At 44.9% G+C, this 65,717-nt stretch overlaps 1 protein-coding gene across 1 annotated transcript; it reads right to left on the reverse strand.

The window, feature by feature from the left end:
* Positions 1-5,108: 5,108 nt before the first annotated feature.
* LOC120937456 (actin, alpha cardiac muscle 2-like) lies at positions 5,109-40,555 on the reverse strand. The gene is made up of 6 exons (XM_040350708.1): positions 40,388-40,555; positions 38,602-38,926; positions 37,852-38,013; positions 23,721-23,912; positions 23,448-23,629; positions 5,109-5,447 (listed from the first exon to the last, which is right to left on the reverse strand). The coding sequence occupies exons 1-6, from the start codon at positions 40,514-40,516 to the stop codon at positions 5,304-5,306; spliced, it is 1,134 nt and encodes a 377-aa protein (XP_040206642.1). The 5' UTR covers positions 40,517-40,555; the 3' UTR covers positions 5,109-5,303.
* Between the last annotated feature and the right edge of the window lie 25,162 nt (positions 40,556-65,717).

Raw genomic sequence — 65,717 nt, forward strand, 5'->3', positions numbered from 1 at the left:
CACTTTCTGCAAAGATGGGAAACAGACCTACACGGCTCGTTTTCCGACGCCCAGAAGCAATTAATTATCGGATTCTCTCTAAAAACCTCTGTCTGTACAAAGATCCAAGAACTAAATTATAAGATCTTGACCCGATGGTATTACACTCCCAGCCGCCTTCATAAGTTCTTTCCGAATACTTCGGACAGATGCTGGAGATGCCAGACTGGGGAGGGGACCCTCCTCCACCTCTTCTGGTCTTGCCCTCTACTGCAGCACTTTTGGACGACAGTCCGCACCGTCACTCAAAAATTCACTGACCACCCCAATACGGACGACCCAGCTGTTATCTTGCTCCATGCCACCACACTCTCGGCTCGAAGCTATAAAAAGTCGATTGTGAGACACCTCCTGAATGCGGCCAAGGCTTGCATTCCGCTTTTGTGGAAAAACACTGGTCCTCCGTCTGTGGCGATGTGGCTGCGTAGAGTGAAGGAGATCAGGAGACTGGAGGACCTGGTCCATTCGGCTCAAAATTAACAGGAACAACACTCCCAAAGATGGCGTCTTTGGACCATGTTCATATATTCTGATGAAGGGGTGGCCATGTTGGCAACCTGAGCGATGACAATTAGAGAAGGGGCTATGCCCTCCCCTCTCTTTCCCTTTTCCCTCGGCTAATTTATTCTTCCTTTTTTCTTTCTCTCTTCCCTTCTCTCTCCCTCTCTGTCTTACCATATTCCTCCTTCTTAATCTTATACGCACACAAGTGTCAGGTATGGGGTCTCAAGGGATAATTAATAAGTACCTTATTGGCGGTATAGGCCTGGTTGCTTGGCCAGGCCAGAAGCCGCTTGGATGTAGAATCATTTCGACCCGCCAGACGGGACCTTAGTGAGTAGTCAGGACATGCGCTTGCGACTTGTCTGGTAGCTACCCACCGCACTATTGTTGAGGTTGATGTTGTGCCACCCATGTACCTTTATATGTCAATTTTTTTAATTTTTGTACTGTACTGTACTTTCGCTGTTCTTTCTTCTGTTCCTTTTTCATTTTGAAAACAATAACATTTATATTTGAAAAAAATTAAATAAAATTCTTCACTGACATGTGTTCTGTCAGACTCGGGCTTGCCTCGCTGCAGCCACAGACAAAGTTACTTACCTTGTCCCTGGACCCAGCTGTGTGAGCGAGCGGGACCTCGCTCGATTCACACAGTGTCCTCCTGTGCTGCCGATCTCCGTTCCCTGCGACGTTACGATGCACGGGAGCAGAGAACGGTGCCAAATTCAAAAACGTAAACAAACACATTACATACAGTATACTGTAATGTTATAGATTACAGTACTGTATGTAAAAAATACACACCACCCTTGTGGTCTGCCCAGTGTCCTACATGTACTTTTATATAATAAAAACTGTTCTTTCTGCCTGCAAACTGTAGATTGTCCATAGCAACCAAAAGTGTCCAGACATAGAGCTAGAAAACAGCGATAATAAATTATAATCGTGTATAAAAGGGGAAACTAAAGCGCTGGCCAATACTCTCAATGTGAGGAATAAAATTGTAGAAACAATGGTGTGAGTAAATTAATAAATGCAGCTCAAATCTAAAATGTACTAACGACAAAAAATGTAAAATGAATATGGTTAAATGATGAGCGCAAAAATTGGTGAATGGTAAATGAACAAACAATAATATATATAGATAAGATCCCCAATGAAGGGGAATAAGCCAATAGGTGAATGAATTAAGTTCTAAATAAAGATACCATAATCACTCAAATCACTGTGACAGTGATGAACAAACAATAAATCAAAGTGTCCTGTGTTGTAAAAATACAGGAAGAAAATGAATGTCCCAAAGTGATCAACCATAAACTTGTGCATCCAAATAAAAGTGTTTAAACACGATCCCACCGGCAGCTGGGCTCACGGAGCGCTTACCTTTAACCTTTAAGTCTCCATCTGAGTATCCACACGCTGTTTTTACACATCAGGAAGGTAAGCGCTCCGTGAGCCCAGCTGCCGGTGGGATCGTGTTTAAACACTTTTATTTGGATGCACAAGTTTATGGTTGATCACTTTGGGACATTCATTTTCTTCTTGTATTTTTACAACACAGGACACTTTGATTTATTGTTTGTTCATCACTGTCACAGTGATTTGAGTGATTATGGTATCTTTATTTAGAACTTAATTCATTCACCTATTGGCTTATTCCCCTTCATTGGGGATCTTATCTATATATATTATTGTTTGTTCATTTACCATTCACCAATTTTTGCGCTCATCATTTAACCATATTCATAATAAATTATAATCACTTGCAGAATTGTGCGATAGCGATTTGTGGGGAAATTCGTCATAAAAAAATAAAAGTAATGACAGCGACAATTCTGCAACTGAGCACATTTCAGTGATTTTGAGTTGATTACGCTATTGAATAATTTTGATTATAATTATATTATTACTTGTTATAATTATTTATTATATTATAATTTATAATTTTGTTTTAAAAAAAATGTCATACCCGGAATGCCTACTAGAATTACAGGCCTACAGTATAAAACACCAAATTTCCTTGCAAATAATGGTACCGCTTTCAGCACCTTTTTTCTGAAATAATCATACCGCCAGGGAGGTTAAAAACTGACAACTAGTTAGACTGGCTTCAGTCAGAGGTACACGCGAACTGAAAGTCAGCCAATTCCTGCTGAACCAACTGATTTTCGCTCAGTGTATACCCAGCTTAAGGGGTGTTCCTAGGCTTTCCTTGTGTAATAGGTCACATGATGCAGAGCAAGAGTAAGTACAGAAACACTTCTCATACTGATGCAGGTAAAAGTAAGCATGCAGGCAGGAAAAACACTGACCACTGTCTGCTGGTGCCATAAGACAAAATATTGAGCTCCAGCTGTAGTGGGTTGGGCACCAGGGGTATGATGCAGAATCAGACTCAAGTACACAGATCTTTATAACAATATTTACAAATCAGAACTAAGGTAAGGTGACCAGATTTTTAAAAATGAAATCTGGGGACATATTTTTTTTTCACTGGTAATGGCGCCAATCAGCGACTCTCTGCCCGTCGCCCGCATCACAGCCTGTCAAGTCCTACTATCCGGGCCCCGGCTACTACTGGGTGGGGAGCAGAGAAAGATCACTTTGCCAGGTCAAGGAGATAAGCAGGCAGGTGACTGGCCGGGACTTGAGCCAAGGCAGAAGAACATGCGAGCGGAGCTGAATGAGCATCCGCCTGAAACTGAAGAAATATTCCCTCCACTCCGACCAGCTCATGATCATCAGAAAGAGGGACAGATCATGGGAAAAAAATATACCCCCCCTAAGCTAGTAGGAGTGAAGAAGGCGGAGGTAATTCTAAAAAAAAAATATATATATATTCTGCACTGACTGTCTTTGAAATTGCCCCAGCCCCTGTTCAATCCAGGAAACAAAACCAGGGACAGATTTGGTCCAGGGACATTGTCCTCAATCTGGGGACTGTCCCCGGAAACCGGGGATGTCTGGTCACCCTAAACGAAGGCCTTGTTCACACAGGGTGTATGCATTTGTGCCCAATGTGATGGCTGTGTTAAAGCGGAAGTAAACCTGGTATTTAAAAAAAATAACCCTGCAAGAGAAAGGCATAATGAGCTAGTACGCATAGCATACTAGCTCATTATGAATGACTTACCTGAGATCGAAGCCCCCGAACTGCTCCTCGTTCCCCTCCGCTGCTGCCGCCATCTTACCTCGATGTCCCTTCCGTGTATCGGTGCTCCAGCGCTGTTACTGGCTGGAGCGGCGATGACATCACTCCCGCACATGCGCGTGAGACCAGCATAATCCTGGCATAATTCCATTCATGGAGCCGGCCCGCTAGTGTGCCAGCGCCGTTGTCTACGGCTCGCATGCGCCTTAGACATCGTGCCAGTTTTTGGGTAAATAGCTCCTTAACCGTGTAGGTTAGAGCAGGAAGAGGCGATCTGCATTCTGCACTGAATGGGGGGTCTGCACTGTAATGTAACATGCAGGGGGTCTAGAACTGTTAGGGAAGTCTGTGGGGAGATGCAGGGTGCTGTGTACTGTACAGGGGTCCAGGGATGCAGGGGGCTGTGTCATGTGCAGGAGGCTGTGTAATGTAAAGCAGTTCAGAGATGCAGGGTGCTGTGTAATGTAAAGGGGTCCAGTGATGCAGGGTGCTGTAAAATGTAAAGGGGTCCAGAGATGCATGGTGCTGTGTAATGTAAATGGGTCTATAGGTGCAGGGTGCTGTGTAATGTAAAGGGGTGCAGGGGGCTGTGTAATGTAAAGGGGTCAAGAGGTGCAGGGTGCTGTGTAATGTAAAGGGGTCCAGATGTGCAGGGTGCTGTGTAATGTAAAAGTGTCCAGAGATGCAGGGTGCTGTGTAATGTAAAGTGGTCCAGTGATGCAGGGTGCTGTGTAATTCAAAGGGGTCCAGAGATGCAGGGTGCTGTGTAATGTAAAGGGGTCCAGAGATGCATGGTGCTGTGTAATGTAAAGGGGTCCAGAGGTGCATGGTGATGTGTAATGTAAAAGGGGTCCAGGGAGGCAGGGGGCTGTGTAATGTAAAGGGGTGCAGTGGGCTGTGTAATGTAAAGAGGTCCAACGATGCAAGGTGCTGTGTAATGTAAAGGGGTCCAGAGATGCAGGGTGATGTGTAATTTAAAGAGGTCCAGAGATGCTGGGTGCTATGTAGTGTGAAGGGGTCTAGTGGTGCACTGGGCTGTGAAATGTAAAGTGGTCCAGAGATACAGGGTGCTGTGTAGTGTAAAGGGGTCCAGTGGTGCGGGGTGCTGTGATGCAGGATGCTGTGTAACTCAAAGGGGTCCAGAGACGCAGGGTGCTGTGTAATGTAAAGGGGTCCAGAGATGCAGTTGGAGAAGAGGGTACACAGTAGTGACAAAGGATGCAGAGGTATGCAGGGGGCATAGTGGGGTGTTTTTATATTTTAATGTGGGGGCGTGCAGATATAGGATCCACCCCGGGTGCCAAATGCTCTAGGTACGCCCCTGCAAGGGACACAGATTCATACACCCTGCGTGAATGAGGCCCTGTAGCTAATAAGTACACAAGTGACATACATGACTCCATTTATTGCATTGTGACATTCTTTTGCTTTAGTTCAGTGATTTCCAAATTGCAAAACATCTTAAAATAAATTATAATTTATGTACACGTTATATTTTAGAGTCATAATGTGGCAAAAAATTACAGGTATTGCTATCTGTATAGTTACATGGCTGTTTAGACATATTGTACATTTTATAAATCCCTTTGATCTGAGACAGAAAATGCATTTAGAAGCATTTGCGGTGAACGATGGATGGACCAGCTTCATCATATTCCTGTTTTGTGATCCACATTTGCTGAAAGGTGGACAGAGAAGCCAAGATGGAGCCCCCAATCCAAACAGAGTACTTGCGCTCAGGTGGAGCAATGATCTGTGAGACAAAACAAAGATGTTTATCCATTTTGCTATTGAATTTTACACCCACATGCATATTTTCTGAAAGCAAAACGTGGATAAAAAAATGGTTGTTGCAACATTATTTCATCATGTGATATTCACAAAAGTACACTAAAACACAATATAATTCCTATTTTTGTAACATATATAAGGTAAGAATGGTTTGAGTAAATAGATACCAAATATGACAAATCTGAAAATTGAGTGTGCCTGCAAAAGTGCAAAAAAATAATAAAAGAAAATAACATCAGCCTTAAACTGATCATAGGCAACATTTTAACCTATTAATACCTTTTGTTCCAATATTGGAACAGTAGGGATGTGGGAGTTATTTACTACTAAATAGTAAATAATAGTTATTTACTACTAAATAACATGAATTTTATGTTTTAAAATGTTAAAAATGTCAACCTTAAAGCTCATTAAAAACAAGTAAACACCGCTTTAGGCAATTAACCGATGGTAACAAGCCTTTTTTGTGTCCCTGTGCCTCTGATGTCTTTGTAACCGTTGGATTTTACTGTCTTCAATAAAGATGTTATAACGGAGTGTGACTGTGCAGCTTTTTCTTCAATTCTTAAAAGGGTTGTAAAGGTAAAAAAAATAATCCCTAAATAGCTTCCTTTACCTTAGTGCAGTCCTCCTTCACTTACCTCATCCTTCGATTTTGCTTTTAAATGTACTTATTTCTTCTGAGAAATCCTCACTTCCTGTTCTTCTGTCTGTAACTACACACAGTAATGCGACACTTTCTCCCTGGTGTGGAGAAAGCCTCTTGAGGGGGGAGGGGGCGAGCAGGTGGGTCAGGATGCTATCTACTTTTGCAGATAGAGAAAGGAGCTGTGTGTTAGTGGGCGTCCTGACACTCCTGCTCGCCCCCTCCCCCCCTCAAGAGGCTTTCTCCACACCAGGGAGAAAGTGTCGCATTACTGTGTGTAGTTACAGACAGAAGAACAGGAAGTGAGGATTTCTCAGAAGAAATAAGGACATTTAAAAGCAAAATCAAAGGATGAGGTAAGTGAAGGAGGACTGCACTAAGGTAAAGGAAGCTATTTAGGGAAAACATTTTTTACCTTTACAACCCCTTTAAAGCTCATTAGTTTGAATCTAACCATACATTTGGCCCAGAATTATACTTACCTTTGACTTCAGTATGCACAGTGATATTTGGGTTGGAATTTATGTATGAACATGCATACTAGGGGCCAAATTCTGGTACATCTGGCGTATCTCCGCGGCAGCGTAACGTATGTCATTTACGTTAAGCCGCCGCAAGTTTTTCATGCAAGTGCTTTATTCACAAAGCACTTGCGTGTAAAGTTGCGGCAGCGTAGCGTAAATCACCCGGCGTAAGCCTGCCTAATTCAAATTTGGCGGGTAGAGGGCGTGTAGCATTTAAATGAAGCGCGTTCCCGCGCCGAACGTACTGCGCATGCGCCGTCCGTAAAATATCCCAGGTGCATTGCTCCAAATGACGTCGCAAGGACGTCATTGGTTTCGACATGAACGTAAATGGCGTCTAGCCCCATTCACGGACGACTTATGCAAACAACGTACATTTATAAATTTCGATGCGGGAACGACGGCCATACTTAACATTGGATGCGCCTCATATAGCAGGGGCAACTTTTCACCGGGAAAAGCCTAACGTAAACGTTGTAACTTTACTGCGTCGGCCGCGCGTACGTTCGGGAATTCGCGTATCTAGCTAATTTGCATACTCGACGGGGAAAAGGACGGAAGTGCCACCTAGCGGCCAAAAAAAATTGCACTTAAGATCCGACGGCGTAAGAGACTTATGCCTGTCGGATCTAATGGATATCTATGCGTAACTGATTCTAAGAATCAGTCGCATAGATACGACGGCCCAGATTAGGACTTAAGACGGCGTACATGGCGTTGCGCCGTCATAAGCCCTTTGAGAATCTGGGCCTAGGTGTGCATATGTTTGTGTGTTCATGTATGGGGGTTGAGCAGTGTTGGGCTTTATTTTTATTTTTTTCATTATATTCTACTATTTTTAAACATATTTACATTTTCAAACATAGATTTATTGCCGTTACAAGAAAAGTCTCCAATCCAGTGGCACCACTAGGGTTGGTGTTACCTGATGCGGTAAAACATGGTGTTAAGTAGGGATGAGCTTCGTGTTCAAGTCAAACTCACGTTCGACTCGAACATCGTATGTTTGACGAAATATGAACGTTACGGGCCATTCGCGCCAAATTCGCGTGGCGTGTCACGGCCCATAATTCACTGCGGCATCGCAGTGCATTGCTGGCTGATGATTGGCCAAGCATGCACTATGACAGCTTGCAAAAAACTGAGAGCCATAATTGGCCAAAGCCAGGGTGGCTTTTATGGCTGGAGTTCAAAATTACAAACATATTCTACTTAACAACAAACCTACAGTCCCTGTCTTGTTTGCACCGCCTGTATACTGCTGTTCAAAGTATATAGGGCCAAAGGGGCTGGTAATGACCTGGGGGGAGGGGGCGGGGAAACCCATGCTATTTTTCTCAATGATTTTCATCCATATTGCAGGGACCAGAAATTACATTAAAGCCGCAAGCAGTTTCAAATGACTTTTTTCTTATAGTAATCTCATTTTGTGCAGGGACAGTTCTAAACACGTGCCACTTAACAGGCAGGTACGATATTTAATCACTTTCAGTCTGACACCATGCATCTCCAATCTCGGATCGCCACACTGGACCACCAGGGAAGGGCAAAAAAAAGGGGGCAATAAAAATAAAAAAAAGGCAGTAAAAAAAAAGATGCCAATCAGTGCCCACAAATGGGCACTGACTGGCAACATGGATACCCCACAGTGTCCATCAGTGCCACCCCACAGTGTCCATCAGTGCCACCCCACAGTTCCCATCCATGCCCAGTGCCCACCTATCAGTGCCCATCTGTGCCACCCATAAGTGCTGCCCATGAGTGCCCATCAGTGCTGCCTATGAGTGCCCATCAGTGCCCCATATCAGCGCCGCCAATCAGTGCCACCTCATCGGTGCCCATCAGTACTACCTCATCGATGTCCATCGGTGCCTTGCATCACATTTATATAGGCATCACCGTCCCATCATGCTCCGGTAGGTACCCACGTGGTGGGTGCCTACCCACGTGCACCCACCACGTGGGTACCTGCCGGAGCATGATGGGACGGTGATGCCTATATAAATGTGATGCAAGGCGCGCTTCCATCATTACAGCGACAACAGGCGACGAGGCAACATCGGAAGAATAGAAGACAAGACCCTGACGTCACAGAAGACCGCGCCGGCTGCCTGTTTGAAATCGAGCTAACACACAAACATAGCAGGCAGCCAGCGCTGAAGAAGAAGGCACCGGAGAGCTGCAGAAGAACCGGGGTTCGCCGAGTCAACAGCGGAAGAGGGGAGAAGATGGAAGAAGCCCCCCGGAGTCCGAAGAAGCCCCCCCCGGAGAGCGGAGAAGACCCCCGGAGAGCGGAAGAAGAAGCCCCCCCTGGTAATTGAGCTAATAACGAAGACAGGGGGGGCATCCGGAGCAGAATAATAAATTATTTTAAAAAGCCTTGTGTTGTGTGTTTACTACATTTTACTTTTTTTACCTCCAGGTGAATGGATAGGGGTACGATGTACCCCATATCCATTCACTTAGGGTGGGGGGCCGGTATCTGGGGGCCCCCTTATTAAAGGGGACTCCCAGATTCCGATAAGCCCCCGCCCGCATACCCCGACAACCAATGGCAAGGGTTGTCGGGAAGAGGTCCTGTCCTCATCAACATGGGGACAGGGTGCTCTGGGGTGGGGGGGCCCGCAGTGCGCCCCCCTGCCCCAGAGCACCCAACCCCCCCATGTTGAGGGCATGCGGCCTGGCACGGCTCAGGAGGGGGGGGACGCTCGCTCGTCCCCACTCCCATTCCTGACCGGCCGGGTAGCGTGCTTTGGATACGGGTCTGGTATGGATTGTAGGGGGACCCCCTACGTCAATTTTTCGGCGTGGGGGGGTCTCCTTACAACCCATACCAGACCTAAGGGCCTGGTATGCTCCTGGGGGGGAACCCATGCCGGTTTTGAATTTAAAAATTGCCGTGGAGTTCTCCCTCAGGAATGTATACCAAATGCCGTCGCTGGAATGGGCCTTTACAAGGTTTGGCTAACTTTCCACATTATAAAACCAGCCCTAGTTTTGCGCCGGCAAATTCGGAACTTAGGCAGAAATCAAAGTGCTGAAATGCTTTGAAAATCTGCTTAAGTCCTCATTTGCATACGCAAAGCTGCATTTCAATGAGAAATGCCCCCAGTGGCGGATGCGGTACTGCATCCTAAAATCTGACCGTGTAAGTGTCTTACACATGTCAGATTTTCTGCCTAACTTTGGAAAAAGCCTTTTGAGAATCGTTTCCAAAGTTAGGCACAGGGATACGCAGGCTGAACAGCAGTTAAGTCTGCGTATCTCTTTTGAGAATTTGGCCCATGATTTTTTTCAAAATTGGCAGTCTTTTTTTAGTTGCGCAAAAAAAAAAAAAATCGCAGAGGTGATCGAGTACCACCAAAAAAAAGCTCTATTTGTGGGGAAAAAGGACGCCTATTTTGTTTGGGTACAGTATAGCATGACCACGCAATTGCCATTCAAAGTGCGACAGCGCTGAAAGCTGAAAATTGGCTTGGAATTCAAGGTGCTTAAGTGCCTGGTATGGAAGTGGTTAAAGGGATTTTTCAATTTTTTTTTTCATTTTAAGCATCATTAAAATCACTGCTCCAGAAAAAACAACCGTTTTTAAAACTTTTTTTTCCATTGATACATGTTCCCTGGGGCAAGACCCGGGTTCTCAAACCCGTTTTACGACAATAACTTGCATATTAGGCTTTAAAATTAGCACTTTTGAATTCTAACTTTCGAGTCCCATAGACTTCAATGGGGTTCTAAATGTCGACGTTCGGTCCGTTCGAAGATTCCGGTGCAAACCGAACGGGGGGGGGGGGGGTGTTCGGCTCATCCCTAGTGTTAAGCAACTAGCAAATTTGAATAACAATATCATATGAAAATAAAAGAACTCACATTTTTGGGCATCACCTCAAATCCTGCACCTTCATACCTCAGATCAGCCCTAATTTCTGCACCTCATATTAATCTGAAATTACTGCATGAAATCCTGTACCTTCACACCACAGATTACCCCAATTCCTGCACCTTCACACCTCAGATCACCTCAGTTCCTGCACCTTCAAACCTCAGGTCACCCAAATTCATGCACCTTCATACCTCAGATCAGTCCCAAATCCAGCACCTGTAAATTAGTAGTTGCCAATAGCTGGTTAATTATCAGTTTAAAATAAGAGTAGGCAGCTCGAGGAGTCCAACTCAACACCAAATCTACCCTTTCTGTGGGGGTTAGTAAAAAATGGTAGGGGGGCATCGTATCCTCATAGGAAATCAGCAGGACAGAAGATAGTGTCAGCGGCAGTGGCGGTAAAAAATAAACTAACATCGGCTATCACTCTATCCAAAATGAAAAAAAAAGTGTTGCCTATAGTTCTACTTCAGGAACAAATTTCTGGTAATTTTATGGAGAGGACTAAGAAGATATAACCATGCCAATGGTGCAGCAGAAAACATATAGCATATAGGTTTGTGGTCCAGCATGATAGGACATTCAAAATTAGAAGCAGCTTGCATTACACTAACAGTGTAGCACAAGTCGGCGGGGACTCTTTCCATCCTGCCCCCCTGCAAAGTGCTGCCCTAGGCCTAGGCCAGGATGCAACGTTGCCCAAATGAGGTAGAGGGTGGGTGAGTGAGGTGTACACCAGGAGAGTGGAGAATGTGACTTACTTATGGTATAAGTGTCTTATCATGGGGCAGGCTTTTGAGATGATCAGTCCCGGTGTAAGTATGGCCTGAATTTTTGTTTTCTGCATGGTAGCAGGTGTTAGGAGTACTGCCGTTGTATCCCTCTTGCAATGCAGATAGCGTTGTGTGACTAACTGTGTGCCCTGTATGGGAGCTGTGAAATTTTCCCTTTTTTTGCCCTGCTGTGTATTTCTCTTTCCTGTCGCATCATGGCAGCATACACCTTTGGGTTGTGACTCCGCCCCCACGACCTGATAGGACCGTTTAACTATTAAGCCTAGAGAGGGCCCCAGCCCAGATATTCTCCTTTTTTTCCTCACCTGAGAAGGACAAGATGAAGAACCCCTTACTGCTTTTGCCCCGGCCAGGTTCTAGCCTCTCCTGGGTGGAAGTCCTCTCCTGTACAGCCTCTAAATGAACTATATAGAAGGAACCCCACTCTGATACCAGCCTTTATACTGCAGCGACCTCCAGCTCTTTGGAGCATCTCCTTTAAATAACACTTACTGAGCCTTGTAGTCCTCCAGCGATCTGGTCTCCAGACATACGTGCCAGCTCCTCACAGACCTTAAATAGGTCTCTACAGTGACCTCCAGCTTTCCAGTATAAAAGAAACCTTTTCACAAAAAAATGGCTTTCTGCGCCTTGTAGTTCCTCGGCAGGCTGCAGGCATGACGCTGAGCGTCCAGTGACATTCATGCATGTGCAGACAGGCTGAAAACATCCCCTACAGGCTCACAATGCTGACTTCTATGGGGATTCCAGCTTCCAAGATGGCGCCCGTCTGCTCACGACACTACTGAGCATGTGTGGCTGTGACGTAATCACCGAGCGCCAAATTTAAAAATCCCAGCTTTCTCTGCTGTTTTTTCTCTGCAAAAAAACACTGTTTCTGCCAGCGTTTTTCAGTGGGATAGTTTGCACTGCTGTTCCTCCTTCAGGTAAGCCCCTGGGGTTTTCTCTTCCTTTCTAAACCCACCTTACTGCTGCTTACATGCTCACTTCCCACTCTCTCTGTAGGGGGGAAAACCTATCACTCCTTATGGAGGTCGCTGCCCCGGTAGACCATCACCAGCATAATAGGTAAGAGGGGGGAAGTTGGTAAGCAGTGAAGATCGAAAAAGAGAGACTGTCACTAATGCTGTCTAAATTGAACAGCCCTATCAGTTTTTTTTGTGTTTTTTCTAGAGGAAAAACTTTCTTTTTACTTCAGTCCTTGTATTTTAGTAAGTATCACTTTTACTATATTATTGGGGCCTTGATATCTTCTTTCCTTTTAAAGGGTTTTCCATTTCCTCGGTCAATGTGGTTTCATATATATCCCTGTTTGAGTCACAAGTGTATTCAATAAGGCCCATTATTACTGGTACCCTCTGCTATAATATTATTCACGCCCCCATAATGCTCAGTATTGTCCCATTTTTGGCACTCAGGGCATAGTTTTATCCCTGGCTTGGCATTCCCCAATTGGTGGTTCAGTATTTGTGCATGACTTGCCCACATACAGTGCCTTGCGAAAGTATTCGGCCCCCTTGAACTTTGCAACCTTTTGCCACATTTCATGCTTCAAACATAAAGATATAAAACTGTAATTTTTTGGGAAAAATCAACAACAAGTGGGACACAATCATGAAGTGGAATGAAATTTATTGGATATTTCAAACTTTTTTAACAAATAAAAAACTGAAAAATTGAGCGTGCAAAATTATTCAGCCCCCTTAAGTTAATACTTTGTAGCGCCACCTTTTGCTGCGATTACAGCTGTAAGTCGCTTGAGGTATGTCTCTATCAGTTTTGCACATCGAGAGACTGAAATTTTTGCCCATTCCTCCTTGCAAAACCGCTCAAGCTCAGTGAGGTTGGATGGAGAGCGTTTGTAAACAGCAGTTTTCAGTTCTTTCCACAGATCCTCGATTGGATTCAGGTCTGGACTTTGACTTGGCCATTCTAACACCTGGATATGTTTATTTGTGAACCATTCCATTGTAGATTTTGCTTTATGTTTTGGAACATTGTCTTGTTGGAAGACAAATCTCCGTCCCAGTTTCAGGTCTTTTGCAGACTCCATCAGGTTTTCTTCCAGAATGGTCCTGTATTTGGCTCCATCCATCCTCCCATCAATTTTAACCATCTTCCCTGTCCCTGCTGAAGAAAAGCAGGCTCAAACCATGATGCTGCCACCACCATGTTTGACAGTGGGGATGGTGTGTTCAGGGTGATGAGCTGTGTTGCTTTTACGCCAAACATAACGTTTTGCATTGTTGCCAAAAAGTTCGATTTTGGTTTCATCTGACCAGAGCACCTTCTTCCACATGTTTGGTGTGTCTCCCAGGTGGCTTGTGGCAAACTTTAAACACGTTTTATGGATATCTTTAAGAAATGGCTTTCTTCTTGCCACTCTTCCATAAAGGCCAGATTTGTGCAGTATACGACGGATTGTTGTCCTATGGACAGAGTCTCCCACCTCAGCTGTAGATCTCTGCAGTTCATCCAGAGTGATCATGGGCCTCTTGGCTGCATCTCTGATCAGTCTTCTCCTTGTATGAGCTGAAAGTTTAGAGGGACAGCCAGGTCTTCGTAGATTTGCAGTGGTCTGATACTCCCATTTCAATATTATCGCTTGCACAGTGCTCCTTGGGATGTTTAAAGCTTGGGAAATCTTTTTGTATCTAAATCCGGCTTTAAACTTCTCCACAACAGTATCTCGGACCTGCCTGGTGTGTTCCTTGTTCTTCATGATGCTCTCTGCACTTTAAACGGACCTCTGAGACTATCACAGTGCATGTGCATTTATACGGAGACTTGATTACACACAGGTGGATTTTATCATCATTAGTCATTTAGGTCAACATTGGATCATTCAGAGATCCTCACTGGGGAGAGTTTGCTGCACTGAAAGTAAAGGGGCTGAATAATTTTGCATGCCCAATTTTTACGTTTTTTATTTGTTAAAAAAGTTTTAAATATCCAATAAATTTCGTTCCACTTCATGATTGTGTCCCACTTATTGTTGATTCTTCAAATTTTTTTTACAGTTTTATATCTTTATGTTTGAAGCCCGAAATGTGGCAAAAGGTCGCAAAGTTCAAGGGGGGCGAATACTTTCGCAAGGCACTGTATATGTTATTATTATCTTGTATAATTTTTTGATTATATCTGTTTTCTAAAAAAAAAAATTCCTCTGCATAGTTCACATAACAAGGCTTTTGAAGAAGCGTTGTCCAAACGTGAAACATGTCAAGCCTCCATTGTTTCCAATCAAATATACACTGCTAAAAGTGGTGAACCACACTTCCAGGATATCTCTGTCATTATGGAATGAATGTATCTATTTCCCTGGAAGTCATATCAGTATGGTTTCTCCACCAGCTAATGCAATGTTTTTCGAATGTATTTGGATGTTTACATAACTGTGATATGCATAGGATTTTTTAGAACGATTCTAAATAAACTTTTCTATTCTTCCAAAAATATGGTCTGTTACTGTGCCTACAAAGTCCTAAAATAGCCCCTATTTTGTTCTCTTTCTATAACTTCCTTTGAGGATGCGGCACGTGTTATATTTGGATGTATCCACAGTGTCACTCTGTGTTAACTTATGATACATTTGTTTAATTATTTCAAGCCCTATCAGGTCGGCCAGATCACCAGTTTTAAGGCGAAAAGAGCCATCTAGAAGAAGCCGCTCAAACCACCGGCAAAGCCACTTGGACCGCGGCAGAAGTCACTCAAATCACAGGAGGAGCCGCTCAAAATCCTATTCAAGGCACAGACACTCCTATAATAGGAGGTCTCCTTCAAGCAGACGATCTCCTCCCTCTCAGCATATCCGCCCATCAGGGAATTCATGCTGGGTCTGCAGTGCCATAGCACTTCCAGACAAGCTGGCTTGTCGCATGTGCCTAGACAAAGCGACCAGAGAAAGAGAGACGCACAGAGATCTGGCCAGAGACACACCCCTGCAAATCACAGAGTCTGAAACAAGCAGGTCTGCACAAGGCACTTTCCCTGCGACTCCTTCCACATCAAAAAAGTCAGATCCCTTATCTGACAATGAGGAATTAGAGGTCTCCACTGGTTTCGACTTTGCACTAATAGAACCCTTCTTTAACCACTTCCTTACTGGGCACTTAAACCCCCTTCCTGCCCAGAGGACTTTTTGCGATTCGGGACTGCGTCGCTTTAACTGACAATTGCGCGGTCGTGCGATGTGGCTCCCAAACAAAATTGACGTCCTTTTTTCCCACAAATAGAGCTTTCTTTTGGTGGTATTTGATCACCTCTGCGTTTTTTATTTTTTGCGCTATAAACAAAAATAGAGCGACAATTTTGAAAAAAAAAATTATTTTTACTTGTTGCTATAATAAATAGCTCAATTTTTTATTTTTTTTAATCCTCAGTCTAGAAATCGCAGTAAGCGACTGGTTTGCGCAAAAGTTATAGCGCCTACAAAATAAGGGACACAATTATTATTTTTTATTATTTATTTTTTTTACTAGTAATGTCGGCGATCTGCGATTTTTATGCCACTGCGACATTATGGCGGACACATCGGACACTTTTGACACATTTTTGGCACCATTCACATTTATACTGCAATCAGTGCTATAAATATGCACTAATTACTGTATAAATGTGACTGTCAGGGCCTTCCCTGACAGTCACTAGGGGGTGAGGAAGGGGTTAAATGTATTCCCTATATAGTGTTCTAACTGTGGGGAAGGGGGGTGACTGGGGGAGGTGACCGATCTGTGTCTCTATGTACAAGAGACACAGATCGGTCTCCTCTCTCCCTGACAGCACAGCTGTCTGTGAGAGCCGGCAATGAGAAATGATCTCATATGTAAACATATGAGATCATCTCTCATTGGCCGCACAGATCGCCTAGCAAACGGCCACTCCGATTGGCCGTTCACGGCGATCTGTGATTGGCTGTGTCCAAGGGACACGGGCAGCACAGCAGTTCCCCACTGCGCGCGCGGGGAACGCGGAAAGGGGCGGACGTCAAATGACGGCGCCCCAGAGAAGTAGAACCACCCTGCGGCCGTATATAGTCGTACGGCCGTCGGGAATTGGTTAAATCAGTGAAGGAAGCCATCGATTGTGGGAAGAGGAAAAAGAAACTTCGCAAAAAGCAAGAAAATATTTTCCGGATCTGAAAAGAGAGCCAGAGACCTTCCCATTTATCGATGAACTGGAAGACCTAATCAAGGATGAATGGCAGAAACCTGAGAAAAAGACCAGTCTCAGCAATAGGCTTGCCAAACTGTATCCGCTGAAGGAATCTAGTGTCAACCCACTAGTAACACCGGCAGTGGTAGATTCTTGCCTGATGCGCCTCGCCAGGCATGTAACACTTTCAATAGATGATGCGGTTACATTTAAAGACGTGCTGGACAGAAAGATCGATCTAGATCTTAAAAGTGCCTACCTATTTGCAGGCGGTGCCTGCAAACCAGCAATAACACTAGCAGCAGTGGGAAGAGCCATTTCAAGCTGGTCCTCCAACGCAGAAAAATTGGTATCCAAGGTAACAGATCAAGAGAGAGTAATCGCAGCTCTCCAGGAGCTTAGCCTTGCAGGCGATTTTGTCGCAGAAGCCTCTGTAGACATGATAAAATCAACATCAAGAGCAATGTTAAGCTCAGTCATGGCAAGTCGGGCACTCGGCCATTTCAAAGGTCACCGGCGGGAAGTCAGGTCTCATCCCTTCAGACAGAAGGCCGAAGCAACAAAGACCACCTGCCACCAGACAAATCCTCCCAGACAGGTATAGGGAGGCTAAGTCATACAGGCCCGGCAGAGAGTACAGGAAGAATTGGAAGAATCCACAATCATCCTTCCTAAAACTCCAAAAATCTAAGACCCCTGCCACGGGGACCAGATGTCCTTTCGAAGGTATGCCCGCCCAGGAGCCAGACTGAAGGACTTCAGGCAGGTTTGGGCAGAGTTAATAAAAGATCCATGGACAGTAGCCAGGGCCGTCTTTAATATGGTTTGGGCCCAGGGCAAACATTTTTTTTGGGCCCCCCTCCAGCTTATTTTGGGCCTGGCTGGTTCACATGTATGTTTTGGCGCTCCTCATTTGTGCAGGTACAGCAGCCCATTGATTTGAATGGGCTGCCATGCCTTTGCTTCCTGCAGAAAAAAGGTGCATTCAGCATTTTAAAAATACAGTTGCCTTGAAATCCATTCTGCTTTTGCACCATGCTACTTACCTGCAGTTCTTGCACACACAAACGCACTGTGTTTTTAAAAGCGTGACCTAAACATCTAAAAATGCAGCAAGTTTGACAGTGCGGGAACTGCAGATAAGTCACAGCAGACAGCAGAATGGACAGACAGTACTGTATTTCAGTGCTTGATGGGCATAGGCATGCCGTGTGCACAGCCTATTACATGAGGCATGCGCTTTTCTTTGCAGGAAACGCAGGCATGGCGGCCCATTCAAATGAATGGGCTGCTGTGCCTGCGCAAATGTGGGCCGCCAAAACACATACATGTGAACCAGCCAGGCCCAAAATAAGCCCATCAAGCAGTTAAATACAGACAGTAATGTCATGTGCTCCGAGGCTTTACTCAGCCTGGACTGCAGGTCTGGTCTGTGATTTAAAGAGTTCCTCTATTTTACACATGGCATGGCATGGGGTCCCATGGTGCTAAAGCAGAATGGACAGACGGTGCTGTGACCCCATGCCATGCCATGTGTAAAATAGAGGAACTTTTTAAAACACTGACCAGACCTGCAGTGAATCATCAAATATTATAAAGACTTTGGGCACACTCTACAGAAAACTTCTATTTACAATATAGATTAGCAAACAGTGACATACCTTGAGGAGCAGGACATGAAGAAGTCAGCCTCGGAGCAAAGAGCAAACTGGGGATGTTATAAAATCACATTCTAATTCACTTTTATATACAAGCAGCACCCAGTGGCAGGAAGGGAGAAGTGCACGTCTAAAGGGAAGCCAGGGGTGCTGTACATTTTAAAACACTGGGAAGGGAAGCAGTACTGTCACTGGCTGCGTGCCGCTGATGATTTTCAGCCTGATTTGTGGGCAGCACAGGGGCTTAACGGGAGGCAGGGCCGCCATCAGGAATTATGGGGCCACTTACACAGCTTCAGGCATGGGCCCCCTGGAGCAGAGAACCGGGATGGGGGGTGCTGCCGCCTGAAATTGAGAAGCAGGGGGGGGCTGCCGCGAATTTAGAAGCGGGGGGCCCTTTACAAAAAAAGAAATAAAGAAAGAAATAAAGAAAAATATATATAAAAAAAGGGGTGTAGCCATCCGGGGCCCTGGGCCCTTTAATAAAAAGAAAAAAATAAATAAAAAATATCAATAAAAAATATATTTTAAAAAGGGGGTTGCCATCTGGGGACCTCTGGGCCCTTTAATATTTTTTTTTTAATAAAAATAAATTACAAATAAAAGGGGGTTGCCATCCGGGACCTCTGGGCCCTTTAATAAAAAATAAAAAAAATATATATAAAAAAGAAACATTTATAAAAAAAAAAGGGGGGGTTGCCATCCAGGGCCCTGGGGACCTCTGGGCCCTTTAATAAAAAATAAATAAAAAAATATATAAACAAAAATAAAAAAATAAACATTTATAAAAAAAAAGGGTGTTTGCCACATGGGGCCCTGGGGGCCTCTGAGCCCTTTAATAAAAATATATATATATATATATATATATATATATATATATATATATAAAAAAGAAATAAAAAGAAAAAAAGAAATAAAATAATATATATAAAAAAAATTTTATAAAAAAAAGGGGGGTTGCCATCCGGGGCCCTGGGGACCTCTGGGTCCTTTAATAATAATAATAACATTTATATATATATATATATATATATATATATATATATATATATATATATATATATATATATATATATATATATATATATATATATATATATATATATAAAATAAAAGAAATATATAAAAAAATATTTTTTTATAAAAAAAGGGGGGTTGTCATCCGGGCCCTGGGGAACTACGGGCCCCTGGAGACCCCCAGACCTCTAAAAAAAATTGGCCCTTTAATAAAAAATAAAATATATTAAAAAATTTTAAAAAAATTTAAAATAAATAAAAAAAGGGGGGTTGCCATCTGGGGCCCTGTGGGCCTCCGGGCCACTGGGGACCCCTAAAAAAAAATTGTCACTTTTAATAAAAATATATAATTTTTTTATTTTTATTTAAAAATAAATAAAAAAAGGGGGGGTTGCCATCTGGGGCCCTGGGGGCCTCCGGACCCCTAAAAATATATATATATATATATATATATATATATATATTTTTTTTTTTTTTTTTCAAAGGGGGTTGCTTTGGGCCCCCAACAGTGACAGGGCCCAGGGCACCTGCCCCATTTGCCCTGCGGTAAAGACGGCCCTGACAGTAGCTACCGTTCAAGAAGGACACAAACGGAGGTTCAAGAATCTTGCTCCCAGAGATCAGTTTGTTTTAACCAGAATCCCAACTTCTCGGGAAAAGAAGCTGGTGCTGATGGAATATGTTCAAGACTTAATCCAAAAACAGGCCATAGTGGAAGTACCACCTCCACAAAGGGGAAAAGGCTTCTACTCGCCTCAGTTCCTGGTAAAGAAAAAGACTGAGGATTTGCACCCCGTCCTAGATCTGAAAAATCTCAATCGCTCAATCCTAGTAGAGACATTCAAGATGGAAAGCCTACAATCAATCCTCTATGCCATATTTGGCAACTGGATTCTCTCCGTGGATTTGAAGGACGCTTAACTGCACGTTCCTATTCACACCGCATTCCAGAAGTTTCTCGGCTTCTCTGTGAATCATCAACACTAAATTTCAAAGCCTAATGCATGAAAAAAACCGACGTTTTTAAAAACGTCATTTAAAAATGATGTGTGGGCTTCACATTATTTTTCGGCTTCTGAAAAACGACAAAAAAAAATTCGAACATGCTGCATTTTTTAACGTTGTTTTAAAAAATTTCGTTTTTTTGAGTAGTAAAAAATGATCGTGTGTGGGCTAAAACAACGTTTTAAACCCACGCATGCTCAGAAGTAAGTTATGAGCGCTCGTTCTGGTTAAACTACCGTTTATAATGGAGTACGCACATTCATCACGCTGTAACAGACAAAAAAGCGCAAATCGTCTTTTACTAACAAGGAATCAGCTAAAGCAGCCCAAAGGCGAATAGAAGCTCCCCTTTAGAGTGCCGTTGTACATGTTGTACGTCACCGCGATTTGTTCATCATTTTTTTTAAACGATGGTGTGTGGGCAATGTCGTTTTTAATTATGAAGTTGGAAAAACTTAGTTTTTTGGACATGCTGAAAAACAACGTTTTCTTTCATGCCGAAAAATGATCGTGTGTACGCGGCATTACATTAGGGATTTCCATCACTCCCAGAACCTTCACCAAGGTCCTGCTACCAGTAATAGCTTTACTAAGGCAGCAAGGGTTGAGAGTCCACCATTATCTGGACGACATTCTACTGCTCGCAGACAACCAAGAGTCTCTTCTACTCCATCGAGATACCCTAACATCCACCCTTCAAATATTTGGGTGGCTAATAAACTGGAGGAAAAGCAATCTCCAACCTTCCCAAAGAATGGTTTTCCTGGGAGCAGAACTAGATACCCAGCTTAATACCATAGAGCTTCCTCAAGAGAAGATTCCGGTCATAGTCTAAAAAGCAAAGAGGTTACTCTTATCCACCACGCTTTCAGCCAGAGAATCTCTCAGCATTCTGGGGTCGCTATCAGCAACCATCCCTATGGTTTAACCTCCTTAGCGGTATCCCCGAGCGTGATTCGGGGTGGTTTTTCAATGATAGGATCGGTATCCCCGAGTCACACTCGGGGTAGATGTGCAGAGCGTGCAGCGGCGCGGCTTACCTCGCAGCATCCATAGACAAAGTTACTTACCTTGTCCCTGGATCCTGCGATGCATCCCGCTGTGTGAGCGAGCGGGTCCTCGCTCGATTCACAGTGTCCCCGTGTGCCGCCGATCTTCGTTCCCTGCAACGTTACGACGCACGGGGGCGGAGAACTGCGCCAAATTCAAAAAAGTAAACAAACACATTACATACAGTATACTGTAATCTTATAGATTACAGTACTGTATGTAAAAAATACACACCCCCCTTGTCCCTAGTGGTCTGCCCAGTGCCCTACATGTTCTTTTATATAATACAAACTGTTCTTTCTGCCTGCAAACTGTAGATTGTCCATAGCAACCAAAAGTGTCCCTTTATGTCAAAAATGGTTTTAGAGCAGCTAGAAAACAGTGATAATAAATTATAATCACTTGCAGAATTGTGCGATAGCGATTTGTGGGGAAATTCGTCATGAAAAAATAAAAGTAATGACAGCGACAATTCTGCAACTGAGCAAATTTCAGTGGATTTTGAGTTGATTACATTAGTGAATAATTTTTATTATAATTATATTATTATTTGTTATAATTATTTATAATTATTTATTATATTATAATTTATAATTTTGTTTTTAAAACAAATTCCTACCCGGGATGCCTACTAGACTCTTGTTTGGTCAGATTTAAATGAGTTATTCCTAAGAATTACAGGCCTACAGTATAAAACGCCAAATTTACTTGCAAAATAATTGTACCGCTTTTGGTACGTAATTCCAGACAGAATCATACCGCCAGGGAGGTTAATGGGCCCAGTGGAACACAAGACCTCTCCAGACATCAATCTTGGAACAATGGAACGGCGTATCGATGTCTCAACGAATCATCATCTGAAAGGAGGTCAAACAGTCTCTATAGTGGTGAACACGGTTGTACAACCTAAAGAGGTACAAACGTATAGTCACCCCTCCTCAGGAGGTGATCACTTTGGACGCCAGTAAGGAGGGCTGGGGAGCACACTACCATCAACTTGCAGTCCAAGGTCGTTTGGTCTTTCGAGACACTGGACATAGTATCAAATGTCCTAGAAATGAAAGCAGCGTTCCAAGCTCCCTTGGCTTTCAGTCCTCTCCTGAAAGGGAAAGAAGTCCTGCTGAAGATGGACAACAGGGTGGCAGTTGCCTATATCAACAGGCAAGGAGGCACCAGAAGTCGTTCCATGATGTAGGAAGTCCGCCCAGTTCTCGAATGGGCGCAAGTGAATCTAAGAGTGATGTATATGTACCAGGGCCCCAGAATCAGCTGGCCGACACCCTAAGCAGGAGCCTCGTTTCCCACAACGAGTAGGCTCTGAGTTACCAAGCTTTCTCCCTCATAACAAAAACTTGGGGCATGCTGGATGTAGACCTGACAGCAACTCCAGACATTGTGAAGTGCCGGAGGTACCTGACGAGATTCCCCTGCCCCTTAGTGGAGGGGATGGATTGCCTGCAGCACGATTTGAACTTCCGTCTGGGGTACATCTTTCCCCCCGACACCTCTCATACCGAGATTTATTTTCAGACTCAAGAGGTCATCATCCACGATAATAGCAGTCCTTCCCTTTTGGTCATGGCAGCATACAGATGCCACCCATCTGAGGTGAGGTGTATATATATATATATATATATATACTGAGAATACCTGGGCGGGGGCCCTCTCTGGGCTTAATAGTTAAACGGTCCTATCAGGTTGTGGGGGCGGAGCCACAACCCAAAGGTGTATACTGCCATGAAGATGCATCAGAAAAGGAAAATTACGGGAAGGTGAGTATACAATTTTCAGTTTTTATGTTCCAACTTTTTGTTTTGTATGTTATTTTGTTCTTTTTTCTCTTAATCATTTTCTTTGATTTAAAACATTGTTGAGATATAGTACAGCACTATTTATGATACTGTCTATATGTTTGTATGGGTATAGGTTATCCTGCTCGGTAATCCTTTGTATGAGAAAAGAAATGTGTTAGGATAAAGCCGGTACTTTGTATTCTTTCTGCTGTACAAAGAAATGTGAATATTTGTAACTGTATGATTTTGCAATAAACGTCTTTTCTGATTTAAAAAAAAAACATATTATTATTTACTACATTAACATGTAGTAATGTTGTAAAAACTACATATTTAAAATGTAGTAATGTAGTAAAAGTGTTATGGTCCATTGACCATAGGGAAGGAAAGAAACATTTTTTGTTTTTGGGGCAAAAACTTTTTAAGATTATTTACCTTAATCTTCATTGTGCTTGGAGCCAGTGCAGTGATTTCTTTCTGCATACGGTCAGCAATACCTGGGTACATGGTGGTTCCACCAGACATGACATTGTTAGCATACAAGTCCTTCCTAATATCAATATCACACTTCATGATGCTGTTGTAGGTTGTCTCATGAATACCAGCAGACTCCATACCTAATAAATTTAGTGAATATAGCATTAGTTTGACTGAACTGTACCATTTTGGTTTTAAAATTGGTACCAGAAAACACGCATTACTATTTACCAATAAAGGATGGTTGAAAGAGAGTCTCTGGGCAACGGAAACGCTCATTACCAATTGTGATGACTTGCCCATCGGGCAGCTCATAGCTCTTCTCCAAGGAGGAAGAGGAGGCAGCAGTGGCCATCTCATTCTCAAAGTCTAGAGCCACATAGCACAGTTTTTCCTTTATGTCACGGACAATTTCACGCTCAGCTGTAAAGTGGTGAAAAAATTTAAGATTTCAATTACTTTTTCATCTAAACATCATGAGATTGTACGTTACACACTTTCAAACTTATCTGTCCTGGCATAAATGTAAGTGCTTTAGTTACTTTAAAAGCAGTGTGTAAAGGGGAAAACTAAAGCGCTAGTCAATACTCTCACCGTGAGGAAAAAAATAGTAAAAACAATAATGTGAATAAATTAATAAATGCAGCTCGAATCTAAAATGTACTAACGACAAAGAATAATTTGAATAAGGTGAAATGATGAGCGCAAAAATTGGTGAATGGTAAATGACAAACAATAATGAATATAAATATAAATAAGATCCCCAATCAAGGGGAATGAGCCAACGGGTGAATATATTAAGTGCTCAATAGAAATGGCATAATCACTCAAATCACTGAGGCAGTGATAAACAAACAATAAAGCAAAGTGTCCTGTGTTATAAATGAAAAGGAAAAATAAATATCCCAAAGTAATCCACAATACACTTGTGCATCCAAATAAAGGTGATTAAACATAAGTGTCCCAAAGTGATCGACAATAAGCTTGTGCATCAAAATAGAGATGTTTAAACACGATCCCACCGGCAGCTGGGCTCACGGAGCGCTTACCTTCCCAATATGTAAAATCAGCGTGTGGATACTCGGATGGAGACTTTCAAAACTTCCCTCTGCTCAGATGAGCTGATACGATCCTCTGTGGTGTTGCTTGGAGAACGTCCGCCCTCACTGTGTGTGGTCCGGGGCTACACTAAAATGGAGGCTCCGTATACGGCACGTACATAAGCAATCAACGAGATGTGTAAAAAAGAGGAAAAGAAAGGGGGGGCTCCAAATGGTGAAATACTTCTTGGCAAACAAAAATTTAGTTGGTCCAGATAGTAAAATGCTCAACAGGAGCTTTAAAAATCAAATGTTAAAACGGCAAGTATCGAATGTGCGGACGGGACTACACGTCACTTCCGGTCACGTCTAAACAGGGCCTTACGCGTTGCGTCACATCACGTGACTTCATCAGAGGCTGGTGATTGGCTAGACGGAATCTCTTTAAATAGGTTAAGAAACGGAAGTTAATAGCGGCCATTTTTAGAGATAGAATGACCATTGAATCTACCGCGGCCATCTTGCTTATGGGAAACATATGAATGGCGGGTAAACAAGTCAAATTAAAACAAGTATTGGCAAGCAAAGTAATATGAAGACATCTTAATCCTCACATAAACTAGATAACTCATAAGGGGAATAAGGCCTTATAGTAGTAATATTAAAATATTATGAGTTAAATGGATATATTAAAATAATATAAAACAAGGATTAAAAATAAAATTAATTACAGAAATGATTATAAAAATGTGTTGTAATTAAAATAAGTGTGGACTATATAAAAATTTCACAGATCAATTGCTTAAACCCCGTGATGCTTATAATTTACGTGGGAGCTAGCTAAATAACGTCAATGGGAGGGATTTAAAGGAACTAGAAGACTAGACCAAAAATGATGGTAAATCCCATCCTTTACAATAAAATTCATAGAGGTTAAAAATTACTTATAAAACAGTTGACATCAAAGTCCACATTCAATCCATCAGGCACTAAAGTGTGTAAAGTGTGTATCCATAGGGATTCTTTTTGGCTGATAGTTCTAACTAAATGTGCCCCTCTCCATGGTTTTTTGAACTTATCAATCGCCCAAAAGGATAAATCGCGTGGATTCTTGTTGTGGAACTTCTCAAAATGTCTACTGACATTGTGTTTATCAGAACCCTTCAAAATATTCTTGATATGTTCTTTAATGCGGACCATTAATGGCCTTTTGGTTCTGCCTACGTATTGTAAATTACATGTGCACTGTAATACGTACACCACACCCTCAGTATGGCAACTAATAAAATCTTTTATAGGGTGCATTACATTGGTGTGTGTACCCAAAAATTCCGTTCTCTTTAATTGAGGACCCCTTGCGTGCAAACATGCAAAACAATATTTGCACGGAAAGAAGCCCTTTTTATTAAAAAACGTGTAGCCACTCTTAGGAGGGGGGTCAATCACGTTTTTGACCAGCATGTCTCATACAGTCGGAGCTCTTTTATAAATGATATTTGGTCGAGCAGGCAGAATCTTCTTCAGGTGTTTATCTGCTGTCAATACATGCCAATATTTTTTGAATACTTTTTCCACATCTTTGTGTTGGACATTGTAGTCCAAAATAATAACCGGTGCTTCCATTTTACAATGTGTTCTGATGTCTCCTCGTAACATCAAATTCCTGTCAAGTCCTGCTACTGTTTGAATTTGTTGCTGAATAAAATGTTCAGAGTAGCCTTTCTTTCGGAATCTATCTCCAATAAATTCAGCTTGAGTTAGAAAGTCTGTCTCATTCGTGCAGTTCCGCCGAATGCGTACTAACTGCCCTTTCGGGATATTTAATAGCCATGATTTATAATGGCAGCTTTTTAATGATAAATAGCTGTTGGTGTCAACGCTTTTGAAATGGGTTTTAGTGTAAAGCGTATTTTCTGTAATCGTGATATCTAGAAAACTGACCGTTTTCTCACTGATATTGACCACCAACTTAATGTTTTGGTCATTTGAATTAAGTCGTATGAAGAATTCTTCCAAAGAATTTTTTGAACCTTTCCAAACAATCAGCACATCATCGATGTATCTTTTATACAGGATTAATTCTGGTGGGGAGTTAAAATACACTGCATTTTCTTCCCACTGTGCCATAAAGGCGTTAGCCACCAACGGAGCAAATTTAGCTCCCATGGCTATGCCTGTTTGTTGATTGTAATAAGTTTGGTTATACCAAAAATAATTGGATTTTAAACAGAACTCTAAACACTTAATCAAATATTTACGTTGCTTGCAGGCTAAAATGGTGTAGTTTTTCAAGAGCCACTTGGTTGCACTGCAGGCTTGATGATGTTTCACGATGGTATACAGAGATGACACATCTGCAGTGGCTAGTATTGTATTCCCTTCTGAGACAGGTATTTCTTCTAATATTTGGAGAACATGTTTAGTGTCTCTCAAATAGGCCTTTGTTTGCTGAACAGCTGGTTGCAAGAAATGGTCCAAATATTGACCCATCCTTGCAGTCAGGGAATCAATCCCATTAACGATCGGCCTACCCGGAGGATTGTTCTTATCTTTATGTAATTTTGGGATAGTGTAAATGACAGGGATTCTGCAGGTTTCAGGTAACAAATAAATGGCCTCTTTTTTGTTTAGGATATCCTTTTTCTTGCCTAAATGAATGAGTTGTTTTAGTTGTGTTTTATATTTAGCAATGGGATTTCCTAATAATTTTATATAGGTATCCTCACCCTTAAGTTGTTTAAGGAGTTCTTCATGGTATTGCTCCTTCGATTGAACAACCACTCCTCCCCCTTTGTCCGCGGGGCGGATCACAATGTCATTTCGTTTTTTCAGGCTTTGGATCCCCTTTTTGATATGTGGAGGATCTGATATTCTCTTCACTTTGAGGCCATCTAGTTCTTGAAGCACTAATTTTTTAAATACTTCTATATGTTGTCCATTGACAACCTGCGGATTAAACACAGAGTTGTTCCGAAGCGTACTGTGTTGTATAGCGTCGCTGGTTATAGATGTGGATGATTGGCATTTCGCTGGATTTCCTAAGAAATATTTTTTAATATTTATTTTCCGAATGTATTTTTGGATATTTATGTACGTATCAAATTTGTTTACATTTTTTACAGGTGCATGTTTAAGGCCCCCTTCCAGTACTGCCAACTCCTCAACAGATAGTGTTTTTCCACTTATGTTGAAGACACCCTCCCCTTTTCCACTCTTTTTCTTTTGGGATCTCTTTCCCGCTCTGCATCCACGTTTTCTTCTATTGTGTGGGTTGCTCTTTCCTCCCTTGGTCTTCTTGGTGATCTGGGGGGTTCTTGAATTCTCCTTGGGGGTGAGCGATCCTCTTGAGTGTATCTCCTTGGGGATTGGTAAATTTCTTGGGGGTGTCTCCTTGGGGAGCGATCCCTCCGATCTCTGTCTAAAAAAGACCTTTGGGTATCGTAGTGGTATGTTGGATAGTGATGTTCTGGATAATGTCGTAGGGGCTCGTACCTATTGTAGGTAGAAATAGGACTCCGCTGTGGATGGTTATAGTAATGCGGGTAATAGGGTGGAGGATTGGGGGGCGGTGGATGGTACATGGGTCCTCCATTGTCCCTATATTCCCTCTCCGAATTACGACGGTTCCAATAAGGTTTTTTGAACGTTTTTTTGTAGGGTTTCTTCTGTTTCTTATTATGGGGCGTGTGATGACTCGGCCCCTCATCATTCTTTTGATGATGATGTGATTGTTCGTGTTCTTGTCTTTCTGTGCCATGTCCTTTCGCTTGCCAACCCATATATTTCATGGGTCTGCTTGTAGTCGGGTCTTGAATTTGTACTTGCTTTTCAGGTGTTGAATATGTAGATGTAGGTAGTGGAACTGTGGTCTTAGTTTGCCACTTAAACACCTGATCCATACTATAATCAGATATATCACGTTGATATTTTTTCATTTTTCTTTTTTGGACTTCCAGGTCTTTAGTTGCCAAACTATTATTTGATTGGGCTGCTAATTTTTTTAAATCGGCTGAATCTTTAAAAGGCTCTAGTTTCAGCTTGGTTTCTTGTATAATAGCATCAGTTTGTCTTGCTCTTTTTTGTTTGCGTTTTAGAAGGAAGTGAATTACTTCCAGACTTTTATCATTAAAAAAGTGGAACCATTCATCTAACGATTGTTTATCCAGAAGGCCGTCATTGGGCGGAACATCCCATCTAAGCCTTCTGGGTACAATTTTCTCTTTTATATACCTATCAAAGGTATGAATGTCCCACCACAAATTAACCTTTCTTTCCATGTTGTGCGCCAATATTCTAAATTGGCTATTAAGGTCTGTGTCTTTGGAGTGGTTATTAACATTGAAAACCTCATCTAGATCCACCTGACGGTGTTCCATATATGAAAGTGCTTCCATGACAGCTGCTAAAGTGGTGTTAGAATCAAGTGGTAAACGTGTGTAAAGGGGAAAACTAAAGCGCTAGTCAATACTCTCACCGTGAGGAAAAAAATAGTAAAAACAATAATGTGAATAAATTAATAAATGCAGCTCGAATCTAAAATGTACTAACGACAAAGAATAATTTGAATAAGGTGAAATGATGAGCGCAAAAATTGGTGAATGGTAAATGACAAACAATAATGAATATAAATATAAATAAGATCCCCAATCAAGGGGAATGAGCCAACGGGTGAATATATTAAGTGCTCAATAGAAATGGCATAATCAATCAAATCATTGAGGCAGTGATAAACAAACAATAAAGCAAAGTGTCCTTTGTTATAAATGAAAAGGAAAAATAAATGTCCCAAAGTAATCCACAATACACTTGTGCATCCAAATAAAGGTGATTAAACATAAGTGTCCCAAAGTGATCGACAATAAGCTTGTGCATCAAAATAGAGATGTTTAAACACGATCCCACCGGCAGCTGGGCTCACGGAGCGCTTACCTTCCCAATATGTAAAATCAGCGTGTGGATACTCGGATGGAGACTTTCAAAACTTCCCTCTGCTCAGATGAGCTGATACGATCCTCTGTGGTGTTGCTTGGAGAACGTCCGCCCTCACTGTGTGTGGTCCGGGGCTACACCAAAATGGAGGCTCCGTATACGGCACGTACATAAGCAATCAACGAGATGTGTAAAAAAGAGGAAAAGAAAGGGGGGGCTCCAAATGGTGAAATACTTCTTGGCAAACAAAAATGTATTGGTCCAGATAGTAAAATGCTCAACAGGAGCTTTAAAAATCAAACGTTAAAACGGCAAGTATCGAATGTGCGGACGGGACTACACGTCACTTCCGGTCACGTCTAAACAGGGCCTTACGCGTTGCGTCACATCACGTGACTTCATCAGAGGCTGGTGATTGGCTAGACGGAATCTCTTTAAATAGGTTAAGAAACGGAAGTTAATAGCGGCCATTTTTAGAGATAGAATGACCATTGAATCTACCGCGGCCATCTTGCTTATGGGAAACATATGAATGGCGGGTAAACAAGTCAAATTAAAACAAGTATTGGCAAGCAAAGTAATATGAAGACATCTTAATCCTCACATAAACTAGATAACTCATAAGGGGAATAAGGCCTTATAGTAGTAATATTAAAATATTATGAGTTAAATGGATATATTAAAATAATATAAAACAAGGATTAAAAATAAAATTAATTACAGAAATGATTATAAAAATGCGTTGTAATTAAAATAAGTGTGGACTATATAAAAATTGCACAGATCAATTGCTTAAACCCCGTGATGCTTATAATTTACGTGGGAGCTAGCTAAATAACGTCAATGGGAGGGATTTAAAGGAACTAGAACCGTTCAAAAAACCTTATTGGAACCGTCGTAATTCGGAGAGGGAATATAGGGACAATGGAGGACCCATGTACCATCCACTGCCCCCCAATCCTCCACCCTATTACCCGCATTACTATAACCATCCGCAGCGGAGTCCTATTTCTACCTACAATAGGTACGAGCCCCTACGACATTATCCAGAACATCACTATCCAACATACCACTACGATACCCAAAGGTCTTTTTTAGACAGAGATCGGAGGGATCGCTCCCCAAGGAGACACCCCCAAGAAATTTACCAATCCCCAAGGAGATACACTCAAGAGGATCGCTCACCCCCAAGGAGAATTCAAGAACCCCCCAGATCACCAAGAAGACCAAGGGAGGAAAGAGCAACCCACACAATAGAAGAAAACGTGGATGCAGAGCGGGAAAGAGATCCCAAAAGAAAAAGAGTGGAAAAGGGGAGGGTGTCTTCAACATAAGTGGAAAAACACTATCTGTTGGCAGTACTGGAAGGGGGCCTTAAACATGCACCTGTAAAAAATGTAAACAAATTTGATACGTACATAAATATCCAAAAATACATTCGGAAAATAAATATTAAAAAATATTTCTTAGGAAATCCAGCGAAATGCCAATCATCCACATCTATAACCAGCGACGCTATACAACACAGTACGCTTCGGAACAACTCTGTGTTTAATCCGCAGGTTGTCAATGGACAACATATAGAAGTATTTAAAAAATTAGTGCTTCAAGAACTAGATGGCCTCAAAGTGAAGAGAATATCAGATCCTCCACATATCAAAAAGGGGATCCAAAGCCTGAAAAAACGAAATGACATTGTGATCCGCCCCGCGGACAAAGGGGGAGGAGTGGTTGTTCAATCGAAGGAGCAATACCATGAAGAACTCCTTAAACAACTTGAGGATAAGGATACCTATATAAAATTATTAGGAAATCCCATTGCTAAATATAAAACACAACTAAAACAACTCATTCATTTAGGCAAGAAAAAGGATATCCTAAACAAAAAAGAGGCCATTTATTTGTTACCTGAAACCTGCAGAATCCCTGTCATTTACACTATCCCAAAATTACATAAGGATAAGAACAATCCTCCGGGTAGGCCGATCGTTAATGGGATTGATTCCCTGACTGCAAGGATGGGTCAATATTTGGACCATTTCTTGCAACCAGCTGTTCAGCAAACAAAGGCCTATTTGAGAGACACTAAACATGTTCTCCAAATATTAGAAGAAATACCTGTCTCAGAAGGGAATACAATACTAGCCACTGCAGATGTGTCATCTCTGTATACCATCGTGAAACATCATCAAGCCTGCAGTGCAACCAAGTGGCTCTTGAAAAACTACACCATTTTAGCCTGCAAGCAACGTAAATATTTGATTAAGTGTTTAGAGTTCTGTTTAAAATCCAATTATTTTTGGTATAACCAAACTTATTAGAATCAACAGACAGGCATAGCCATGGGAGCTAAATTTGCTCCGTCGGTGGCTAACGCCTTTATGGCACAGTGGGAAGAAAATGCAGTGTATTTTAACTCCCCACCAGAATTAATCCTGTATAAAAGATACATCGATGATGTGCTGATTGTTTGGAAAGGTTCAAAAAATTCTTTGGAAGAATTCTTCATACGACTTAATTCAAATGACCAAAACATTAAGTTGGTGGTCAATATCAGTGAGAAAACGGTCAGTTTTCTAGATCTAGATATCACGATTACAGAAAATACGCTTTACACTAAAACCCATTTCAAAAGCGTTGACACCAACAGCTATTTATCATTAAAAAGCTGCCATTATAAATCATGGCTATTAAATATCCCGAAAGGGCAGTTAGTACGCATTCGGCGGAACTGCACGAATGAGACAGACTTTCTAACTCAAGCTGAATTTATTGGAGATGGATTCCGAAAGAAAGGCTACTCTGAACATTTTATTCAGCAACAAATTCAAACAGTAGCAGGACTTGACAGGAATTTGATGTTACGAGGAGACATCAGAACACATTGTAAAATGGAAGCACCGGTTATTATTTTGGACTACAATGTCCAACACAAAGATGTGGAAAAAGTATTCAAAAAATATTGGCATGTATTGACAGCAGATAAACACCTGAAGAAGATTCTGCCTGCTCGACCAAATATCATTTATAAAAGAGCTCCGACTGTTCGAGACATGCTGGTCAAAAACGTGATTGACCCCCCTCCTAAGAGTGGCTACACGTTTTTTAATAAAAAGGGCTTCTTTCCGTGCAAATATTGTTTTGCATGTTTGCACGCAAGGGGTCCTCAATTAAAGAGAACGGAATTTTTGGGTACACACACCAATGTAATGCACCCTATAAAAGATTTTATTAGTTGCCATACTGAGGGTGTGGTGTACGTATTACAGTGCACATGTAATTTACAATACGTAGGCAGAACCAAAAGGCCATTAATGGTCCGCATTAAAGAACATATCAAGAATATTTTGAAGGGTTCTGATAAACACAATGTCAGTAGACATTTTGAGAAGTTCCACAACAAGAATCCACGCGATTTATCCTTTTGGGCGATTGATAAGTTCAAAAAACCATGGAGAGGGGCACATTTAGTTAGAACTATCAGCCAAAAAGAATCCCTATGGATACACACTTTACACACTTTAGTGCCTGATGGATTGAATGTGGACTTTGATGTCAACTGTTTTATAAGTAATTTTTAACCTCTATGAATTTTATTGTAAAGGATGGGATTTAGCATCATTTTTGGTCTAGTCTTTAGTTCCTTTAAATCCCTCCCATTGACGTTATTTAGCTAGCTCCCACGTAAATTATAAGCATCACGGGGTTTAAGCAATTGATCTGTGCAATTTTTATATAGTCCACACTTATTTTAATTACAACGCATTTTTATAATCATTTCTGTAATTAATTTTATTTTTAATCCTTGTTTTATATTATTTTAATATATCCATTTAACTCATAATATTTTAATATTACTACTATAAGGCCTTATTCCCCTTATGAGTTATCTAGTTTATGTGAGGATTAAGATGTCTTCATATTACTTTGCTTGCCAATACTTGTTTTAATTTGACTTGTTTACCCGCCATTCATATGTTTCCCATAAGCAAGATGGCCGCGGTAGATTCAATGGTCATTCTATCTCTAAAAATGGCCGCTATTAACTTCCGTTTCTTAACCTATTTAAAGAGATTCCGTCTAGCCAATCACCAGCCTCTGATGAAGTCACGTGATGTGACGCAACGCGTAAGGCCCTGTTTAGACGTGACCGGAAGTGATGTGTAGTCCCGTCCGCACATTCGATACTTGCCGTTTTAACGTTTGATTTTTAAAGCTCCTGTTGATCATTTTACTATCTGGACCAATACATTTTTGTTTGCCAAGAAGTATTTCACCATTTGGAGCCCCCCCCTTTCTTTTCCTCTTTTTTACACATCTCGTTGATTGCTTATGTACGTGCCGTATACGGAGCCTCCATTTTGGTGTAGCCCCGGACCACACACAGTGAGGGCGGACGTTCTCCAAGCAACACCACAGAGGATCGTATCAGCTCATCTGAGCAGAGGGAAGTTTTGAAAGTCTCCATCCGAGTATCCACACGCTGATTTTACATATTGGGAAGGTAAGCGCTCCGTGAGCCCAGCTGCCGGTGGGATCGTGTTTAAACATCTCTATTTTGATGCACAAGCTTATTGTCGATCACTTTGGGACACTTATGTTTAATCACCTTTATTTGGATGCACAAGTGTATTGTGGATTACTTTGGGACATTTATTTTTCCTTTTCATTTATAACACAGGACACTTTGCTTTATTGTTTGTTTATCCCTGCCTCAGTGATTTGAGTGATTATGCCATTTCTATTGAGCACTTAATATATTCACCCGTTGGCTCATTCCCCTTGATTGGGGATCTTATTTATATTTATATTCATTATTGTTTGTCATTTACCATTCACCAATTTTTGCGCTCATCATTTCACCTTATTCAAATTTTACTTTAAAAGCAGGTTGCTTATCAAGAGAATCCCAAAGCTCAGACCAGACAAATCTAGCTCAAGACCTCTCTTCGTTTTTTTTGTTGTTGTGTATGCAGATGTTTTGAAAGCATGCTTCTTTGATTACTGTACTGATTAAATTAGTCTAAAGCAAAATTGTAGCTCCTGCACAGTCAAAAGATCTTGGGGCAGATCCACAGAGCGAGTACGCCGGCGTATCTACTGATACGCCGGCGTACTTTCAAATTACCCGCGTCGTATCTTTGGTTTTAATCCTCAAACCAAGATACAACTGCATCTGGGTTAGATCCGACAGGTGTACGTCCTTGTACGCCTTTCGGATCTAAGATGCAATACTTTGGCGTCCACTGGGTTTGCGTTCACGTCGTTTTCCGCGTCGGGTATGCAAATTAGCTATTTCCGTCGATCCACGAACGTACGAGCGGCCGGCGCATTTTTTTACGGCGTCTCTAGTCAGCTTTTTCCGGCGTATAGTTAAAGCTGGTATTTCGTTGCGTATAGCTAGACCTGTATGGCCGTCGTTCCCGCGTTTTTTTTTGCGCAAGTCGTCCGTGAATCGGGATGGACGTAATTCACGTCTAAGTTAAAAAAAATTACGTTGTTGCGACGTCATTTAGCGCAATGCACGGCGGGAAATTTAGAAACGGAGCATGCGCAGTTCATTCGGCGTGGGGATGCGCTTCATTTAAATGAAACACGCCCCCTAATCGCCGATTTGAATTCCGCCGCCAGAGATACACTACGCCGTCGTAACTTACAGCGCAAATTCTTTCAGGATTCGATTTAAATCCAGGTAAGGTATGGCGGCATAGTGTATCTCTGATACGCTGCGCGGGTGCAGATCTCTGTGGATCTGCCCCCTTGGGTTTGGTGATGGAATGATCATACCAGACACACAATAGGTATATTTCTAACCAATTTATAGGCTGCATTTAGTGAGAAATGTGTAGTGTTTTTAGGATGACAGTGTGAAGTGATTCAAGGAGGTCTGGGACATGCTTTAAAGGTGACTTCTAAAGGAACTATTTTCTGCCATGATTTCACTATCTTGGCTAGTGCACACAAATGTTTGAGATACATTTTGATGCATGTGTAATGCATCAGTAATATTTTTGTAATGTCTTTGACCTGTCCTTGACATGTGTTTCCCAATGCATTTATATTGACTGTATACAAAAAAACTGAATTGGTTCTTCTACAAGGTGAGCGTTTACATACATTTTAAAGGAGTATTTTGATGATTCTAACAATAGCAAGAAGAACTCGGTATGCCAATGATGGGTCTGCAGTGTTATTGGGTAACTAATTTGGATAGAATGATGTTATTGGGGGTATTCTCAGTGTGAGTGTTTTAATGCCTAACAAAAGTGAATATTAAACTCTGCAAAAAATGGCCCAGGCTTATAACCCATCCTAATCTTTCATCTGATCCTAACACTTAACCCTTACCAAGCAAAGCTTATTCATATCCCTAACCTTATTTAAAATTTACAAATGATCCGAATATACATTCACTGTTGTAACACACCTGGGTTGGGCTCTGTTCACATTCTCTGCACCCCGAGCCCACCCTATTTTGAAGCCTATCAGAGCCTCTGGCTCTAATAAGGTGCTTCAAAAACACCCTCGCCATTGTAATTCATGCATCCGGCGTCTTGCAAGGGGCCGGATGCATGATTGTGCCCTTAATGGACAGGCCGCCCCTGGTTTACTATGTGGTGCAAAAGCACCACATAGTAAAGGGATGTGTCAGAAACAAAATTAAGCACATCCCTGCTAACATGGTTACATAGGCAGAGTTCTATTCTGTTGTTCTCCTCGTCCTATCAGCGGGTTCTGGCAGACATCCATTGGTCGGCACCCACTGATCAGCTTGTGCAAGCAGCGCGGTAGGTGATCCAGCACAGGAGAGTCACTTTGCCGCTGTATAATGGCATTATGTGGTCAGCAAGTGGATATACAAGCACTCTTATTAAAGTCTATGGGGCCTGAAAACATAAATTCTGTATGTGGAGCTTAGTCAGGCATAGGGAAATAGGTAAACATGCTGAAAATACGCTCAAGTTAATACTTGAGCGTATTTTCAGCATGTTTACCTATTTCCCTATGCCTGACTAAGCTCCACATACAGAATTTACAAAGTATAACAATGCATGAGGTGAAAGGAGCCTAACCTTAATAGGTTAGGCTCCTTTCACCTCATTCGTTGATTTTTAGTAATGAAAAATCCTATTTTTGTTATAATTTCCCCTGCACATGATTTGGTCATAATTTGAAGAAGCTAAGTGAAAAATTGTTGGCCAAACAGCAACTGTCAAATGCTATCACTGCTCTGGGTATTCAATCAGTCGGAGGCAGATTCCTTTGTTCGTGCTGTTTAGTGTGGACTGAGGAATCTATTTGATCTCCCATTGACAGAATGAGAGAAATTCAGGCATGTATGGCTAACTTAAGTAAACACTTCCAAAGCAACCACTACATAAGGCTTCATGTACACTTGGCCTTCAGTTACCGTTGCTTCAAAAAACGCGAAATACTGCAACATTGCGGCAAAACCGTTTACGAGATGCACTAGCATCTCGTAAATACCTAGATGCACTAGCATCTCGTAAATGGTTTTGCCGCAATGTTGCAGTATTTTGCATAAAGCCTCAGGCCCCATACACACGGCCGAGGAACTCGACGTGCCAAACACATCGAGTTCCTCGGCCAGTTCAGCCCTGAAGCCGCCGAGGACCTCGGCGGGCCGAGAGCTCCCATAGAACAATGAGGAAATAGAGAACATGTTCTCTATTTCCTCGCCGAGGTCCTCGTCGGCTTCCTCGGCCGAAAGTGTACACACGGCCGGGTTTCTCGGCAGAATTCAGCCAGAAACTCGGTCGGAAGCTGAATTCTGCAGAGGAAACTGGTCGTGTGTACGGGGCCTAAGACAGTCTTATGTGTGGATGATATCTCATCTCAGCAATTAAGCATTTCTGCATGTACTATTTCTATTTTACCCTTTCTCTAGTGGCTAATCCTATAAATATTTAAATTTAATAATTTTATATTATACAAAAAAAAACACAACAGAACAAGCATTTAAAACTATACATATCCAAAATACTACATTAATATTTCAAAACATGTGCTCCCTAAAAACAAACTTTGGGGGTTATTTACTAAAGGAAAATCCACTTTGCACTACAAGTGCAAACTACAAGTGCAAAGTGCACTTGGAAGTGCAGTTGCTGTAGATCTGAGGCAGACATGCAAAGAAAATAAAAAACAGCATTGCTGTTGGATAATAAAATCAGCAGAGTTTCCCCTCATTTCAGATCTACCCCTCAGATTTACAGCGACTGCACTTCCAAGTGCACTCTCAGTGCAATTTCAAGTGCACTTGTAGTGCAAAGTGGATTTGCCTTTCATAAATAACCCCCTTTACTTGGCTACTAACTGAGAACTAAAACTGTTTTTTATTGTACCATTATAGTTCAGTTAAAAAGCATTACCAGTTGTAACAAAAGAATAACCACGCTCTGTAAGGATCTTCATCAGATAGTCAGTTAAGTCACGACCAGCCAAGTCAAGGCGCATAATTGCATGTGGCAAAGCATAACCCTCATAAATGGGGACATTGTGGGTTACACCATCTCCGGAGTCTAGCACAATACCTAGAGTAAAAATTATAAAAAATGTGCACTCAATAACAAAATGTTTACAAAACCTTAAAATTATGCAAATTATGTTTGACTAAATGTGTGTGTGTATACTATGTACATGTAACTGTCAAACAAAGAAGCAGAAAGGGATGCAACACAGAGCTTTTTAGAAGTCATTCAGGGATGCCTGAAATTTTGCTGTGTTCAAAGCGGTCATTTTGATGTACAGTAGGTGGCCAGCTTGAACAAGTATTTCATAATTTGCTAAATAAGATACCCAATCTGTTAGATCGCATGCAATGGGTAAGGGTTAGTAAGTGGCAACACCTCCTTAGTATCTCAAATGATGTATTTATAAGCCTATTTAGGAGCTAAATACTCATATCTCAATTTCTACTGCATGGTGCAGGTCGGTATCTAAAAAAGGGCAGGAATGCCAGAAGTTGCTATATTACTGGCTATAAATGTATGCTTACTGTGCAGATATGTGTTATAGATATGTGTTATCAATGTTTACAATGCTATGTACTGAAACATAAATCAGTTTTAGCATTAGCAAAAGCATTACTCTTTGCTAAAGCAGTTTATCTTTTTACTCACCAGTGGTACGACCAGAAGCATAGAGAGAAAGCACTGCCTGGATTGCAACATACATAGCTGGAACATTGAAGGTCTCAAACATGATTTGGGTCATCTTTTCCCGGTTGGCCTTGGGGTTCAGTGGTGCCTCAGTAAGTAAGGTGGGATGTTCTTCTGGGGCAACACGCAACTCATTGTAGAAGGTGTGATGCCATATCTTCTCCATATCATCCCAGTTGGTGATAATCCCATGTTCAATTGGATATTTCAGAGTCAGGGTGCCCCTCTTGCTCTGGGCCTCATCACCTACATAGGAGTCTTTTTGACCCATACCAACCATGACACCCTGAAAAAGGACCAGGAACAATAAGATCAGCACAGCTGAACAGATTTTATCCATAGCATAAATTATGTGGATATTTTACCCCCAAAAGTCAGATTTTTATAATTTAATCTTTTCTTGCTGAATAATTACATAGCTAGTCTGGTTGGAATAAGACGGTTCAATCCTTAAAAAAAAGCAGCTGAAGACATTGACTACTATGATTTTTTACTATGACAGGTAAAAAAAAATGATGGTCAGCAGCATTTTACCTTATTCGCTAAGCAACGCATTCGTTAGCAACGTGAACAGCCTATTTGCCTTTAGTAAATCAACCCCAATTTGTATGAACACATCCAATAAATTTAATGTGTAGCAACTGACCCTAATGACTTAAACAGGTGATAATCACCTCTTCTATTTTGATGCTTGATATGCCTCTTGCACTTTGAGGATACAGGTAGCCTGTATGGAGTTTCTGAAGCTCTTGATTCTGGGCACACATTCCTCATCCTACAAGGGTCTTGGTTATATACCTGTGCTTTTTCTAGGACATTCTATAGCCATTATTGGCTTCCTTTAATTGGTTAACCAATTCTGCTTCTGGAAACAACTACCCTCTCAATGCTGAGCATTCTCAAGATTGAAAAGTCCTAAAAACCCCATGTATCTCAGATTGGGGCCATTTGTTTGAAAATGGGGCCATTTGTTTGAGAATGGGACCCAAGCAAATACTTTGCTTTTGATTAGCTAGCCAGATTGAACTAGTTAGACCCAGACATTTTGTTCTCTGGGTAGAAGTGTACTGTATGTTCATTTGTAAATACAATTAGGTTGAGGTCCACTGCTAGTTAAATAGGCCCATATATTTAAGCCCATAGAAATATATTATATAATCTTCTTTTTGTAAATCTTATGAAAGTATTACAAAAGGTTAAAAGAAGAATGAAAGTTTTGTTTAGCAAAAAAAACATTGCAAAGACTTTAGCAAATTTATCTGCAGATCCATGCTCTTTCTCAAACTGATTTCTGAATGGGAGGGGCTACCTTCATTGTAACAAAAATCTCCTGGGATCATATCCCTTTTAGTAGGGTATACTCTTTAGCCAGGATCCTACTAAAAATTAAACTTTGCTTAAGATGACCGAAATGTAGTTTATATCCAAGTGTGATCTTCTGAGAAAAGAAATGAGCTGATCAAAAAAGCATAACATAAGATTTTTGTAGACATACCCTAGGTTTACTATATTTCAGGCAAGCAACATTCCAATTCTTTGTTTTAGAAAATGACAGGGCCTACGGACAGTTCATTTTTAATAACAATAAAATATAACAATTTTGTTTAGCAATTATATGTTTTTAAATTTTTTAAGCAAAAGTGAAGTTTTCTTTTGAGTGTTCTAAAAATTTCATTACACTTTTTTACAATCTGATTGCACAATCCATCTTAAATGTATCGCTACCTTAAATTAATTCTCTACATACCTGGTGACGGGGACGCCCAACAATAGATGGAAATACTGCTCTTGGGGCATCATCTCCAGCAAATCCAGCTTTTACAAGCCCGGAGCCATTGTCACAAACAAGGGCAGTAGTCTCTTCATCGTCACACATGATGGTAGCTTTCTTTAAGAGTAAAGGACAAACATTACCAACATTATAGATACAGCAGCTCACAAAAGTGAGTACATCCCTCACATTTTTGAAAATATTTTATTACATCTTTTCATGTGACAACTCTGAAGAAATTACACTTTGCTATGATGTATAGTAAAGTAGTGAGTGTACAACTTATATAACAGTGTACATTTGCTGTCCCCGCAAAATAACTTAACACACAGACATTAATGTCTAAACTGCTGGCAACAAAAGTGAGTACACCCCTAAGTGAAAATTTTCAAATTGGGCCCAAAGTGTCAATATTTTGTGTGGCCACTATTATTTTCCAGCACTGCCTTAAAGGGTCACTAAAGGAAAACATTTTTTTTGCTGAAATGACTGTTTACAGGGTATAGAGACATAAAAGTTAACTGATTCCTTTTAAAAATGATTATAAATAGATAAAAATCAATCATATAATTTGCCTGCAGGTTAGTTTCACTTTTAAACTGGTTTCATGTTCCTGTCAACTAGAGAGACACACAGAACAAAAAAACAAACAAATCCAGGGCAGTGTTTTGTTTTTAAAATTCATCTGAGGAGTTTTAGACACACAGTAATGACAGCTTAGGCCACAGTGAAAAGCTCCCAGTACTGTGGTTATAAGGAGCCAGACAAGCAGGAAGTGTGGAGATCACAGCAGAATTACAGCTACTTCAAAGCAAAAACGAACAATAAGGACATGAAACCAGTACTGCAGTAAGGTAAAAGAAGCTATTTAGCTAAAATTCCTTTTGTGATCCTTTAAAGAGGGGGTCCACCCAAAAAAAAAAATTTAATTGCATCTGGCAGAGCCAGCATACTAAGGACATTACATTTTTTTTTTCTCGGTACATACCTTTATATCCTGATGTTGTCCAGGGCTTCCGGGTTCCGATGACTGCGTGACTGGGCGTTCCTATCCTTCCATTCAAAGATTGACGTCTTGTGAAACAGGTGACCTGTCGCACAACGCGCGTCATCAGACGTCGGGAAAGAGCCGAGCTGCGAGTCGGCACTATACGGCGCCTGCTCAGTCAGCTCTACACGGCGGGCGCAGGCGCCGTATAGTGCCGACTCTTAGCTCGGGTATTTCCAGAAATCTGGTGACGTGCGTTGTGCGACAGGTCACCTGTTTCACAAGCTTTCAATTATCCAACGAAAGCATAGGAACGCCCAGTCCCGGAGTCGTCAAAACGCGGAAGCCCTGGACAAAATCCGGATATAAAGGTAAGTACAGAGCAAAAAAAAAAAAATGCCAAAATGTAATGTCCTTACTATTGTACTTTTTAATGTAAAAAAATAGTTTTTAGGGTGAACCTCCACTTTAACCCCTTTGGGCATGGAGTTCACTAGAGCTTCACAAGTTGCCACTGAGTCCTCTTCCACTTCTCCATGACGACATCACAAAGCTGGTGGTGTTAGAGACCGTGTGCTCCTCTACCTTCCGTTTGAGGATGCCCCACAGATGCTCAATATGATTTAGGTCTGGAGACATGCTTGGCCAGTCCATCACCTTTAACCTCAGCTTCTTTAGCAAGGCAGTGGTCGTCTTGGAGGTGTATTTGGGGTCATTATGTTGAAATACTGCCCTGCGGATCATGCCCTGCTTCAGTATGTCACAATACATGTTGGTATTTATGGTTCCCTCAATGAACTGTAGCTCCCCAGTGCTGTCAGCACTCATGCAGCCCCAGACCATGACACTTCCACCACCATGCTTGACTGAAGGCAAGACACACTTGTCTTTGTACTCCTCACCTGGTTGCCACCACACACTTAAACTTATTTGGTTCAGATGGTCCAGGACATGGTTCCAGTAATCCATGTCCTTAGTTTGCTTGTGTTCAGCAAGCTGTTTGCAGGTTTTCTTGTGCATCATCTTTAAAAGAGGCTTCCTTCTGGGATGACAGCCATGCAGATCAATTTGATGCAGTGTGCGGTGTATGGTCTGAGCACTGACAGGCTGACCCCCCCCTCCACCCCTTCAACCTCTGCAGCAATGCTGGCAGCACTCATACATATACTTCTCAAAGACAACCTCTGGATATGATGCTGAGCACAAGCATTTAATTTCTTTGGTCAACCATGGTAAGGCCTGTTCTGAGTGAAACCTGTCTTGTTATACCGCTGTTTGGTCTTGGCCAACATGCAGTTTCAGGGTCTTGGGAATCTTCTTAATGCCTATGCCATCTTTATGTAGAGCAACAATTATTTTTTTTAAATCCACAGAAAGTTCTCTGCCATGAGGTGCCATGTTGAACTTCTAGCGACCAGTATGAGAGAGTGAGAGCGATAACACCAAATTAAACACACCTGCTTCCCATTCACACCTGAGACCTTGTAACACTGACGAGTCACATGACACCAGGGAGGGAAAATGGCTAAATGGGAGGGCCAATTTGGAAATTTTTACTTAGGGGTGTACTCACTTTTGTTTCCAGTGGTTAAGACATTAATGGCTGTGTGTTGAGTTATTTTGAGGGGACAGCAAATTTGCACTGTAATACAAACTGTATACTCACTACTACAAAAATGTAAGGGGTGTACTCACTTTTTAGATACTGTACATGCAATAATGTATAACAAATAACTGCTGTTAATCTAATAGTACCTCTATAAGTACAGACATTATACACTACAGACACTATGGGCCAGATTCTCGGAGAATTGTGTAACTTAGGGCGGGCGTAACGCATCTCATTTACGTTACGCCGCCGCAAGTTTTTCAGGCAAGTGATTTATTCACAAAGAACTTGCCTGTAAAGTTGTGGCGGCGTAGCGTAAATCACCCGGCGCAAGCCCGCCTAATTAAAATTACGCGGGTAGGGGGCGTGTAGCATTTAAATTAAGCGTGTTCCCGCGCCGAATGTACTGCGCATGCGCTGTCCATAAAATATCCCAGGGTGCATTGCTCCAAATGACGTCGCAAGGACGTCATTGGTTTCGACGTGAACGTAAATGGCATCCAGCCCCATTCACGGACGACTTACACAAACAACGTAAATTTATAAATTTCGACGCGGGAACGACGGCCATACTTAACATTGATTGCGCCTCATATACCCAGGGGCAACTTTACGCCGGGACAAGCCTAACGTAAATGTCGTAACTTTACTGTGTCGGCCGCGCGTACGTTCGGGAATTCGCGTAAATAGCTAATTTGCATACTCAACGGGGAAAACGACGGAGGCGACACCTAGCGGACAAAAAAAAGAAATGCATTTAAGATCTGACGGCGTATGAACCTTACGCCTGTCGGATCTAATGGATATCTATGCGTAACTGATTCTAAGAATCAGTCGCATAGATACGACGGCCCAGATTAGGACTTAAAACGGCGTACATGGCGTTGAGCCGTCGTAAGCCCTTTGAGGCGAGGGAGAGAATCAAGGGTTCGGGTGGCCACATCACTAGATTGTGGAACAGGTGAGTGTGTGTTTAATAAATTTCAGCAGCTACACTTTTTGTAGCTGCTGACTTTTTAATAAACAACTGACACTCTGCTTTAACCACTTAACGCCCGCCGCAACGCCTATATACGTCCGCACAATGGCACGGACAGGCAGAAGGGCGTATATTATACGCCCTTGCCTTCTAGCGGGTGGGGGGTCCGATCGGGACCCCCTCCGCTGCGTGCGGCGGGTGGGATCCCTCGGGGAGCGATCCGGGACGACGGCGCGGCTATTCGTTTATAGCCGCTTCCGTCGCGATCGCTCCCCGGAGCTGAAGAACGGGAGAGCCGTATGTAAACACGGCTTCCCCGTGGCTTCAACTGTGGCGGCGCATCGATCGAGTGATCCCTTATATAGGGAGACTCGATCGATGACGTCCATCCTACAGCCACACCCCCCTACAGTTGTAAACACACACACAGTGATCCTTAACTCCTACAGCGCCCCTGTGTTAACTCCCAAACTGCAACTGTCATTTTCACAACAAACAATGCAATTTAAATGCATTTTTTGCTGTGAAAATGACAATGGTCCCAAAAATGTGTCAAAATTGTCCGAAGTGTCCACCATAATGTCGCAGTTACGAAAAAAATCACTGATCGCCGCCAATAGTAGTAAAAAAAAAAAAATTAATAAAAATGCAATAAAACTATACCCTATTTTGTAAACACTATAAATCTTGCGCAAACCAATCGATAAACGCTTATTGCGATTTTTTTTACCAAAAATAGGTAGAAGAATACGTATCGGCCTAAACTGAGGAAAAAAAAAATTGTATATATGTTTTTGGGGGATTTTTATTATAGCAAAAAGTTAAAAATATTGATTTTTTTTCAAAATTGTCGCTCTATTTTTGTTTATAGCGCAAAAAATAAAAACCGCAGAGGTGATCAAATACCACCAAAAGAAAGCTCTATTTGTGGGGAAAAAAGGACGCCAATTTTGTTTGGGAGCCACGTCGCACGACCGTGCAATTGTCTGTTAAAGCGACGCAGTCCCGAATCGCAAAACCTGGCCTGGGCATTTAGCTGCAAAATGGTCCGGGGCTTAAGCGTTAAAGTGCATAGGGCAGGGGTTTTGTAGCCCTCCAAAAGAACTGAGAACAATGCAATAGGTTCTGCAAAAGCAGAAAGCAACGGAAGTCACACTATACCAATATTTGTCAGGATATACAGGTGTTTTTTTACGCTTATCAAACAGAATTGATTAAAAGGTTTCCACTGTAGAATTTTAACAAACCAAAAGGGAACCAAATAAGAAAAGTTTATTGGTAATCTGGCCATACAAGCGGCTGTACCGATTCCCCCATCCACACATTGAGGTGGGTGTGGAATCCTCCCTGTTTCATTGTATTTTGACACTGGTCAGTGCTTCAGCCCATTTTCGAAGCAACATTTTCCAGCAGGACCATTCTTGAGAAGTTTATCGAGGGATCAATTTCTCATGAAAGGAATTTTGAACCATATATGGCTGGGTTGCTAGGTTCTGTGTTTTATCAAGAATTAAGATATCTCAAATAGCTAATACTGTAAAACAATAGTCTACTCCTAAGCCGGCCATACATAGTTTTAAATGTAGATGCAGGAGATGCCAGCAGAACATAGTAGTGCTGCTGGAGGGATTCTCTCCTCAACATTACCTGTGTTAATAGGGGAATTGAGCAATTTTCTTTCCTTCCATCAATGGAAGAAGAAAAGAAAATTGCAAAATCTATGACCTCCCTAACCTAATAGAATGGCAGATGTTTCATTGAGAACAATTGAGAATGAGGGGGCGTGGCCGGATGTAGACAGCAAGCGTTTCTCTGGCCGCTCTGTCTATCCTGCAATCATTCTTATGAGCTGTTTTGCCTGTGTTTAGCACATGAATCCAGGCAGGACTTCGGTACACTTATCCTGGGGATGCCCTCTTGGCCACTAAGAGGGCCCGGAAGGCACAGAAATCATGGAAAGGATAGACCATCTCTCCTCAGAACGCACTCTAATCAGACACGCCCTGCATAAGATCCGGGGGATGCTGACAAAGGTGGAGGACAGAGACTCTGAGGTGGAAGATACCTCGCACTTCCATGACACACACCTGTCTAGTAAGATCCCTCCAACACAGGGCAGATGATGCTGAGGACAGACAGAGAAGGACAGGAAGGATAATAATACACCTGTTCATTGGGGTTGCCTGAGGGTTCATAGGGGGCCATACCTGTTACTTTTGCTGAACAGTTCTTCAAGCAGTTACTGTCCCTGTAAGATCTACCCCCCACCTATGTGGTGGAAAGACGCATCGATCACCCTGGTGCTTTCTCAAGGCCCTTCCTGGTAAGATTACTGAATTACAGGGATCGAGACATGATTCCAGCCCAATCTAGGAAGCATCAGGATCTGCGCTATGAGAATACCCGAGTGATTTTTTTCCCCGATTTTTGGTCTGAAACACAGAGAAAACGCTGCTAATTTAATGAAGTTCATAGAAGGCTCAGAGAAAAGGAGATACAATGTAGTATGCTTTATCCTAGCAAGCCTTGAATTCAATATAAAAGGACTGTAAAGTTCTTTGATAATTCAGTGGAGGTCAGCGATAGGCTGGATAAAGAACTATGGGGGTATTTACGAAAGGCAATTGCAGTTTGCACTACAAGTGCACTTGGAAGTGCAGTCACTTTAGATCTGAGGGAGACATGCCAGGAAAATAAAAAACAGCATTTTAGCTTACACATGATTGGATGATAAAATCAGCAGAGCTTCCCCTCATTTCAGATCTTCCCCTCAGATTTATAGCGACTGCACTTCCAAGTGCACTTGTAGTGCAAAGTTGATTTGCCTTTTGTAAATAACCCCCTATAAGTTGCTGCTACTACATTACCTGTTCCCCTTTTTTCTGTTGGATTGAGCCAGACTGCCTATCAATATGCAAAAGCACACTGTTGCACCCAGGTGCCCTGTTACACCTGCTCTATTTCCTTCACACTATTAGCTGGATTCAGAGACAGTTACGCCGGCGTATCAGTACATACAGCGTCGTAACTCTGAATCTACGCCGTCGTAAATTTAAGCGTATTCTGGAAACCAGATACGCTTAAATTAGGCTAAGATACAAGCGGCGTAAGTCTCCTACACCGTCGTATCTTAGGGTGCATATTTACGCTGGCCGCTAGGTGGTGCTTCCGTTGAGTTCGGCGTAGAATATGCAAATGAGCTAGATACACCGATTCAGAAACATTCGTGCGCCCGGCGCATTTTTTACGTCGTTTACGTAAGGCTTTTTCCGGCGTAAAGTTAGACGAACAAATAGCTGGCCTAGCCAATGTTAAGTATGGCCGTCGTTCCCGCATCAAAATTTGAAAATTTACGTCGTTTGCGTAAGTCGTCCGTGAATGGGGCTGGACGTAATTTACGTTCACGTCGAAACCATACGTCCTTGCGGCGTACTTTGGAGCAATGCACACTGGGATATGTCCACGGACGGCGAATGCGCAGTTCGTTAAAAACGTCAATCACGTCGGGTCACCAGTCATTAACATAAAAACACACCCCCCCTGTTCCACATTTGAATTAGGCGCGCTTAGGCCGACCCATTACGCTACGCCGCCGTAACTTAGGAGGCAAGTGCTTTGTGAATACAGCACTTGCCTCTCTGACTTACGGCAGCGTAGCGTAAATACGATACGCTACGCCGACTCACCAATACGCCGCCGTACCTGAATCCAGCTAAAAAAGTTACAATCTGCACTGGCTTTTATTATGGGAACGTTCCTCATTGTACCACTAGATGAGCCAGTCTCCTTATATAGTTCTTTCTCCTTTTATTTTGTACTCCTTTATATAACTTATTATGCTGTTCAGGGGTCAAGTCCTGGGGAAAAAAGTGTGGGAACTCCCACCCAAGATCCACTCCCCCACCAAAAAAAAAAAAAAATGATACGCTCATATGCATAATTACTAACCCGCATGTTTTTTTTTTATTTTCGATCCACTGTACCTTAGTAATCCTTTATGTGACTGGCCGCTTAAGAAAGAAGTTCTTTCTAAATCCCACGATAACTTGCAGCAGACCTCCGCAATGTCCCCTGGGAACAATGACAATAGCGCCCAGGAGACACTGCGGCATCGAGGAAGTGAAGGAATACCCGCACACTACCCGATGTATACACATATACAGGAAGCAGCCAGTAACATAAAGGATTACTAAGGTTCGCCTGCCCCTGACAGTGACTCGAGTTGGGCATCGCCGCTTAGTGAAGGATTGGCTCGGGCGGCTCGGCTGCTCTAGTCCTGCAAAGGGAACTGAGGGCCTAATCCACAGCCAGCGGCGCAAATTAAGTTACTCAAAACTTATGTCATTTAAGTTACGGCGCCCTAATTTGGTGTCGTAAGTGCCGTATCCACAGCGCATTTGCGCACAAAATTGCGCAGGCGTAACTTAAATCCCGAGGCGTAAGGCGGGGTTGTTGCAAGTGGGAAGGAAGTGGGCGTGCTTCATTGTAATGAGCCGTGACCCCATGCAAATGAAGGGCCGGCCGTACTGCGTATGCGCGCACGAATCTGCTTCTCACTGGGCATGTGCAGAACTTGGCTTGGCGCAATCAGTGAGATAGGAAAAAGGCCAAGCGTACTTAGTTTGAGGATCGCCCTGTGTATAAATAGCCCCACACAAACACACTTCCCTTGCAAAAGTATTTCCCTATGTTACCTTTCCTAGAGCAAGTTGCTTCTGCTCTGAACGTTTGTCGGTGTTTGTTGGTGAGTTGTGTGTGATAGAGAAGTTTTGGAGGAGTATTAGATAGTAGTTGGTGTTTGTTTCTGCTAAGTGTATTTTTCTGTTTTTTTTTTCTGATTGTATTTTCTGTTTGTTTTTTTGCTGATTGTATTTTGTGTTTGTTTTTTGCGTGTTTGTTTTTGAATTTGTAGTAGCTGTCTGCTTGTGTGTTTTGCTTTTTGTGTTTTCTTCTGTGATTTTTTTGTTTGTTTGTTTGTGTGTGTATTTTTGTTTGTTTGTCCTGTGAGTTTTTTCTTGTTGCTGATTGGTGTCTGTGATGCACCCAAGCGCAGGAAGCTCAATTTTAATCAGTAGAGAAGCAAATTCTTGCTCGGGCCATCGTCCTATATGGCCGATATTTACATGGCCCTGATAGCCGGAACACCTCCCCGGCCCAAAGGAAGGCGATAATAAAAAAGGTTACGGATCAGATCAATGCGGCGGGGGGGGGGGGGGGGGAGACGGGGACCCCCGCTGGCCTCCAAAAAAAGATCATACGATCTAAAGAGCGTGTCCGTAATAAGGTTGGCAAAGATCAATGCACATACCACGGGCACTGGAGGAGGGGGACCCTGTCCATCCGTCTGAGTGAGGAGGAATGGGCAGTGCCCGGTGTTTCCGAGCCAGAGCAGGTGGTGGGCCTGCGTGGATATCAGTCAGATGTTGCTGTGAGGCCAGGTAATTTTTGTTTTTCTATCTGGTGATTAGCCATGTGTGGGTGGGGGAAGGGGAAGATGTGCCAATGTGTGGATCCTCAAAAATGTGATTGTTTTGTGTCCTCCACAGATGACCAGGAGGTTGCTGGGCCATCAGGCCAGGCTGTCTGCACCACCCCAAGGACAAGAGGCTGCTGAGGAGTCCCAGGGGAGGGGAGTGGCCAAACCTCCCCTCATGAGGAGGTTGAGGGGAGGAGGATGAGGGGGAGGAGGTTGAGGGGGAGGAGGATGAGGGGGTGGAGGAAGAAGATCTTCAGATTGACCGAGAAGTCCTTTCGGCCTCGGATATGATGATCCTTGAGGCTACCCCTGAGGCTACCCCAGAGCCTACCCCAGAGGCTGGCAGCAGTCAGGCCACCATCAGGGGTAGCCCCTCCCACTTCCACCCCCAACAGGCCGCAACCCACAAGGGTCACTCTCCCCCCTCCTCCCAGGCCACAAGCCTCAGGGGCAGGCAGGATGGCGACCCAGGAGACCAGGGGGGTGGCCGAGCGTCTGCCGGCCAATCTGCAGAAGGACAATGCCTGGCAGACCCGCCATCTGGGTCAGATAAAAGAGACTCTGACCCAGATGGAGCACAGCCTGGTTGCAATGAAGGAGTCACTCAGTGATGTGGCCACCAACTCATTGGCGGTCATCACATGTTTGTGTGAGCTGCAGACCGCCACAACAGGCATGGCCCAGGAGGTGACTGCCCTGAACCAGGCTGTGCAGGACAATACCAGGGCTGGCCAGGCCAATACGGCTGCCCTCACTCTCTGTCTGACAAGGATAGCAGTGGCCTTGGAGGGCAGACCAGCAAGAGGACAGTCACCAGGGGAGGCTCCTCCTTCCCCTGCTCACACCCCCCCCCATGAAGATACTCCCTCCCCTGCTAACACCCCCCCCACGAAGATACTCCCTCCCCTGCTAACACTCCCCCCCATGAAGATCCTCCAGTTGGCCGTGGCCGTGGGCAGCCCAGACGGAGCAATCGCCGCCGCAATTAATTTTCAGGGGTACTTTTGATTTTTATGATTTTTTTTATATTTTTATGATTTTGTTTATTATACTGTACTTATGATTTGGTTTATGTGTGTGAATGATGTGTGAATGTGGGGGGGTGGCATTCCTGATTAAATAAGGGTGTCACCCTCAGTTTTGGTGGAGAAGGGATCCCCAGGACCAGGGAGAAGTGATCCCAGGTCCCTGAATGGTGTATGAATGCACAGTAACAGAATTGGAGCCGTGGTGTGGCGTTACTGCTCCCAAGTACCAATGGGGGGGGGTACTTGGATCTAATCCAATTAGATGTGCATGTGATATGTCTGTGCTAGGGACCCAAGTGGTGTGCATCCATGCATTCTCATTGTGACATAATTAATGTGTGTGTTTACTGTGCAAAGATGCATTCTGCGAGGCGTCTCCTGACTGCTGTTCCCTCAGAAGAGGGGGTACCCTCGGTCACTGAAGTCACTAGTCTAGCTATGCGCATGGATGCCCCTGGCATGTTGGCATACAGATTGTAGTCCAGCAAGTGTGTGTGCTCAGCTCTTCCTTAATGGTGTTGCTTTAGCAGACCTTTACACGGCATATGTAAAATTAGGGCTGCTTTTATAAAGTGTAAATTTACACATTGAAACTAACAGAAGCGCACAGGGCGTAATCTACGGCGCACACACTTAATTTTGTGGATCGCCCTATCTCCCTCATTTGCATCTTTGCCTATCAAAACAGCGGCGTGTCTAGCGTAATTTGCGCACGAAAAAGCGCCGGTGTAATTATTTTAGGTAGGACGGAAAAACATGATTTTAAGGCGTATCTCGTTTTGAGGATCAGGCGCAAAGATACGCGCCGTGTAAATTTTAATTATGCCGCGTATCTCGAGTTAAGTCGGCGCATCTGCTTTGTGGATTAGGCCCTGAGTTCCTGCTGTGAAAAAAGTGCAGGAACTCCGTTGCCACGCGTTCCCGCAGGACTTGAGGCTTAATGCTGTTACATTGTTCTGGGAATGTAATTTCATAAGCCAATAGTGGGTGCCCAGTTCCAATATTGTTGTGTGTTGTTCCAAGCTCTTGTTATTGCGCCTTACTTTGTTCCTTTTTTACTTTGTGATCCTATTGCATCCAGAGGAAATGCAGAATCATCATTGGAACTGCCAAACTTTTATTTGCTTCAGATGGACCTCATCGTTGTTTTTTTGTTGTTTTTTGTCACTAATGCCGTGTACACACGATTGGAAATTCCGACAAGAAAACCGTGGATTTTTTGTGACGGAATGTTGGCTCAAACTTGTGTTGCATACACACGGTCACACAAATCTTGACGGAAATTCTGACCGTCAAAAACGTACGACGAGCCGAGATCAATGAAGTTCGGCTCTTCTGCTTGATTCTGAGCATGCATGTTTTTTTGCGCGTCGGAATTGCATACAGACGCGTGGCATTAGCTATATACCGGAGGGTTTTTTCTTAGTTTTGTCAGTTGGTTTGCTGGCAGGGGGGGGGGCAAATTGGTTTGACACAGTTCTCCAATGTACCATGCTTTTTGTTACCATTCCACACTGGACTGGTTACGCGGTTGCTCGTTGTCACTACATAGACATAGAAGTATTGTTATTATCTTACTGGGATGCATTAATGTACTCTAGAAATCATGGCTGATAAGGTTACATTTCTGTCCTGGAATAATAGGGGGTTGCATAACAAATATCTGGGGTAACAAAAGGGCTTCTATTTTCCAATATTTGAAACAGACCAAGCTGCATATTGTTTTCCTGCAGGAGACTTACCTGGATGGCAATACAATCCTTGTTTTGTGTAAACCATGGGTACAGAGAGCCCGGCAGTCTACTTATTATATGTTAGGTAGGGGTGGCCCCCATACTAATCAGCAAGGCTATCCCATGCACAACCCACCAGGTGATCTCAGACCCAGGGGGGGCATATGTGGCAGTGGTTCTAGATGTTTGTTATCTCAAATTAATGTTGGTAAATGTTTATCTGTCTTCTCCCTTTCAGGTTCAGCTACTTTGATATATTGGCTAAGGTGGTCCAGTTTGCTAGCATTCCTATTGTCTGGATGGGGGATTGTAATGCTGTGTTAGACATGGTATTGGACTCTTCCAATCTGAACAGAATGGGTAACTCTGATTTGGTCAGTTGGGCGAATGTAGCCGGGGTCTCAGAGCTATGATATTGGAAACATCTAGCTGCTAAGTGCTTCTCCCACGTATCCACAGCCCATAGATCCTCAGCCAGGCTAGACCTAGTGTGTTTGGCAATGAGCTTTTGTTGCCGTTTCTAACTGATATAGAATATCTGGCGGGGGGTTTATCTGACCATAACCCTCTTTCTTTTACCCTGACCTTTTCAAAGGTCACCCAGCTGGCTACAAAATTAGCAGATATCTGCCCAACTAGAGGAATGGATTAAATCCTACTGGACGTCTAATGCTGAATCAGCAGATCCGCCAATAGTGTGGGATGCTTTTAAGGCTGTGGCTAGGAAATTCATCTCTGTCATTAAGACGGTCAGAGTCAATGATAATGAGGAACTTCAAAATCTACAGGTTAGGGAGAGGGATTGTCTGCTGAGGTCCACGTGGGTTCCCCCACGAGGACCTTCTTTGAGTCTCTATTGGAGGCAAGACATCTCCTGCTCCTACATTTTACTGACCTGGCACATTCAGAAGCATGAAAGAAGGCTCATACAATATTTGTCCAGGGGGATAAAAATAGGAAATTACCAGCTATGGTAGTTGCTGACTATCACTCAATCACAAATATCCCAGTTATCAGAAATAGGGGGGGCGACTTGGTTTCTGAGCCACAGACCATACTGAAGGAAATTATTGACTTCTTATCAGCTCTTTACTCCCCAATAACACTGTATGAGGGGCAGGGCCGGACTTACCATTGGGCTTGACTGGGCTCAAGCCCATGGGCCCCGCCCAATAAGGGGCCCCCTTTGAAAAAAAAAATGTTTTTTTTTTAGGGGTCCGGAGGTCCCCAGGGGCCCGGAGGCCCCCGGACGGCAACCCCCCCTTTTTATTTATTTTTATAAAAAATTTAAAATTTATATATTATATATATATATATTATATATATATATATATAATATTATTATTATTATTAAAGGGCCCAGAGGTCTCCAGGTGCCCCATGTGGCAACCCCCCCCTTTTTTTATAAATGTTTATTTTTTTATTTTTGTTTATATTTTTTTATTTTTTATTAAAAGGCCCAGAGGTCCCAAGGGGCCCAGTGGTCCCCAGGGCCCTCGGATGGCAACCTCCCGCTTCTCAATTTCAGGCGGCAGCACCCCCCCGATTCTCTGCTCCAGGGGGCCCATTCTGTGTAAGGGGCCCCAAAATTCTTGATGGCGGCCATGCGCATACCTCCCAACACGCACGGATTATGCGGGACTTTCCCGGACAGACAGCTTCTTCCCGCAGTCCTGCGGTGTGTGGAGGACTGTGGCTGCTGAAGGGAAGAAAGCCAACAGCCGGGCTAATGACAGTCTGTGGCCCCGGCTGTCGGCACAGGTGAGAGGCACTCCCCCCCCCCAACCGGAGCGGTGTGTGGAGGACTGTGGCTGCTGAAGGAAGAAAGAAAGCCAACAGTCGGCGGCACAGGTGAGAGTACCCCCCCCCCTCAACAACTTTAAAGCCCCCCCCCGCTCAACAACTAAAATTCGCCCCCCCCCTCAACAACTTTAATGCGCACGCCCCCGCTCACAACTATGATCCCCCCCTCGCTCTACATCTTCGATCCCCCCCAATTCTCGGCTCCAGGGGGCCCCTTCAACACTCAAGCACAGGGGCCCCCACCACCCTAAGTCCTGCCCTGATGAGGGGTCAGCTCTAGATTCCTTATTGGTAGGCCTATCGCTCCCAAGGTTGTCAGAGGAGGATAGCAATGCTTTAGATGCCAAGATTACCACAAAAGAAATTGAATGAAGCTTCAATCTTTGCTTTCCCCCCCCACATAAAGCCCCTGGCCTGGACAGCGTTCCGGCTGATTTTTATCAGACCACAGTTAGCCCCCAGACTTGGATTACTACTGGGATTATTGCCTTGCAAATGACACTTTACCAGGGCTCCATGCTGGATGCCTAGATAATCCTCTTTTTAAAACCAGGGAAGGACCCGTGAAGTGGGCATCATACCGACCTATTGCTCTGTTAAATATGGACCTGAATTTTTTAACTAAAGTATTGGCAACCAGGCTAGAAAGGTTATTACCTCTATCATTAATATAGATCAAATGGGGTTCATGCCGGGTAAATCCACAGATACAAATCTTAGGGGACTTTTTACCCATTTGCAACTTCCACCTATGGAGTCCCAAACTATGATAGTGTTATTAATAGACATAGAAAAAGGCATTCAATTCAGTTGATTGGTGTTATATGCACAAGATCCTTGAACGAATGGGCTTTGGGTCAATTTACAGGAAGTGGATATCCACGCTTTATAAAAATCCTAGGGTAGCAATGCGATTGGGGTTGTCAGTCAGAATGTTTTGAGGTTGGTAGAGGCACGGGACAGGGGTGTCCACTATCCCCTTTCCTCTTTGCTATCGCCATGGAACCCATAACAGTTGCCCTTCGGTTGTCAGGGGAGGTCGGGCCATTAGGGTGGGCACAGTCGATGAGTCTCTTGTGCTATATGCTGATGCTGATCAGCATATGCTGATGCAGTGTTTCTCAACTCCAGTCCTCAGGGCGCACCAACAGGTCATGTTTTCAGGATTTCCCTCAGATGAAACTGCTGTGGTAATTACTAAGGCAGAGAAACTGAAAAAATCACCTGTGCAAAATAATGGAAAAGCCTGAAAAACAAGACCTGTTGGTGCGCCTTGAGGACTGGAGTTGAGAAACACTGTGCTGATGACTTGCTCCTGTTTCTTAAGGACCCAGGCGCCTCACTACAGGCCGCACTAGCTATTCTTGATCAATTTGCTTTATTCTCAGGATTGAAAGTCAACTGAAGAAAGTCATCTATTTTACCTATAGATGCGGGAGCTAAAGATAGGGCAAACCCAGACCTTCCACTACAATTGGTATCCTCTTTTAAATACAATAAAATGTAAAATGTTCAAGATTATTTGCCCCTAATTTACTTCCTATTGATGATAAAATAAAAAGGGGAGAAAAATACATATACTGTGAAATTTTTCTTTATCTGAACTCTGTAAATGTAATCATGCTAGAGCAAAAAAAGGAAAATAAAAAATAAAATTCAAGTTTTAAAGCAGAGTTCCACCCATAAATTGAACATCTGCGGATCAGATTCCTCCCCCTATCAGGGGGAGCGGATACCTGTCAAATCCAGGTATCTGCTCCCACTTCCGAGTAAAGATCTTGTGTGGCGAACTACAAAATGTCCGGCCCCTCCTCCTTCCACCCCCGCTGTCTTTTGGGAGACACACAGAAGACAGCTAGGACCATTCAGAAAGCACATTGCAACTCGTGCATACTCAGTAGGAACCAGGCTGTGAAGCCGTAAGGCCTCACTTCCTGTTTCCCTTAGCACCTGCACCCAGAGCCGAGGATACGGGACGGCTTCTGGTGCCAACATCGTGGGCCTTCATGACAGGTAAGTGTCCATATATCAAAAGTCAGCAGCTGCAGAATTTGTAGCTGCTGACTTAAAAAAAAATTTTTACCCAGTCTGACAATTTCTGAGATTCACGCACGCCTTGTCAGTACGCCGGGAAAATCTTAAGACAATTACAAGCAGCGTAGCTGTAATTGCGCGGGTTGACAAGATGCACGTGAATCCCAAACTGTTTTCAGCTTACGCTGACCATGAAGGGGATCTCTGCGCCAAATTTCAAACCAAAAACTGGCACTGCCCCCCCACCCCAAAGCACTCTTGTCCCCATGTCGATAGGGACAAGAGCCTCTTCCCGACAACCCTAGCCGTTGGTTGTCGGGGTATGCAGTGGCACCCCCTACCCCCGTATGGAGGGACATTGGACCAGAAAATGGTCCATGGTCTCCAATGTCCCTCCACATTCCCGTCGGGGACAGTCCCTGTCCCCTAGATTCCGGTACTTGAGATTTGCACGGACATACAGCCGTCCATGGAACGACCTCCATGCAAGATCCCAAAACTTTGTTCGGAATTCTGGAACGAATTCAAGAGGGCTAACCCCTCCATGAGGACCCTCTCAGGACAGTCCCTTAAAGACAGGGGCTTCAAAATGTCCGAGGCCATGACCCTCAGGTACAGCTCATGCCGACCCAGAGAGCCCACCTCAAAGGCAGTTATCCGCCACTGCCTCAGTACCTTCAATGCCAGGGGGACGTAGGACGGGAGATACCCATGCGATCTCCTCAGATCGCCGGGCCTCCCCCCACTCGCTCAAGAACAGCAAGAGCCAGTCCTTGCATGAACATTCCCACCAGGAATGGACTGCAAGTTGTACTTTACAAAAATGATGATGAAGAACACCAGCGGGTTGACCATGTCCAACCCTCCTTGCCTTCGCTGGCGGTATGTGACCTCCCTCTTGATCAGGTTCAGTCTGTTTCCCCACAACAGCAGGAAGAACAGACCATAGACCAGAGCATAGAGAGATGCTGGCAAAAGACACACGTAGCTCACAAAGAGAAACTCAGGCAATAAGTACCAAGCATACCCTTTCCCTCAGGGAAAGTTTCCAACCTCTCCAGGCCTTCACCTTCCGAGTGGCACTCACCAGCCTGCGCTCCCAATTTAGCTTGGGATAATCACCCGGGCCGAAATGAATGCCAAGGACTCAAATCTCTGGTACGGGCGTGGGGAACACGTCCGGAAGGGGGAACTGCTCCCCCTCCTTCCCCATCCAGAAAACTTCACTCTTGTCCCAATTGACCAGCGAACCTGACACCTCAGAGTAGCACCCGATCTGGGATTCCACATAATGGGCCTCCTCACGACCAGATCCCACCACCGAGACGTCATCCGCGTAGGCCACGACCCTCACTGCCGAAACCGGACCCCCGACAGGTTCCACCGGAACCCTCCCCCAGACGCTCGCAGTCTAGCCTCCTTACGAAGGGGTCGACCGCAAAGACGTACAGGAGGGGGATCAACGGGCACCCCTGCCGGACGCCAGAGTCTACAGCAAAGGCCCGACCCACCCAACCGTTGACAAGAGGGAAGCTCTCAGCTCCCCTATACAATACCTGTATCCAATCAACGAATTGATCAGACAGACCATATCTCCTCAGAAGCAGCCAAAGATACTCATGGTTCACCAATCCAACCAAACGCCTTAGCCTGATCCAGTGCAAGCAGATGCCGCTCGCTGCCATCAGCCCTGCACCTTTCCACAGCCTCCCGGACATTCAGGACGGCACTAAAAGTGCCCCGGCCAGGAATTGTGCAGTGCTGAGAGGGAGAAAGCATCCTGCCCGCCAAAGCAGACAGACGTGTAAACAAGATCTTTGCCAGTATCTTCCTATATGTGGTAAGAAGGGCGATCGGACGCCAATTCTCCACCACAGACGGATCTTTCCCCTTTGACAGAAGGATCAGAGCTGACCTTCTCATTGAGGGAGGCAGCAGGCCATAGGCCAAACATTCACTAAACACGTCCCTCAAATGAGGAGCCAAGAGGCTCTTAAAGGTTTTGTAGAACTCGGCCGTGAGCCCATCGGGCCCAGGCGACTTTTTAGAAGCTAAAGAGCTGATAGCCTGCTCGACTTCAGATACCGAGATCTCTTCTGTCAGAGAGTCAGGAAGGTCAGACCCCACTTCCAGCGGGATCTCATCAAGGAATACCCTGACTTTCTCCATGTCTAGAGGCCGCTTCTTCAGGAGGTCCGAAAAGTGGTCTCTGACGACACCCAGGATCCCCGATCTGGACCGGACCAGGGATCCCGAGGCGTACTTCAGGCCGTGTATGACCTTCGAACTCGCCGCCTCACCACAGCTCTTGTAGGTATCCGGAGAGATAAACTTCCCGTAATCCCTCACAAAAACCAGGGAGGGGAGACGGTCGTACTGACACTCCTTCATCTGCGCCTTCAGACCGGATATCTGTTCCCGAAAGCCCCCAGAGGACACCAGGTGGTCAAGCTGCCTGCGTAGTCTCTGGTAGGCCTGGTACTTGGAAGCTGCCCTGCACCCAGAGATTTCCCAGGAAAAGTCGCCAGACCTCTTTTTAACTACTTCCCACCACTCAAGGCGGGAGCAATTGCCCTCAAGGAGCGAGGTCTGGTCCAGGAAGAAAACCTCATAGGCGTCCCTAACCTCAGGATCCTCCAGTAGCGACCCATTCAGGCATCACAAACCCCTCCCTTTCTGAGGAGTGTCGGCGGCAGAGTCCTTTAAAAAAAACTATCTAATCTACTCTTATGGGCCGTACACACGACGGAACATGTCTGCTGAAACTGGTCCGCGGACCAGTTTCAGCAGACATGTTCGGTCGTGTGTAGGCCCGAGCGGACAGGATTCCAGCATACATTTGCCCGCCGGGCCTTTTTCCAGCGGGCAAATATTTCTGGACTTGTTTTAAAACAGCCCGCTGGAATCCTGTCCGTTTGGACATGTTCGGTCGTCTGTACAGACCTACCGTACATGTCCGAGCGCCCCGCCATCCCTCGCATGCGTCGAATGACTTTGACGCATGCGTGGAAGCATTGAACTGGCAGGGCCGCCCACGTCGCCGCGTCATCGGCGCGGCGATGGGGCGGCCACGCCCCGCGTATTGTTTACGCGCGGATTTCTGTATGATGGTGAGTACAGCCACCATACAGAAATCCCCGGGCAGACATGTACGGTGAAAACGGACCGGTTTCATCGTACATGTTTGGTCATCTGTACACGGCCTGAGAACTACCTCGGGCAAATGTGAAACCAGTGAGGTTGGGGACACAGACAGAATTCTCACCGCTCCAGGTGAGCCTCGTGATGATCAGGGGTTGTTGAACCACCAGGGGTGCTGGCAATGCGGTAATGGCAAAAAACAAAAGAACAAAAGCTGGACAGCCGCACTCCAAAATTTTCTTTAAAAGAGATGTCTTTATTTTCAACTGTGCATACAGTCACTGCAAGCCCACAAAAATCAGTATGGCCAACGTTTCGCACTGGCGTCAGTGCTTAGTCATGGCTCATTGAGGTTGGGGAGGTGACGAACGTGCACATCCACCAACCCGGCCTCCCTCACTACACTATTCAAAAAAGTACTATCATATCCCAGAGGGTTGGTGGCACCTGCCCAGTCTTTGGGCCTAGTGATCATATTGAAATCACCACCAAAGATCACCTGCTGGGACGTAAAAAGATAAGGCTTCACTGCCGTAAGGAGGCTCTTCCTCTCCCTCTTAGTTTGAGGCCCATAAAAATTAATGAGCCGGAGGAATTGTCCCCTCACGACGGCGTCCGCCACCAGACATCTACCAATCTCCACTTCAATCACTCGTCGGCAAGCCACCGGACCAGTTTTAAAAAGCACTGCAACTCCACTACAAGGCTCAGCCGCAAGAGACCAGAGGGAGGGCCCACACCTCCACTCCCTCTTTGCTAGATGCCACAGATGCCAGCCAGGTCTCCTGCAAAAACAAAATGTCAGCTTCAACACGGCTGAGAAATCAAAGGCCATAAAACGAGCTCCTGCAGAACGAATACTTGCGACATTAATGGTCGCAAGCCGTATTGGAGAGGGTACCGCCATCAAAATGATTGAAAGGGTCACGTTCTCCTTCATACTACAAACACCAAAACATATTTACATATTTACACTCCCTCCTCCTCTGAGTCCGAGGAGGAGGAGAGGACACCAAAAGGGTTCCCCAGGGACACCCCACTTTGTGCCCCTGGGGGAACCCCACCCTTCACAGGGGACCTCCCACCCCCAGATTTTACAGCCTTCCCCCCTCTTCCTGCGTCTCACCTGCTCCCACTCCTGCCATCTCTCTGAGGTGACTACGCCACCCCCCTCCTCGGACCCGCTGCTCGAGATTTCCCTCTTAGATGAGGCTCGAGCAGCTTCCGTCTCCATGGCCAGAGGAGACTTTGGGTCCAGAAGGGGGGGGATGGGAGAGGCAGGAGGGGGGCCAGAGACAGGGGGGGGGGCAGGAAGGGGATCAGACTTGGCAGAAGAAGGGGAAGGGGGGGGACGGGACTTGGGAGGGGGGGGACGAGGGGGGGTACGGGGATGGGAAGATGAGGGGGGCTGCATGGGGAGGCAGATAGAACAGGTGGAGGGGGGGGATCGGCCCTGCAACAAAAGGAGGGGAAAGCCGGGGCCCCCGGACCCTCAGGCCCGGGACCCCCAGGCCTCCCCGACTCCTCCCCACCGGCTTCGCCTTCCGGAGGATCGGGAGCCTCCTGGCCAACTGAGCCCGTATCTCCCGGGGGGGGGAGCCCCTCGCCCACGCCTGCTCCGCCTTCTTTGAGGCTGTGGGCCTGTTGGTCCCTCCGGAGGGGCATTAGGGGCCCCAGGATCCCCACCCCCCGGCCATCACTCGCCGGGGGGGCTTCGGCCGCTCCCGGCCCGGGAGGTCCCCCCCCTGAGAAAGAACCCCGATATGCTTTGGGGCACCTACTGAATGGGTGCCCCATCTCACCACAAAGGTTGCAACAGATCTTCCCACATGAGTCGGACTGGTGGCCAAACTCAAGGCACCGGCTACATCTAACCACCGTACAGTCCGAACTCATGTGGGTCGGGCTGCCACAGTTAAAGCAGCGGTGGGGCTGGCCCGGGTAGAAGGCCAGGATCCGGTCTCTGCCCAGGAAGGCGCTGCCAGGGAGGTGGGCAACACTGTTGCCCTCCCTCTTGAGCCGGATCCTGGTCAACCAAGCCCCGGTCCAAACCCCGCGCTCATCAAGGTTCTTTCTCAGGGGGGTTTGCAACTGCCCGTACCTCCCAAGCCAGGTGGCAATGTCCTCCGGAGGGAGCGACTCATTCCTCACCAGGATGGTGATGTTCTTAACCTCCTCCTGCCTGGAGATGGGAATGAGCCTGTACTTCTTCCAAGGGTCAACGCCCCTCACCAGCCCAAAGCTGGTGATGAAGCGTTCCATACACACGGGAGTGACAAAACTTGTATCAAACTCCCGTGTGTTGGTGGGATGGATGACAGCAAAAAGGTCACCCACCCCAAAACCCAAGGAGAGTACCAGGCCCACCACCTCACCTCGGGCGGGGCAGGGGTCCGGACCCTCGTACCGAAGCTGGACAACATTCCTACGCTTCCTCTCTGGACCACCTGTACCCCTCGTCCACGCCGACCCCTGCGTCCTCTCCTGGTCAGCAGGGGGGGCGCGGAAATTCTGGGCGCCAAACCGGCTGTACAGGTGGTCCAGAGGGGCACGAGAGCCCGCCACCTGGGCGAAAGAGCGACCCCCCCCTTAGGGCAGATAATAAGTTGGCCTCCGGAGACCCCCGAAAGATGTTCTCCGGAAGCAGGGCACCCCCCTCAGCACCCCCAGAAGTGGGGGGGACGGGGGGCCCCCATCCCTGCCGGTGGTGTTGCACCCACCCCCACTGAACTACCCTGACCCACCACCCTTGGCCTGACTACAGGCCCCTCCCCCCCTGGGGCCACAGCAGAGGGGGGTACCTCCCCCACCAAACTCCCCCAACCAGACCCCTCTGCGACCTCACCAGCCCCTTGGGACTCAACCCGCACACTTGTCTCTGGGGGGATGCCCCCCTGGGACCCCTCCAGCTGACGGATAAAATCATATGCAGCACTGTCCTCCGGGAGGGGCCCCACCTGACAATCCCCCCACCCTGCCTGTGCCGCTGGAAGCCCTTCAGGGCTGGTGTCCATAGGGACCTGGGGGGTAGGCAGCTTACCGTCCATACCGTCCTGCCGGGGGTGCCCAGAGGTGCTTGCTGCAATAACCGGGACTGGGCACCCCTGGCCCATCACCCCCCAGGTCCATTCCGGTGCTGGTGACACCAGCCGAAAATTCACCGGAAGTCACTTCCGGTCGCGGGGGCACTTCCGGTCGCGGGGGGGAGCACTTCCGGTCGCGGGGGGAGCACTTCCGGTTTGCGGGGGGGGGGGGGGGGGGTACTTCCTGGTCCCTGATGCTGGCTGCTCCTCCCCCAGCAGCCGGCGCCATCTTGGCCACGCTGCAGACAAGTACTTTTAATGTTCTTACTGGTACTTCACCGCCATGCACCTGCCTCTCACCCTGTTCACTACCAGCCGCAGGAGCAGTCACTGGCGCTGCCTCTGCCAGGTCCTCCCGCTCTACTGCAGGCTGAGGGGTCCTGGAGACAGGCACACAGCGGGCTTCCACAATTGCAGCGTGGCCCTCCTGTGGGAGCCCGGGTGTGCTAACCCGTAGACGCAGGGGGGGTACCCCCGGCGGCGCTTGGGCCCTGCGGCCTCCTGGATCACTGGGCACCCCTGTCATAGCCAACCCCCCAGCCCCTTTTTTCACGGACCGAGGGATCGGCTCTCGGGAGCCCTCCCCAGGTTTTATGGCCTTACTGGGCCCTGCACCACCAGAGCTTCCACCCCCCCCCACTACACCCAGGCTCTCCTGACTTCCCCGGCTGCTTGGAGGTTTGGGACCCCAACCGCCCGCTGCTCCTCCTTGCCGCCTGACTTCCTTCCTGGCTGGCCTGCTGGAGGGTCTTCCTGAGCTCCTCAAGGAAAGCAACTTCTCCAGCCCCACGTTCACAAAATCCCCCAAGATAGTCCCAAATTTCTTTCACCTGCAGCCGGTGGGTGTTAATGGCCTCCCTGTACTCCGACCTCATACTGCTGGAGCACCTGTCCCTCTTGTCCCTCAGGCCTGCGAGAGCTGACATTTTTTCCACGCAGGCCTGGGCTATCCTAACCAGCAGGGACTTGATCTTATCACACCTCTTCCTGGCTTTGGCCTCAGTCTCACCTGGTTGAATGGTGGTCCAGTCCGAGAGACCCTGCTGGGTGCCCAGGAAGAGGCGGTCATCCCTGCTGATCTTCGTCTGGCTGGAGGAGGGCAGGTGCTGCTGGTTACTCCGGAGGCCGGATGCTGGTCCTTCACCTGGGCTGAGGGAGGCCATCCCTCCGCTCTTCCGGGGCTGGTGGCTGGTCTCTGGAACACAGGAGCTCTGGAAGACAGGTCTTCTCTCTACTCCAGCAGGAAGTGGAATGACCAAAGTGGGAGGAGCTGGAACCAATTTGGTCTGGAGATTTTTTTTATTTAAAGACACGACATTAAAAGCCAAGCCCCAATTGGCTTTAAAACAGAGTAACATAATTATGTCATTACAACATTAATACATCAACACCCCACAACTTACTTACACTGTACAAAAACAAAGTCTTTACAAAAAGAAACTCCAACTCATTAAAATCCAACATTAACAATTCCCCAACATTACCCAATACTCTAGAAACCTCCTGCTACACTCTTAATTACTTCATTTTTTTTTTCTAAATATTATTTACTTTAAATATACCAAAATTTACTCAGCCTCCATGTTGGGGTCTCCATCTGAGGGACCCACAACTGCAGTGTCCAACACAAGACATTTATTGTGTACGGACACTGGATTAGAAGGAGGGGGACCAGGACCAAGACCAACACAAGACACTGAGGTCTGTTTTTTCTTGCCCTTCCCCTTGACAGATTCCCATTCAACCTCTCGACTCTTCTCCCTCCTCCTCTTCTCCCCCCGAGATTCACTAGGAGCATCGGAGAGATCAGAGGAGTCGGAGGAATCGGAATCTATTGTTGTATTATTGTACACATCCGAATCTGACTCAGAAAAAACATTGCAAGCTTTATCAAAGGAAAAAACCTCATCCTCACACTCTGAAGGTGCAGGAGATGGACCAGGGGATGAAGTAGAGGATGGGGCAGAGGATAGAACAGGAAATGGGGCAGGGGATGGGGTCCAGGTAGGAATGGACTGTGAACCACCATCCAAAGGATGGAGCACCACCACAGGCACACGCTTTACCATTTTAGGATGCTTGACAGGCTCACCAGAACTCAAGACTTGGGGTGTAGGTACCTTGAGAACCCCCTGAGGTACCTCTATAACAGGCTGCCCCTCCCCTGGCACCCCAGAACTGGGCGCCCCTGACCCCAAGGAAGATTTCTTAACTCTTACCCTCCTCACCTTGGGAGCGGGATTTTTGGGGTCCCCGGCCCTCGGGGCCGACCCACAACCTGCGGATGACCCCGGGTCCTCAGAACCAATTGTGAACCCCTGAGGCTGAGCACACTGACCTGCAGCTGGTTGAGGCGAAACTGTCAGCACTGGGCCTACAGGAGAGTCACTCTGACCAGCAGCTGGTTGAGATGGAACCAACAGCATTGGGCCTACAGGAGAGTCAGTATTTTCCTCAGGTGACCTAAAAGCTGCAGGGCAACGACTGAAGGGGTGCCCCAAGACTCCGCACAAATTGCACCGAATCCGGGTACACCCCTCCGCCCTATGCCCCACCTCATCACACTTAGAGCAACGTGTGGCAGCACACTCCGCACTAAAGTGCAAAGGGCTGCCACACTTGAAGCAAAGCCTCGGTTGCCCCAGGTAGAAAGCCACCAATCTATGACGCCCAATGTACCCAGTAGCTGGAATATGGGTGACAGTTGACCCGATTCTTCGGAGCTTGACAGGGACAAACCATGCCCCTGTCCAAATACCCTTAGAACCCAACTCCTTTTTTGGGGGGCCCATAACCTGCCCAAACCTCCCCAACCATGTTGTAATGTCTTCCGCGGGCACGGATTCGTTGCGGACCATGATTGTAACTTTTTTTACATCATCCTGGCGGGACAAAGGGGTTGCCTTAAAAGGCTTCCAGGCAGGGCGATTTTTAACTACTTCCAATTTAGTAAGGAAGCTCTCCATCAGAGTTGCTGTACAAAAACTGATATCATACTCCGGGGAGCCTGCGGGGTGAATAATGGCGAAAATATCTGCCACCCTGAAACCTAGGGCCAGCACCATATCCACCACCGCACTCCTCCCCGGAGCACGATCTGAAATACATAAACCGCCCTGCCAGCGCAGCTGCACCACATTGCGGCGCTTCCTCTCTACCGCCGCGGCACGGGCAGCAGCTGGCACAGTGCCCGTGAAAGCCATAGTGCCATGCTGGGCATAAAATCGCCCAAGCTGCACCCTATCCCCAGCAACATCCGCAAATGACATACCAGTTCTTAAAGCCGACACCACTTGGGCCTCTTGAGACCCACTAATCTGGGGGGGGGGGCAGGGGAAACGCAGGGAACAGGGGGGGCAGGGAGGGCAGCAGGAACGGGAGAGACAGCAGGGGGCACAACAGGGAGAACAACATGGGGGGCACCATTATCCA

This window comes from Rana temporaria, chromosome 4 (genome assembly GCF_905171775.1).
Source record: "Rana temporaria chromosome 4, aRanTem1.1, whole genome shotgun sequence".
In the NCBI taxonomy this organism is placed as follows: Eukaryota; Metazoa; Chordata; class Amphibia; order Anura; family Ranidae; genus Rana; species Rana temporaria.

Bases quoted from the DNA above. Each gene is read 5' to 3' on its own strand.
- LOC120937456 (XM_040350708.1), bottom strand. From the start codon at position 40,516: ATGTGTGACGATGAAGAGACTACTGCCCTTGTTTGTGACAATGGCTCC. The intron at 38,927-40,387 runs GTATGTAGAGAA...GTCCTTTTTCAG, and splicing joins TTGGGCGTCCCCGTCACCAG to GGTGTCATGGTTGGTATGGG. The intron at 23,913-37,851 runs GTAATGCTTTTT...ACCACTTTACAG, and splicing joins TTATTCTTTTGTTACAACTG to CTGAGCGTGAAATTGTCCGT.